The following is a 72089-nucleotide window of genomic DNA, read 5'->3' on the forward strand; positions in this document are numbered from 1 at the left end:
ATTTGAAATCTTGGACAGAATAGGAGACAGAGCCTACCGAGTTGCATTACCACCGAGTTTATCAAACGTTCATGACGTTTTTCATGTTTCCTTGCTACGGAAGTATTTGGCCAATCCTTCTCATGTTCTTCATTACGAACCATTGGAGCTTGCATCGAATCTCTCGTATGAAGAACGGCCGGTCCAAATCCTCAATAGGAAATCAAAAGTGTTACGAGGCAAGAAATACCCTTGGTGAAACTGTTATGGCGAAATCATGCAATCGAAGAAGCAACTTGGGAACGAGAAGACGAGATTCAACAGAGATATCCCGAACTATATGGTACGTCAAATTTCGAGGACGAAATTCTTTGAAGGAGGGGAGAATTGTAATGCCCGGTTACTCGTACAAATGATAATAATGCGTTTATGTCGTTTATTTTGTAGTTAATTACCTTATTAGATTTCACGTGATGATTGAAGTATCAATATTGAGATTGAACATGAATTTTATATTGTTTATGGTGCATTGAGAATGAATAAATGTCAAAACAATGATGGTAAGATGTGTACATAGAAATAGTGTTATGAAGTTGGTAGGAAATGAGATGTAGATATGGTAGTTTTTACGGGTTTTAGCATAATGATTTGAATATTGATCCAAATTGGGTGAGGCCATAACCATTAGAAAGCTAAGATATAATGCTACAACTTTCAAGTTTTGAGTTTTGTCCAAATCATTGTGGAAGACAAGCCAAAAGCGCCCCGAAGTGTGTCGTGTATACCGTCATTCCTTCGCTGACACATGTTAGGAGAATGGGCATAACTTTTTACTCAGACCTCCAAATGACCTGAAATTTGGAGAGCTTAAAGCCAGACATAGGGCTACAACTTTGTAGTTTACAACTTTTCCAGATTATGAAGGGAAGAGCCGTTTCTGGAGCGATTTCTGATGAATCAGTGTGCAGAGCCGAAACTGGCTCGCCCTAGCGGTCAAAAATGTCCGCCCTAGCGAGCCTGTGCAGGAATAAAATGTATAGGGCCGAAACTTGCTCGCCCTAGCGGTCAAAAGTGTCCGCCCTAGCGAACCTGTGCAGAAATAAAATGTGTAGGACCGAGATTTACTCGCCCTAGCGGTAAAAAGCGTCCGCCCTAGCGAACCTGCTGTATAAAAAGATAAGTATCGGGTTTTCTAAGCACTTTCCACCATCCTCAACCTCTCTAACAGCATAAACTCGAAACAAAACTTAGAGAATTTCTTCCAAATGCTTTCTTCTTCATTCTTTTCATAGAATTGAAGTTAGAACTTTGTTCTTCATTCCAAGAGCTTCCTAAAGGTGTAAGTTTTCATCTCTTTTGATTATTATAAAGGTAGAGGAGCAAACTTCACCTGGTATAGATATAGTGATTGAATTATTGTTATGTTTGACAGCATAGGAGCGAGAAACACCGTCTCAAACCAGTGTTCTTAAGCTTGGACTGTAAGTTGGCATGTTCTTGAAGTAATACATGAGTAATATTATGAATTTCAAATGCATCTCATTGTCTATTGATATATGTACATTGTTAGTATGTTTATTGATGAAAACATAGCACCATATTCCATTGTTATGTATTAAATATGTAAGGAACTCATGAATATTGATGATGGGTGCTATGTCATGAACAAGAACATGAACATGAAAAGAAAAGGATTGATTTACATGATATAGAGCTTGTTGACATCATGGGTGGTTTTAAGTCCACCAAAGCTATTGGCCAATATATGTTCATGGGGCGTGGGGATGCCAAAGGTTGCTCCCTGACGTCCAACACAGTAGTAGCTATATAATAAAGCAAGCACGGTAGTACAGGTCAACTAATGAGGCTCAAGTACAAAAATGAACATTGAATATATGCTACGGTATGACATGTTTTTAAGATTCATTGTTGATCACGACTTGATATGTATGTTCCTTCGATGCATATTGATACGTACAAGTGCCAACTTATTGAGTTTTATAAACTCACGTAGCTCATGTATTACAGGATCAGGTAGTGAAGATGCATAGGATGCCGGTTCACCAAGGGATGGTTGTGACGTGTCTCACCTCGACAAGAACCGGGCTTCTTATTGTATAGCTTCCGCATATGTATTATAAGTTTTACAATGTCAGGGTTTGAAACACGTTTTACAATGTTTATGTCTATGGGTAGAATGAAGCAGAATACGTTTGTGTAGATGAAATATGTTTATATATATATATGAATGTTGTTGTTTATATAGTATTGCTTGAGTTTTTAGTTTAAACAAAATGTAGGGACATCATGCCAAAATTTTTATAAACCCTCAAATGGATGTTCCCTTGTTTGAGTTTCTTTATACTATAGTTATATCATTCAAACCCTATTTTGATTATAGTGATTATGCTAAGTATAGAGTAAGGGTGTGACATAAGGAGTCCCTCCGCTCGTTTCAATAATCATCAAGTCATGTAGAATACGGGTATAAAAGGAATTCTAAATCCAGAATCCTTACCGTATCATGTTTATCCTTCAGCCATGTCAAGTCCGAATCTTACTATTTTCTGGGATCGGTCTGTAGTAGCTATGTACTTGGTCAACATATCCTTTTCCAAAATGCAGTCACAAACAGAAAATACAAGTACAAGTCAGCTAATTCAATTTCATACTCATCTTACTGTAGTATACAATATTTCACAGAATTCACTCATATCAAATCTCTTCCCAAAAAGGTAAAGAGATAATAACAACTACCGCAGATACAGACTCAACAGACAAAGCATACATCAATGCCATTCGTTCAGAAATCATGTATGATGTACGAGTATTTCTCAATACATATACAAAATAACCATAAAGGAACTGTTACCTGCCACTATAGAGTCAAGTGCATTCCGGGTCTGTTCCTCGATCACTGCAACCAGATGCCTCTACTCCCTAGAATCTTCGGGAACCTCGCTGTGGACATACTCTAGAAAAATGTCCGGGTCGTTTGCAAATACGACAATTACCAAACACTCCATGGTATTGCTCAGTGGAATGTCTCCCTCCACAAGTGCTGCAATAAATCCCGGTGTAACTCTGACTAAAATCACTGGAACTAGACGAACCGCTTCCTAATTTCTTGAACTGTTTCTTTCGGGCTTTCAAATAGTCTTTCTTTTCACCACTACTACTACCAGTCTCAGGTTCAAGAGGTGATTGTTGTGGTCTCGAAACTAGAGGCACAAACGAAGCTCTTTTCTGTCTTGTCAGACTGGCGTCGGCTCTTTTGGCTCTACCCAAAGCATCAGAAAAAGTGTGGGGACGGCCTGTGTTCACTAATGTCAATATCTCCAGATTCAATCCCTTAAAAAACAGATCAGTCATAGCTTCATCATTCCCAGCCACGTGAGGAGCAAAACGTAGAAAGATAGAAAATTTAGCAACATATTCTTAAATGCTTAGCTGTCTCTTTTTAAAATCTTCAAATTCTGCCCTCTTATCTTCTCGGTATGAACTTGGGAAAAATCTTCGATAGAATTCTACTTTGAAAATGTCCCACGTAATCACTGTACTACGCTGTTCTAAAACTTCTTTGGTTGCAATCCACCAGCTCTTCGCGACTCCCTGTAACTGGTGCCCAATCAGTTTCACTCTTCGTTATTCTGGGTACTCAAGTGAATCAAATAGTATCTCTATATCATCCAGCCAATTCTCACAATCACTCGTCGTCTCGATACCCCTCAAAATCGGCGGTTGTAATGACTGAAACCTCATCAACTATGTTTCCATCAGAGTTTCTGACACATCCATCTGATCAGTCACCCTACTTTCTCGTTCTGTAATTCTTCGAGAAGGAATATCTGATGATCACAAGAGTCAGCAATCATTTGAGACAAATCCGTCTCAGTCCCTTTCTAGATCAGCTTACCTCTTATCAAGAATGGGTTCTGATTCATTTCCAAATAAGACACATTACCAAATCAACTCAGATATTCAGGTAACATGTATTTCCAAAAACAGTAAGCACATATTGCAACATTAGCATATACAATGTAATTCAACATTATAATAAATCACATGCTAGCAATCACATGCAAGGAAAGAAAATTCATTCTACCCCGCTCACTAGCTTCTATCTCAGTCTCAAAAACTTACAGTTATGGACTTATCAGCTCTGATACCACCTGTTGTGGGGACCCGGACGCTAATTCACTTTTTAATCGTCATTGGGACTAATTAATCAATTATAATAAACAGGGTCTAAAATTTTTTTTTAAATGCAGTATTAAATGCGGAACGTAATGGAATTCATCTATTAAACATATCAGTATAAATAAGGTACAAGTTCTGGTATAGCATACATTCAATACAAACTAAGGTTCAACAGCTAAATATCAAGTGTTCAAACCCTCTCTACAATAAAGTCCGTAGTCTCCACTCTATCACGACCTCTCCTCATCTCTTCGACCCTGATCCTGTCCCACCTGTTGTAATGCACTCATACAGACACGACAACAGCCGGATAACTCCGGTGAGAATTATATTCCCAGTATAAATCATGTATACATGCAATCATATAAACAATATAAAAGCATATAACAAATATTCATAATATGTATCAAAATCAAAAACATGAATCGATATCAACAGTATATCATACTTTGAACATGTAGCAAATCAGAAACATAACTCAATACGAACTCTGAATCACACTCCGTGATTTCTTAGACTCTGACTCGACTCATCCTAATCTAGGGATCCCGATCTGAATAAGAACATACCCCCACCTACACTCCCGATCGGGGTGGTGACATGTTCTTATTCACGGACTTTGGCTCTTTCCATATCGAACACCAGTAATAGAAGAAACTCCAATTCTATCCACTCCGATATAGCGAAACGTCCGGTGTCTTGGCTAATTAGCCACAGACTGGGCCTATCGACCCTGACATCTATATCGAACATCAGTAATAGAAGAAACTCCAATTCTATCCACTTCGATATAGCCAGACCTCAGTGACAATGTGCAATCGGCCCGTGACGATTCCATCACAATCCGGCACCTCTGTCACGAGATCAAATGTATACGACAATGCATGTTCGCCTATGACTCAATACATACATTGTCTATAAATCCATAGACCAACGATATCAACCACACTCAATTGCAAATAACAATGCAATAACATACAATATGTGATTTTGGGAAACTCAAGTCGAATCCAACTCGAGTTGTGCAATCCCGCATCAACATCAATTTATACCTTACGTTCTGTTGCTCTGACTCTGTCGAAGTTTCGAACCCCCTGCCTGTCAAAATCAATCTGGCAATAACATATCGAATATATCGTTTCAATATACAACTCAATTCAGAACTTGTTCTGATCAATACTCAAATCAAACTGAGAGCTTCAAGGAATATATATATATATATATATATATATATATATATATATGTAAATTGATTGATTCCCTTCATTCAGATATTCCGAGCAAGGAAACTGAGAGCTTCAAGGAAATTGAGTTTTTGATATTAAAGTTGATTTTGAAGAATCCAACCGTCTGCTTTTTTATCCAAGCTCAATACCATATTCCTCTCGACACGGGCTACAACTAGACGTAAGTTTTCTTATGTTTTGATATGAATTTAAATTATGATATTGAAGGAACCGGATAGGATTCATATATGATGTTCTTGACATGTTAGACATCGTATAATCGAAACCGGATTGAAGAACGGATACCGTATCAAATTGTTATGATTTTCATAATGGTTTTGATTGAGATTTGATATCAGATTTGTATTGTTAGTGATTATGAGTTGAGATTTATATCGGTTGATATTTGTATTGCGGGGTATATTGAGATTGTGCAGTTATGCCGCTGAAACAGAATTCGATTTAGTTCAGATTATATCCAGTATTGATTTGAGCGGTGTATTGATATTATACTCCTCGATATTGTCATTGCCAGATTGATTATTGACAGGCTTTGAATCCGAGACTTTTATAGAGTCAGATTTACAGAAAGAAAGGTATAAATCAATGTCGATTCGTGATTGCACAACTCGAGTTGGATTTGACTTGAGTTTCCCTAAATCACATACCTTATTTTATTGCATTGATATCTGCAATTTATGAGATTGATATGTTTGGTCTATTGATTTATAGGCAAAGCATGTATTGAGTCATGGGCTGATGTGCCTAGTCTTTGGCTGATGTGCCAAGTCTTCGGCTGAGTCGCCAAGACACTGGATGTGTGAATTATATCAATGTCGCTTAGGAGTTGATTCATTCCTATCGCTGAGATTCAATATATGTGCCAGGAACTGGGATCCCTAGATTAGAGATGAGTCGAGTCTGAGATGACGAGTCACGAGTTGATTTAAAGTGTTATATCATTTCATGTTTTCAGATTTGGATACATGTTACTGATATGTGTTTCATGCTTTATATTTGTTTATATGATTGCATGTATACATTATTTATACATGGATGTATTTCTCCCCGTATTTATCCGGCCGTTGTTGTATTTGTATGTATGCATAACAACAGGTGGGACAGGATCAGGAACAAGAAAAGGATGAGAGATTACAGTTAGCGTGGAGATCCGGGCCCAGAAATAGAATAGGACTCAACACTTGATGTATAGATGTGGACCCTAGTTTGACATAAAGATATGTTATACAAGACTTGTACTTTTAGGTTGATATATATCTCAGACTGATTAAATTACGTTTCCGCATTTGTATTTTAAAAAAAAAATTATGTCCCACATTACTTAATTGTTACATTTGATATTAATAACGATTAAGAAAATGAATTAGCGTCCGGGTCCCCACACATGTTGCATGTTCGAGTGGAGACCAGCAGCTCTACACCATTTGAGGAGTTCATACAAACTGAAGTTGCTGCAGAGCCGTTAACTGTTCCAACTGAAATTGAGTAAGCATTGTTACAAACTGCGGAACAGCTTCCAGAGATTATCCCTCCATGCTCCTCAGAAGCTCAACCCTATTCCTCAATCGCTTAAATTCTTTTGCCAACTTCTAAACCAACAGTTCAACCAACTACCTACACTGAAGAAGAGCTATCATTATCCAATGTAGATGAGTTGTTGCTATCAGTTACTGAAGATATTCAGCAGGAGTATAAAGACGACCAAGCTGCTGATGAAGTTGTTGTGGTGTCGGTGACAGAAGAAGTAAGTGCCCCAACAATTGAAGCAGAGGCACAAATTGAAGCAGTTCAGTCGAGAACTGAACAACCCACTGATGACACAACATTGCCAACAGTCCAGGAACCAACAGTTTTACTAGAACTTATCTCACTAGCTTGGCAGTTCCTGAAACTTTCTTTGAAACGTCTGTTATTCGTGTTCTTAAAACGTGCTAGAAATTTTTTTCCCTCCTTAATCTCTATAATTCAAAATATACATATATATATACACACACATATACTTTACAAACATATTGTACCATTTTAAAAATAAACAATCAACTAATATTTAAAAATCAAAGGAAAATATTTTAAATCAAAATCGTCAAACTTTTAATAAACCTAAAAATAACATTTGAAAAGTATAGCTCATACTATAACCTCTCAAAAACCACTCATAAATAAATCGTCGTAAAAATATCTTTAATATCACTTAAAATCATAAATCATAACTAGTGCAGAAAACTAGCGTCAATCCTCAGGTTATGTGCACCTTCAGTCCAGCAAATTCAACCATCAAGACCTCTATAATCATTATTATCATAATCACCTGCATCAATCACACCTAGTGAGTCACACCATAATCTTGATAGCAAGTAATACATATACAGATCACATACAACAGTGAAAAATACTCGTACTTAAAATATCGTTTTCATGTAGATGCATAAGCTTTATACAATAACATTTTCGTAAACATTTTCATGATGCTTAAACTTTTAACAAAAATATTTTCATAATGATGCATCAACTTTAAACATAAATATTTTCATAAACGTTTGATAAACATTTCCATATTATCCTCAACATATTGATATGAACATGCATAACATAAACCTCAACATTTTCCTTTTCCTCATTTCATAACATAAATCATTTCATCATGAGCCTATGCATATTTCCTTTTTATTGAATTCAGATCGTTAATTGTGACTTTCCTCAAACCTCAAAAAGTCGATGGATCCATCTATATGAAACCGCAGTACTAAGCGGCGGGGGACACCAGCAACACTCTCGCCGGTTAACTAGGCCCTGGCCTATCCTCATTGAATGGAAATACGATCGTCGGGGCTCCCTCGGGGGCCTTCTCCCATAGACGGGCTCTCTCTGGGGCCTTTTCCCACGCATGGGCTCTCTCTGGTGCCTTCTCCTGAAAATGAGCTCTCTCTGGGGCTTTTTTCCCTAACGATATTTCCATTCTTACCTCAAATCCTCATATCTTCAATAGTCACAATTACTTCACCTCCTCCAATGATTCACATTTTTATCACTTTATAAAATCATGGATTTTATATCCTTTTTCCATTTAAAAACAACCATGCAACATATTTTTTAATGCTACCGTTTCCTCGTAAAAATCCATAAACATTTTAAAATAAACCTTTTAACATATACAAATCCATAAATCTTTTAAATAAACATTTAAACATCATAAAAATTTAAAATATGCATTTTAATCATAAAAATTTAAAATAAACATTTTAACATATTAAATCATAACCTTTTAAAATAACATTTTGACATAATAAATCATGAACATTTAAAATCAATGTCATAAAAATTAATAAACATTTTAAATAATCATATTAGCATGTAAAACAACATTCAGGATACTGCCATGACATTTACTAATTTCTAGGTGTAAAATGACTATTTTACCCCTAGACGTAAAATTTCACGTTTTTGACTTTTTCTCAATTCTATTGACTCTAACATGTCCCAAATAATTATTTAAGTTTACATGAATTTTCTCATATTTTTACTTAGCTTAAATCGAGGATTTTAAAGTAATCTTTAAAAAAGACGTATTACTGCGTTTTAATCCCGAATTAAATCAAACCTTAATATAAAAATTTTCAAATTACAAAACTAGCCTTTTAATAACTATTTGAGCTTAACTATAATTTTTCATAATTTTATAAAGCTTAAAATTAGGTGTTTCCATTAATTCTTTAATTAGCGTTTCGTGCAGCGATTAAATCTCAGATAAATCCAAAACTCGTTATTTTGATCTCAAATTTTAAAAATAGTATTTTAATTATTTATCCTACCCTTCCAAGTCATGATCCCTGCAAGCCCGCTGCAAGAAGATGTAGAGCTGCGCGCGAAGGCTTCCTTCAAGATCTCTCGAGCCAACGGTCAGCCCAGCCACTCCAGCCCCTAGCCCGACCCCTGCCCCTCATCCTAGGACCCTGATGGACCACCCCTAGCCCAGACCCAAACCGAGCCAAAATCCACTTGCACAGCTGATCGGGAGTTGCTTGGGAAGAGTCCCAACTTTCGTGGACTCCAGCTTGTGGTTTCTTTTAAAAATTGTCATGTTTGGTCATAGTTTATCATGTTTTATAATGATTTGCCATATCCTAATTCATGGCAGCCCCTTAACACATAGAAACATATTTTTGGAACCAAATAACACAAGTTTAGAACATGCATATTCATGGTTACGACAATAAAAGATTGTGTGACTAGTTTTCATGCAAATTCATAAACAACTACATAATATGGTGTGATGATGAGTAAAAGAAGAATATGGCGTGCATATATAGTAGGTTATGGGGTCTAATTTACATATTAAATAGTTAATTAGATAATCAAAGCCTTGGCACATTAACCATGTTAATTAGGCTCATTAGTGCTTAATTAAAATATTAAAATAATTTTGCTTAAATAAGTTTGTGAAATTATTAGTCGGGTTGCCAAAACGTTCGTATTTTTGTTAAAAATCCAACATCGATAAAAATTACGTCCCGACGTATAAAATCACCTCAAAACCCAATATTTTCAAAAATAAGAAAAACATCACCCATAATTTAAATAATTAAAAAATTGTTTAATAAAAACATTTTATGTTTTTCAGCCTTCGGTCTCCGTTCCTCGATCGCAACTCGAATAATCTTTAAAAATACATTTTAATGCATCCATGTAGAAAATATATTTTAAACATGCAAATATGCACCACATAATTAATTTATGTAATTAAAATATTTAATTAAAATACACAAAGAATTTAATAATTGCATGCATGTGGTTAGCGTGGACTTTAATTTTTCATGGCGTTACATTCTTCATCTTAGAAGCCTCCCACAAACTGATCTCCTCCAAGAAGACTGCTGAGGCACCAAGTGCTGTAACTGATCATCAGGATCAGCCTCAGAGTTTTACAGTCCAAGAAGAGACAGTAAATGAGTTGGCCGAAGATATTGACCAAGATGCTGGCTTAGATCAGTTAGCAGTGGTGGAATTCAGTCAGAAGGGAAATGGGAAAGAAAAGGCTACAACTCAAGAACTCTCCCTTGAAATACCACTTGCAACTGAGGTGATGCTGGATAGTATAATGTCAAACCTTTCAGATCTTGGGTAAAAAATATATCAGGTCAAGTCTACTCAGTTGCTACATTATTTGAGTCTGGATACACTGAAAGATCATACAATCAAAGACTTGAAGAAGCTGACTAAGGATGTATCTGCTTTGTTTACGACAATGGAAAAAATGAAAAGAAAAGCAGTTACAACTCCTAAGCTAATCACTTCTCAAGAACTACTCAGCAATGGAATTGACTTTGTGCTAGTCTGTCAAAAAAGATTGATATTGTGTAGAATCAACTAGCTGAAGTTTCCGATCAAGTAGGTTTAGCATTCCTCCTCTTTTCCAAAATGGCGGGTTTTGACAAAAAGGGGGAGGAACTGAAGACAGCAGCAGAGACAAGCAAGAAGCGCAGTGAACAAGAAAAACCAACTGATTAAGGACCAGCTGAAAAGAAAGCAAGGAAATGATCAAACTTTGCAAGATCAGTTACAGCCTGAGGAGAGTCTGTATATATATTTTTACATTTTACAATTTTTGTACGAATCTGTACTTACCTCTTTCAGACTCCGTGAAAAGATTATTCTTATTCTATATGAATCTGTACATTATTTATCTACAATCAGTTTCAGTATATCAGTTATATAAAAAATATCAGAAAATTGAGTATAGCAATTCAGAAATCTTAGTTTTGTCAAACACCGGAAAAGAGGAAATTATTGTAATTTATGATTTTTAGAGTTTGACAAACAAATCTGTAAAAAAAACGAAGAAACAAACTGAACTGACGCAACTGAGAGGTCTTAACTGAAAGAAGACTTATCGGACTTAAATGGATTAAGAACTGAAGTTAAATAGACTAAAGTTCTTATAAGTATAAATAAATCTTAAAACTGATGATTCGAATTCGCTAAACAGATTTAATATCATAATAAAACTGAACCGAAATTACCTAACTCAACTTAAGTGTTCAAACTGGAAAGACATCAGTTAGAATTGAAATAGTCCAACTGAACTGATCAGTCGACCAGTTTGACTCCTGATCAGTTAGCCACGTCATGAACTACAATTTGAATCTCACCAACTGACAGTCCATACCAAAGCAGAACAGATGAAGCAGATAAAGTCTGATACATTGTACCACTGTCAGATAAAGTCGTCTACATGGGCTAGAAAATGATTCAACGGATATTAATCATTAAATGCATTCTATGTAACCGTTGGAATCGAAAATTGTTTATAGCTGATGAGTTCAGTTGAAGAAAGGTTACGAAAACAAACATCTATGAAATTCTCTATGCTCATTATTGTATTCATCTTGTTTTCAATTCCTTATCCAAATATATCCAATCTATCCTTCAGTTTATTTTTGCGCTACAATAATTAGTTAACTGATTGATATCGACACACAAAATTTCTGAATCAATTCTTTAAAGAACTAATTTATACCCGAAAAGATTACAAAACAAAGTGTTTATTCATCCAGTGTTTATTCATCCCCTCCTTCTAAACACATCGTCATCATTAACCAATCCTAACATACTCATTACCAACTTAGTATCCAAAGCAGTCTAAATACTACTCCAAAACATGGAATTAAATATAAGATCTCAATCAGAAACAAGTCTTCTTGAAAGTGTCCAAGACCGTCAATCCATTTCAAATGAAACGTAAGTGAACTGATTTAGACAATCTATTTACTACCACCTAGATAATGTCACAACCCTTGGTCCACATTGGCGAGTGAGTCACGAAATCTATTTCAATATTTTTCTAGTTCCACGGTGTTATTTTCGAAATCTACATCATACCATTAGGTTTCATCTTTTCAGCTTTTCCCTAATAGCATATCAAGATCTCGCCACAGATTCAAAAATATCTCTTTTCATCACCTTCCACCAGAATTATGACTTCAATATGTGGTACATCCTACGGCTACAAGATGATCACTATGGCAACTACAATGCGCCTCTTGAAGCATTGTTTCCCTCAATCATGTCACATTTCGTATCATTAATGTAATAGCCGAGCCTGGTGAACGGTACGGTTTAAGTTTTCGTATGTTATGGATTTATTGATTAAGTTTAAGTTTAGTTGTGTTGTTAAGAGTTGTGATTATGGGCCATAGTATTGTTGGTTATTATTGTCTTGAGGTGTGGTTGTTATTGTTAGTTGATGGTAGTTGCGTCGTTTCAGCGTTTCGGTTCGATTTCAGTTGCATTATATTTTGTCTTGGCCGTGACTAGACCGCACCCACGCTCATTGCAAGGACCGCACCCACAGTCGTAATTCATGAATTTTATTGGTTTTGCGGTGTAGCACCGCACCCGCGGTGATTGCAGGACCGCACCCGCAGTCGTCGATTTAAGAATTTTTGGTGGTGTGCCGTGAGCTTACCGCACCCGCGGTATAAGAGTAGCGCACCCGCGGTCGCGCATGTTCGAGATTTTAAGTGGGTAGTTGGCTTACTTTTCCTCATTCTTTCCTCCCCATCTTCGATATTTCTCTCCTTAGGCTAGGGTTTCTCTCATTTCTTTGACTTCCTATCTTCGATTCAAGCTTCTAGTTGGTGATTTGAGTTGAGATCGAAGTTCTTCTTGGTACTAGGAAGCTAAGGTAAGCTTTTGGTTGTATTATTTCTTGGTTTTGGAGGAGAGATGATATGGGTTTGTTGTATTTGTTGGATTTATGGATTAATTGGCATGGGTTCTTGATTATTGAGTTGATGATGGTGTTATTTATGGAATATTGTTGTAGGTGGTGTACCAAGGAGTTAGATTCAAGGTTTCTAGTGGTTGTAAGTGGAATTTCATCTCTTGTGCTCCCATGATATTATATGTATTGTGTTTCAAAGGTTTAATGCGTTATTCCCTTCATTTGATTCATTATTATGTATTGATACCTTTGTGGTATATTGTGGAGGCAATTGATGTCTCAATATTGAAAAGGGAATACAAAAGAGTAAGTGATTGCAAAGTGTTTGGTTAAATGCCAAAGAGAAAGAGTTTAAATGTTTTATGGATTGATAGATACATAGTCAGAGATTGCATGCAATTAGTTGATCAACGACCATAGGCTTATATCCCTCAGAGTTGTCGATTTATATCGATGGGATACGAGCACCACAGACAGAGTTACTATTGATATCAATCCAACCAGAGTAAAGAGAAATACCATCTTATTGCTATGCTATTGCTATGATATTTATTTCAGAGTTGATGGTATTTATGTTTTTAAAGCTTTGATTTTCAGAGTAAGATATGTTCATTGCTATGTAAGAGTTCCACTTGCTGAGTTTTATACTCATTTCAGTTATTTCATGTGATGCAGCTAAGAGCGACGGACCAGGACAATGATTGTGGACCGAGGTCATATGCATATAGAGTTGGAAGGAAGGAGGAAGATGTTATTTTGTCAACATTTTGGGACATGATCATAGGAATGATATGTTATTTTTGTTGTTATATCATTGAATGATCATGTATTTATTTTGGTTGCAAATATTTTGTAAATGCTTTTATGTTATTATATTGTAATCCTTCATCCTTTAATTGAAAATTTTAAATTCCGCTGTATTTTAATTAAACTGGGTCGAGGTGTCACAATTAACCTCTTACTCATTCGTAAACAACCATCCAACAAGACATTGTATTCATCTTGATTACCTGATTAAACCAACTTTTTCGATTTCTCAATTTGTTGATTTGTCTTTTAAACCTCGTTGATTTCAGCAATAATTTGTGGTTCAAATGTAATGTCAAAAACCTATTAAAATAATTGTCTTGCTTCTGAAAAGCCAATCCACATGTACACAATTCATCATAATTTTGTCATACATGGATAGATACTATCATGACATCCCGACACTTCCGCTTAATGCTTATGTGACCTGATTCATCCTTCTCGACGGATATTATATTTTACAATCAAAATCTTTTAATAAATTTATCCCACGTCTATGATGCATGTCTCATATTCAGCTCCGAATGGGTAAAAAAATTCATTCAAAATTTTCAATTATTAAAAAAAGTTATCTTCTAAATAATTGTTAAAATTTTTAAACAATAATTGTGAAAACATTAAAATTAGAATCAGATAAGTTATGTTAATAAAAAGGGTAAATTTGGAAGTTAAAGAAATCTTTGACCAATAAAACTTTTTAATGGAGAAATAATATGTAAGATAGCTAAAAATATTAACGAGATATTATTATTTTGAAATGCTATTTTTTTTTTTACTAATTTGGTTTATCTTAATTGTCAGAAACAGCGACGACGATCAATATAATTGACCTTGACATAAATGCCCCGCCTGCTGTATTTGTCATTAATAAAGGGGCAATACATTAAAAAGACAATAAAAACAAAAAGCAGGTGCAAGGAAAAATTTAAAATATTAATCCTCGCCGCTGTCAAGGTGGGGGTGTATGCATGTACACTGGGCATGGTAGTCAAATTTCATGCCTTCTAACACATGCAATTTTTTTTTTTAATATTAAAAAAAATTTCTAGCGCTTTGAACCACATTATTTTTTACAAATTCTACCACCTTACCTTGTTCTGATAAGTGGATTTGACAGAGACCGTAAACTGTTGAAAAACGTACATATAGGCAGAACATTTAATCATTTTTCTGCAAAACGGGTGGAAATAAACAAAAAATTAATCTAGTACCAGACTTTTTGAAAACTCATATTTGACCACCCAGAACCATGAAAATACCACAAGGCTCCAAGTTCAAATTCTACAGGATTTTTTCTTGCTCTAAAGATCTTGACCTGTGTATTTACATCGCTACAATCTCTCAAATTTTCTTTTTACACACGAAATAAGTTTTCAATCGAGAATACATTTTTTCAAAGATATTATCCCTCAAATATGCCAAGGAAAAATCAAACTACACGCTCGATTACGATGAACAATGTACAGGAACCAAGAGTCGAGACAATTTGTCGCAGACACTGAATATATAGCATCAAAGGGGAGTTGCAGAATGAATAGATCAAAATACAAGCTCGATCGCGATTAACAATGTGGAGGAACTACGAGCGGAGACCAAATCAGTAGTGAAGAAACTGAACAAATATCATGAAAGGGTGCAGAGCAGATATCGGTATCAAGCAGAGATTCCAGAAAAGTTTTTCTTCGGATGATTTTGTTGTCAACTGACAAGTTCCTCTCTCTTTTACTTGCGATGTCTTCTCTTTGGTTCGACTCTCTGCCTCTTGTCATCATCCCAATCTCTGTCGTACATTCTAAAGCAATAGTTAAGGATACAGCATAACAATAATATCAACACTCATACGACAACACCACTAAATTTTTTGAGTGACCGGTGCAAAAAATGCAGAAGAAAATTACGAGATTGAGTTAAATGGATAGATAATGAAAGCACGAGGATACAGATCGACATCACGCCTTGTTGTCTTGCTGACTGCTTCTTTGCCATGTATCCTCATGCCCGACTCATCTATATAACCCGGGCGTTGGACCATTATGCCCTTATGATCACCTCGCTCTCTTCCATCATGTGACTCCGACAGATTAATTGACAGAGGTGGTGGTGCCGGTGCCAGAGCCGGTAAAAATTCTCCAGGCTCTGACAAAATGTGCTCTCGTTTGAGTTTACGCCTCTTAGAAGTTGAGTTCACATCATCCTTGTTAATGTTCGTTTTATCCCTCTCCCTATCCTCCACCTACGAAGGAAATCATGGTCGGTTAGAAAAGTATGTGTATCCAATGCAACTATAACATATAAGAATGATTACCCATCATAACCCTCAGATTTTAGTAAACTTGGAAGGAAAATACACTTTGAAATAGTATGCAAAGGATGACACCAATTTTATTCTTTTCCACGGGTTCGCTTTATGCTTCCAACAAAAACCAGAAAATATGAAGTCCTTTTCCCTCTTATAATGCACCTTTGAACACCGTCGACGACAAACTTACTGTTAACATTGACGGCTAGGCTGAACCAGCATAAAAGCCATCAATGCTAATAATAATTACCATTCCATCAACCTTTTTACTTGTGGTCTGCATTAAATCTGAATGCATTTCTCCTAAAAGAATTGTCAGATAAATCATTTGTAACTTAAATACAAAGGGACTCTAATGAAACATTGAAGCCAAACATGTCTCTTCAACAAAATTCACAAATCTGGAAAGATAGTTAAGCAGCTCTAGACTCAAAGAATTACTATAAATTGTTTTAAAGTCTTCCACAACAGCATCCTCACTTCCCACTCCTTAAAATGCTATTTTGTCACGTTTTCTCAAACCAGATGCACCAACAGATAAAGCTCCAAGGGATTATATAAAATATGTTGTATGAACAACAAACCCTAAAAAGACTGACAAGACGAGTATTGACCAAGGTTGACGAAAGCCTCAACCACTAGTCAATTCCTACATTGTACTGTTAGTGCTATCGAGCTGCTCACTCTCAAGTAGAGTTGCCTAAAACTTGATTCACTCATGAGAAGTTCGCATATGGTTAACTCAAAGCTAATCCCACCATTGATTTCGATTAAGCTAATATATTTTGCTTGAGACGAGCTCAAATAATTTTCACTATAGTTATACAGTCGAGAAACTCGTAGCTATTACAACGTCAAATCACTCAAATTAATTTTATCAATCCAGCTCTATAGTGTTCAAAAAATTGAACTTGTCAAGTCCCAGCTCCAGTAATGAGATGAGATCGATCTCAAAATTGAGATTGATTGGTTTTCGATTTTACAGATTTGAGCTTGAGCAAAAGAATACTTGAGCTTGACATGACATATTCGCACCTGCGCATATAGCCCATGAGTTGCATGCTACTATCAATCTAGATCTCAAATTTTACTGAGCATGCAGATGCAAGGATATAAAGAGAACAAGGTAGATTGTTTGACAGCAAGCAGCTTTAGCCATACAGATAAATATGGAGTCAATAAATTAAGCAAGAAAAGAATTTGCATAAAAGCAACTGGCCAGGCTTGCCAATTAAGTTTATCATAAAAAGGCAGAGAGATAATAGTAAAACCAACGCATTCAGCTACCTTGATAGTTGATGCATCCCTTTCATCACGTTTTCTATCTCGAAATTCATCTTCTCTTCTCCGTTTTGAATCATCCTGCAATAATAAAGTATTCTCTTCAGATCTTCTGCGTTCTCTCTCTTCATGCCTAGGAGAAAGCTTTTGTGGATGTCTGGCATTTCCAAATCGTCTATCAGCATCTTCATCCTTCCTACTGGCATTAACTGAATGGGGGATGACGTGTGGAGGGAGAGGTGGTGGTGGAGGCAAGCTTTGGCCAAGAAATTTATCATCTACATGTGATTTATCTGCAGATACTTCAGTGTACCGCACTTTGCTTCTTTCATCTTTATTTTTATCATCCTTACCTAGCCTATCAAAATTCCTATCAGTACCTTTCTCTTGGACTTTTTCAAGGGATCGTTCTCTTCCATGCTTTTCCAATGACCTGTCTCTCAATTTTTCAGATAACAAATCATCACCACGAGACTTTTCAGGACGCTCCAACCGATCCTTGTAATCCCTATCATATCTTTCACTACTCTTATCTTTTGACCTATCCACAGGTTTATCCATGACCCTGCTAATGCTAAGTTCATCAGGGACTGCCTTTTCAAAAGTTATTGGTTGAAGTTTATCAGCAGATCGTGCATCACTTGGCCTCTCTTTCTCAAATATTCTAATGTCACTCCCATCTAAGTCTCTCATATCACTTTCCCCTTTCCGACGTTTATTTAGCCTCTCATGCTCTCCGGCTGGACTGAGTCTCTTCAGCGGTTTCTCAGACTTCACGTTATTTTCCTGCCTGGGAGAGTGAATAGACCAAGACAAAGGCTGTTTGTTCACTTCTGTAGATTCAGTATCATCATCCTTTCCACCAGAAACCCTTGAATCAGATAACTTGGAATTCACAATATCTGGTTTTGTTTCGGTGTTAGGATCAGAAGATCGTGTAGATGAGTTTGTTCCTTTAGCTGAAGCAACACTCGTGCTTGCATTTCCTGAAATTTCATGAAAAAACATCAGCAATCCACAACATGCCTGCCATGAATGAGATAAGTGGATGAATTTTAGCATCAGAGGAAGAACCTGAAGTTTTGCCAACAACTTTTCCAGATCTACCATCATCTTTGGTAAGATCATGCTTTGTTTGCTTTCCAAGAGATCCTGCTGTTGCAGATCTTTTTACCAGAGGCCGAACCTACATTGCACGAAAACATTCCAAAATATTCAGCTTAACAGGTTTGAGAAAATAAATTTGAGGCAAGACAAAAGATGCATCTATTAGGAAGATAAATTCGGTAATAATAAATGTGACTTCGTCATCCATGATAACATGGATAATATACTAAGAGCGTGTTTGGATATAAAACTTATCTAATCAAAATCACATTTTAAAAAGATCACTTTAAAAATATATTTTTTGATAAAAAAGTAACTTTTTCTTTTAAAAGAAAGCCTTTGTTAAAATGATGGTATTTGAATGCAAAGGCTGCTTTAGAATAATGCTCAAGAAAATACTCTTCCAGAAGCCAAACGATGTGGTTTTTGGGGATCCACCTTCAGTTTCTCCATACATAATTAAAAAACGCTTTTTCCATTTACTACTAAATCCTAATAATAATGCTTTTGTATCCAAATTGAACCGATGTTAATAAACAGAGTGCAGTGGACCTGATGACACTAAAATTTCAGAGGATAAAATGATAATTAGACCATTGTTAAAATAGATTTTCACAGGGTACGCAAAACTGATAATGTGAACTCCAACTTGAAATTTTTGCGAACCAGGCTGTGGCTAGTTACCTCACCAATACTATCAGGTTCAGAGTCCAAGAATGTCAGCCAAAAACTAAAAAAAATAAAATAACCGATTAAAGAGCCAAATGAATCAACGGATGGATTCTAAATACTCTTTTCACACCTTTCCAAAAATATTTCTTACCTAAAAAATGCCCCGTAATTGTTAATATATGCAATTAAGTTAATTTTGGTATCAACTATCAAGCATAACTCCAACTCACCACAGCAGAATAGAAACAAAGACTGTCATGGCATAAAAAGGACTGTAAATTTAATTGTCAGAACCACCATATTTATTAAATTCTGAATATCCAGTTAAGGATATGTTAAATGCACTAAAGCAATCAAACAAAATTTGTAATTACAAACAACAAATATAATCAGAAGATTCAGCTCGTATTCTCGTTCATAGTTCAAAATAAAAATATATTAATTCCATACCTCAGTATCCATAGAGGACTTGGTATTAACTTTTGCGGCTTCTTCAAAATGTTTACTTGCAGATTCTTCCACCTGTTTTAGAACGTCAACTGTGTTCGATGTTCCAGCTTGTGAACCATTGACCACACAGAAGATTGATCAGAACCATTGAAAGAAACATTCAATTTCAAATGCTGCAGCTCAGATTTCAACAAGGTACTTTCTGTTCTTTCTTTCTTACCATCGGGTCTTCTCGAGTCTTTGGTGGAATTGCCAGAATCTAAATGTAAGCTTCCTACAGAAACTGCTCTACCCCCAATTTGCTCAATCTGAGAAAGGTTTCCAGTACCATTTTGCACAGTTGTAGCATTACCCGATAAAAGCTTGGGAGCAGGTGCTGGAGCAGGCTTTATGTCCAGATAACCCATGCCAAATTCTTCATCTGTCACCCATGAAGGCTGCAAATAAAAAATATGGAAGATTAAACAAGTTGCTTGGTCTATATAATAAATTAATCATTTCATACAAAAATATCCACACAATACAATTACGGACTAAATCCAGATGGCAACTATTAGACCTGAAATATATAATTAAATCAGCTAATCTTTATAAAGTTGCAATCTACATGACAGTTGTGACATGGATTTCCACAGAGCAAACAAAAACCATTTGCAACTACTTGTCTTTAATGACAGTGACTGCTTTTAAGTAAAAATTTCTGTAACCCCAAAGTCAAGCCTAGAAGCAGCTCGCTCTAATTAGCTTTCAAAATTATCTTTCAACCACTTTCAGTCTCCATTTGCTCTCATTATCATTAAATTATTAACATTACATATTTACCCATAAAAATATTCTACATTTGTGAACTATATAAACACTTTCTAAAACCTTCACGAACACACATCTAATAACAGAAAATTGTCACATCAACTTCCATGATTCCTTATCAAATTAAAAAGAAAAATCAAAACTATCTTCAAACATTTCTGCTACAAGTAACAGAAAGCCTCACTTAAACAGCACTAAGGTAACTGATTTCTTAAAAAGGATGAAAGGAACTTTCATTTCTCAGTTACCTTTCTAGCAGACAAAGCTGCAGAAACACCAGTAGCCAAAACTTTGAGATCCTCTCTGTCATCATTTTTAATTTTAGCCACCTGTGCAAAGGGAAATGGAATAAGCAATTTGTGAAAACCAAAAGCAAATCCAACAATAAGTCGATCAAGATATTTCTTTTCCATTCAAACATGTTTACCCGCTTTTCAAGGTTGATACCACTCTTCCGAGTAACAGGAAAAACGCTTGATATTTTAGTTAACATAATAAGAGAATTGCGAATCTCCATGTACTCTGTCGATTCCAAGCACTGAATAAGTAGTCTGGTGATCCTCTGGCTCCATTTCCAGTGCACCTTCAAGAATAGAGAGCAATTACCAAATAAGAAACTGGGAAACTATAGCTATGAAAATTCGGATAGATATCCCAGAAAGGAGGACAACTCATGTTATACCTGGTCCGCCAATCACATCACTTACACAAGTTTTTGAAGGGAAGAGGAATCGGATAAGCAGATAAGAATATTTTAATACGGTGTTCAGTCGTTTTTCAAGCAGATGTTATAGGTCATGTTGATGAATTATGATCGATCGGAAAAATATGAATTTTTCGAGAAAAACATAGGTGAAACACAATTCACACAATTGAATAAACAAGTGAGATAAAGGGTTTTGAGCCCGAGATGGAGCCTAAATCATGTTTGGAGCGTAAATGAAGTATATATTGCATCATATTAGGAATAACATATGTTAATTCAATCAACATGAACCACGAAATATTCCAATGCCCACTATATCTTTGAAAGCTACAAGAGGCCAGTGCTTTTGTATTGTCATCATCAATTATATCTACCAGTGAGATATCATGTTGCTATTTTTGTATACTCGTGCTCTTTCCTTCCCATTTGCTTTTCTCACTAACATGCCCGCACCCAAATCAATTGATTGTTCATAAATATGCCCCACCTATCGACAGAATGTTTGTTATCTTTACATGGTGGTCTAGTGATTGTCCAAAGAGATGGTAGTAGGTGGAGTAGAAGAATTTGAGTATGAATTTGGTAGTTAAAAAATAAAAGATGATCATGGTGCGTTGTTAACAAGAACGGCCCTTGCATTTATAAAATTACAAAGTCCACACCTACTCATGTAAGGTTTATGATAAAAATTTAAGCTCCATCTGTGATGGATCTACTCAATGCGTTTGTAGTCTATGAATAAAATTTTGGAAACATGATAAAGGTAATTGCGTCCATTAACTTACCTTGATAAATTGACCATATGTGACACGTTGGCTGTTTGGATATCTGTAGTAAACAGCAAATCCTGGCATGTTTCCACATTCTCTTTCATAAACTGTTTCATCACTCTATAAAACAAAGGTACAATTTGTAAAATCAAGTTCATGAAAAACAGGGGGAAAGATCTAAAGGAGAAAAAAAAATGTGATATTATCTAATAAAACAATTGCATGGAAAGTTATGGGACTGTCGCTAACAACACCACTTGAAAATTCTCACCTTCCAATGATAAGCAGTTTTCAGTGTCTCAAATAGAAATCTTCCTAGTCGAGCCACTTCATACTCAGTGCAGCAGCATATCATTGGTTGTAAGGTTTTACAGATCAGAACGTCTATATGGTTAACTGTGTTGAAGAACGGTGTTCCCAAGGAATGGAGCGTATTTACGAAAATTGCGCAATATACAGCATCGGGCATACTGAAAGTACAACGGGGAAAAACACAGCGCTGCAGAAATTCCATGTTGATTTTTAAAGTATCGGGGCAAGAACTCAACCATGTATCCTTTTCGTGAGCAAGCCTTCGATGTACAGATTTAACATGTTCTTCATGCTTCTGGAGCTCCATAATCAATCGATCTAGAGACTCCTGGATTCTTTCTTTATCTTTCTTCCTTTTAGCAATTGCAGAACTGGAATTATCAGAAAGTTCTTCGAGAGCTTTAAGAGCAGCATGCTGCTTTGTAATTTCAGATTCATAACGATTTCTGGGTACATGGAGATCATAGAGAGTGAGACCCCAAAATGTCGCATACAAATCAGGAGACAAGCTATTCCACGCTTTTGAGGGCAACATTGTTCTGATAGTTTCAAGAAGATTAAACCATCTGCATGGTAATTAATGGGCAAGCAGTTAGAGAAGAGACTGAGTGCTACATCGGGTGCTGCATAGTGTGCAGATAAATATTTCGCAAACTGATTAAATAGTGAATAATAGAAGGAATGGCAATAAGTATTACGAGAAAGTCTTGAGACAAGATCCAATATCTAGAACCAATTTGCTGGATAAATCTGAGGCCTCAGACTCCTTTTCTGCAGTAGCAGGGTTCACTGCTTCATTACAGTCTAATGGCCAGAAGAAGCTGGAAGTATTTTGACACCTAAAGAGTCTCATCACCGGTCGATATACCAAAAAGGCCACCTAAACAGAAATACAAGGGACATTATTCAGCAACTATCAGATACATTACCTAGCTTCCAGTGTATACCATTGTTGTTTGGGATTATGAAACTATAAAGATCCAACCAAACATAAATATAACAGAAAGCAAAAAAGAAAAAAATTCAAAGGTTCGAACAAGAGAGGTCAGGACCTCAGGATCGAGGTGATATTTATGTACAAGTTCATCAAGAGTGGGAATCAGCAAAGCATAACTTGATGCAGGAGTCACCGCACAACAAAGAAATTCCACATACTGAAGGAGGGTCCCGTGACATCTGTCAAACTGTTCACAGACCATTTTGATGTACGGCACATCTGCTTTTATGACAACCCTACATAATGAATGCACATTAGATAGACTTTACAAATGTTTACTGAAAATTTAAACGCGGTTGCTCGCAAAATTCACATAATTTGGACCGCCCACTGTAAACTTCTATCAAGAAAAATCTCATATCTGGTAAAAAAACACTGATTTCAACAGACACGGAGCATACACAGAACGATGCTGGGCAATGAGTAGCAAAAGAGGAATCGCCAATTTGTTTTCCTCCTTCGGGAGCAAAGCATCTCTAAGCCTGTTAGTGGACTTGATCAAAGCCTGAAGACAATAAAACACCTTAAAACTCTAGCAAAGTTTCTGGGTTGTCAAACGCCTGCATTTGATACTTTGCAACAGCAAGCTCACATACAGTTTGATAGAGAATGCATACTGACAGACATCATCTAAGTGAGAAAGAACAAATAGAGAGAACTAAACGAAGTAATTAGAATCAATGATTTCAACTAAACCCATCAGCATCAGAGTATAAGACTTAGTCCAAAGTTACACCACTACCATAGATCGATAATCTCCGCTATGCTCCATTTGAATTTAAGGTCCAAGTAAATAATTCAATTCATGTTCAATGGTTTCGTGCCACATTAAATATTCAACATTCATCTCGTTTTCATTGAATTAACACTAGTATCTTTCCAGCTTCCACAGAGGTACCTCAAATGGTTCACACCGACAATATTAACCATCTTGGCGTACAACGTCGATCACACTTTTAACCACCACAACTCAATCTTTTATCTAATATGGTAATTAATAATTTCTCATTTAAAGAATCCATTCATCCAACAAATAGTTTGATTTTTTCCTTGATAGTTTTCTAGATATATTATCTTTCATAATCTAAGTATCGAACAGTGACAACATATAGCATAGCCAGACAAATAATTGATCATTAAAACTCTATACTATTTTCAACAAAGTTAAACCTAAACTTCATATTCATTTATCCAGAGGGAAAAAAGAATTGCAGATAACAAGGTATCAACAATAAAACAAAAGCAGAAATTCAGGTCAAAAGTGGTGAAACATGTAGTGCAGAAATGAAACGAATAATGACACAATATACAAAGCAACAAGTGAAAAGGCCAGTACAACTAACAAAAACAGAAGATATTAGATGTGTGAAAAAGTAAAAAGGTAAACACATAAATAGAAACTGCAGATTTTTATCAACTACCACAAGCTATATGTCAAACACTAGCTCTCTCATCTAGAGAGATTAGCTCAGACACAGTTTTTGAGTTCCACTAGAGAAATGCAAGCATATATACAAGCTTCACAGTCCTGCGGGTGAATACAGATGCAATGTTCCAGAGTAAATCAGACAATAACATATAAAATTTCAATACGGAACACAAATGAAAAAGAATCTGAAGGGAAGCGAAAGATGATTCATTTGGAGAACTAATGGGTTATTTAATTTTGTTTTGTTTGTCCTGGAAGAATTTTTTGAGGAAATAAGATGTATATTTGGTTTCATTCCATGATATAAATTTGTTATAGTAGATGTTAAATTATCTCAGAATTATCTTTATAGTTATGTCTCATCATATTTAGCCACTTCGATTCTGGCCCCCACAGCCATGGCTCCTCTGATTCGCATGCAAAGGGTCCACGATCAGGTGGTGATAACGAGGATACCGGGATAGCAACTCGTTTTCCCACAAATATTCATGGTTAGATCTTCCCGGGTATGATGGGCAATCAAACCAAACCCGCTCGCATGATCCCTCATTTCGAATATTTTTTTCGGCATCAACGATCCAGCAGCTGGGTGGGTTCATCGAGATTGCATAATTCCATCTTGATAGAGATGTAAAACTTTGGTTCTTGAAGCAAGACGGGGACTTTCCAAATCTCACATGGGAGGAAAATATCACTGCCACCTACGATTTGGACCTCCGCTCAGTTGCAATAGTTTAGGAGAATTATCCGGCTTATAAAAAGAAGCCCATTGGCCTCGTCAAAGCCATTTGTCACTGGCATGCCAACTCTTGCGGACATCCATTTTTCGTCAAAATGAACTATTATAGCCTTAAATTACTCCTGGAAAAACCGCATAACCTCTCTCCAGCAGCATTGCAACAGTAAATCATTGGGTTACTATTTCCGTGTGGAATATAGGGTTGGAAAATCTTATGTTGTCAAAGATATCTCGCCAATTCAACGAGCTGGATATATTGGCTGCCATTTAGATGCCTACTTGGGACTTTCTATCTTCCATCAAAGCTGAGCACGCACACTATGCAGAAAAATTCAGAATTTAATTTAGCAATTGCCAAGTGATGGTGCATCAGCCACATGGGTCTTGAAAGATGGCATTTTTGTTCCGCAAAGACCTCATTTATCTTCCATCTGACTCTTCACTACTTCCGTCCACCATTGCAATGGTTCATGACGCACCCCATAAGGCTACCAGAAAACTCTCCATTGCATCATTGCCAAGGACTTCTTTTGGCATGGGATGCATCATCTTGTGCAAGAATATGTGACTTCTTGTCTCACCTGCCAGAGCAACAAAATCAAGACTTTAAAACTGGATGGGGTTTTTGCAACCCCTTCCCATCCCAAACCAAATTTGTGTGGACATCTCAATGGACTTCATCAAGGGACTACCTTCTCCCATGTGAAATCGGTAATTTCATGGTGGGGGATCGTTTTTCTAAACATGCCCACTTTTTGCCATTATCACGTCAAAACTCGACGGTCTCAGTTGCGAGTAATTTCTTTAATAATATCGACAAGCTTCATGGCTTACCAGAAACGATTGCAATCGATCGTGACGCTACATTCACAAGTTCTTTTGGAATAAATGTATCTCCAAAGTGGCTGGATTGGTTATGTTGGGAAGATATTCCTACAACACAAGCTTCTATTCTTCGGTCCTCTCAACCCCCTTCGAAGTTGTCTATGGCAAGGCCACCACCACGCCTAATCACGTCCAGGGCTCTCATCTTGTTATCGTTGGTATTGATCTTAAAAAATGAGATAAAATGTTATCTGATCTCCGGGGTCGCATCAAACATGCTCGAAATCTCATGAAACAGAATTATGATTCTTCTCATCGGGACGTCAACTTTGCAATTAGGGACCTGGTACTTCTCCGGTTACAGCCCTGTCGCCAATTAAACGTGCCCACCAGAAATAATAGGAATCTTTGTGCCTCGCTACTTCCGCCCATTCAAAGTATTGGAACGCATCGGCCACACAGCTTACAAGCTGGAACTTTCACCCTCTGCAAAACTTTACCGTCTTTCATTTGTTTACCATAAAAAAAATTAAATGGCAATTGTCCCAGCACTCCTACTCTCCCACCAATCAATCAGGACAAATTCTGTCCACTGCCCCAAGCTGTGTTGGACGAACGCACCCATCAAGGACAAACGTTGGCTGGGACTTTCACTGGCTGGAGCCTCTTGGGAGGACGAGCTTGAACTGCCAGTCAAGTTACCTTCCTTCATGTTTGAGAACCACGGTTCTCCACGGGAAAATGATGTAATGAACTCAACGGCCCAATACCAACCCACGATTCCGGAGCACTATAGAGTAGATCCAGCTCATGGGAAGGATTTGATTTATAAGAGATATACGCATCGGAAATATACAACTGCAAATTAGGATTTTCTTTGGATTCTGAGTTTGTTTCTTATTATTGTTAGCAACTTATCATCTTTTGAATAAATATTATCCCATGTGGATAATTCTGAGGGCTGGATTGAGTCAGGATTTTTAGCATTTACATAGAATTTTTCCTTGTATCTATATGGTAGACTTACGCATAAAAATCAAGTTTCCTCCGAAAATTCCACTACAATTAAGAGATCGTTTTGTTCTATTTTGATCCCATAATTTTCAATCGATAACCACAGGGAAGCAGGGACAAAAAACGCCAAAAAAAGAAGAAATCACATATATGAGTGATTGCCCCAAACTGAGTCCTACGCTCGTAACAAGTAGATTTCAGATTTCTGGAAACCATGCACTTGAAAGAATGAGATCAGAGAAAAAAGAACACTAATCAACAGGGTATCATCAAGCTGCACCAACAAACTTTCGAGAGGACGACTACGAGGTAGCAGCGATGGCCATCTATATGTCCCTCAGTATTCAAAACTTTATTTTCCCTGGTATATATCCAATCAGATCTGTTGGGAAGGTTTAGTCGATGCAAAAAAAAACTTTCAACATCAACACATCATTGGAGGATAACAAGGGTTAGGCTCTTTCTACCATGAGAGCAGGATCCAACTCTGGTTTCTAAAATTGGAACAAGGTCGTCCACAGTCTTGTTCGTCCACAGTTATGGTGTGAGGAATTTAAGAACCAACACCGCCGGTACTTAATCTTTGAAAAACTCCAACGGCAATAGCCATTCTTCAAGAGATCTAAGTAGTTCTTGAGAGGAATGAGGTTGCATACCCTTCTGTTTGTGTTTGAAAAAAAAAATTGAAAGGGGGTAGCAATGTTATGGGCCTTGAAGGTGAGTCCAACAACAGCCATTATGCAATAGCACAAAAGCGGAAAGCCCAACCAAAACTATTGTAGATTCAAAATTTAAGAATAAAGGATAAGGAAACTCAGTTGTTATTTTCTTAGGATTCTAGATTCCTTATCTTTAGTTTAGATTATTTCTTTTAAATAAAGGAATTATCCAAAGTGAGGTGATTCTAGATTAGGAGAGTCCCTTTGTAGATTTTATATAGGATATTTTTTAATAAAGGAATTATCCCATGGAAGATAACCATGGATTAGATTTTTCAGTATTATATGGAATAGGAGGATGAAAAATAAATTAAGCTAGAATATTATTCTTAAATTGATTATCACGAGATCGCGAAGTACTCTCTTCAACGAGCCTCAAACCCCTCAACCCTTAACTCATTAATCACAGCATAAAGTGATCCATGCCTCGGGAACATAACAGTAGATCATTCTCATGCAAAAAATAACTGCTACCCCATGTTGAAAAGGCAAGGCACTCGGAGAAAAACAATAGCAAATGAGGCCAGGAGTTAAAAAATCAATTGCTCAAAGTGAAGTACAGAGATCATGCCCACCAGGAGATCCACAACCTTTCACAAAAGGGTGAGTTTACATCATCGCACACAGCCACACACGTTATATATGGTACTCGTCAACCAATAGTTTTTAACCAAACTTTCACTCGGTCTGCAACCCTACTTTTGCAAGGGTAGGAAGAATAAAATCAACAGCATAATGGAACACGATGGAAAAGAGCAAGAGTCCAATATAAATACTTAAACCACATACCAAATGCAATTCTGAAATGTATGTACAGTAAAGTGAATAGAAACGGGAAAACAAGATTGTTATTCATTTGGCCATTAGAGAAGCAGTTTTTTAACAAGTTATTGTTTCTGAGGAGAATGGTTTACATCTAAAGTTCTAAACAAAATTCTCAATTGATCATCTTGACTCCTGTTGTTGTAAAAGGCGACCGACTCGCGCCTTAAGGTGCGAGTCGCCACCAGGCGCAGCCTCCGTGCCTGGGATTGAACCCAGGCAAGGTTTTCACAAAGGCGCCCACAGGCGCAAATAAAATAACACAGAAGCCGCTTTCTGAGAACGCTTCTGTTTTTTTTTTGGGCCACAAATCAAAGCCCATTAGGTCTTAAACATAAAAAAAAAAGTGAAAGGCTGAAACTTACCCTAGAGAGACACGATAACTGGAGCACACGAGCAGAGAAGAGAAGACAGCTACTTAGTGAAATGCCAACTTATATTTTTTCACAAGGTAACCCGGTTTTTTTTAAGATTATTTAATTAAATAGCATCAATCTAATTTGTGAGATATAATCATGATTTCAATAATTATCATCTATTATTTGTTTGGGTGATTAAAGATTTATTTCAATTTTCAACATGTGATATATGCCTAATGGATTGTCTTCATCTAATGTTGCCAGTAAAATTTTTGAAGATGGGCTCTATCAACATTGTTGTTGAGCTCTTTCTACATTGTAGTTATTGTTTTGAAGATGAGCTCTTTCAACATTGTTCTTATTGTTTTGATTGTTTTCATTTTCTTCATTGTTAGTTAACTAATGTTGTTACATTGTTTTTTTTGATAAGAAACTTAGATTAATAAAGTATAATTAGTGTTTACATAGCAAGTGGATGAGCGGTCCACAAAAATAAAGAGTGCTAAAAACATCCGTAGGTCGCTCTATGAAAAAATAAATTTCCAATCCCTAACTAAGTCTGAAATTCGCAAATGTTGGAACTTCTTTAAGTTGATTGTCCAAGTCGCGACTCTGAACCGGATCGTTTCCCATATTTCTTCCTGTGAATCCTCGTTGTCGCTAAAAATTCTTTTGTTGCGTTCCAGCCATGTTGTCCAGAAAACGCAATGAATCACAAGATACCAAAAATCCATAAGACCTTTCCCCCTGAGGAATGACTGATCCATTATGAACATGTCTTTTGAGCAGCTCGGGAAACTCCACTGAAAATCCAAATGCCTCATGACCTTGATCCATATTTCCCTTGTGAAAGCGCAGTGAAGTAGCAGGTGGTCCTGAGTCTCCAAATCGTTCTTGCATAAGCAGCACCAATCTGGAGAAATAACTAAGCCCGGTCTCCTCCTCTGCATGTGTTCATTAGTCTGCAACTTCCCCAAAGCCACAATCCAGGAAAACACTTTAATCTTATGTGGTATCGGTACATGCCAAATGCTAGTGTGCTGAGGAAAGAATGGAAATGTCTGTGTTGGAAAAAACGAAGAATAAAAAGATGACACTGAAAAGACTCCCGAAGGATCCCCCACCCACACACGACAATCCGTGACACCCTCTGACAAAATAACTGAATCCAAGACCCCTAAAAGCCTACTGCACTCTAGTATCTCACAATTAGTTAACCCTCTTCTAAACTTAATGTCCCACTGTAAAGTAGACCGACCTTGACTGCTAGTAGTCGAATAGAACTGATTAATCGGTTTGTTGGTACACGATGAAAGACGGTACAGACGCGGGTAACACTCGATGAAAGGCAACTCACCTACCCAACAATCCTCCCAAAATCTTAGAATGTTCCCCCCCTTGAGCACAGTGGCAATAAGATGATGACAAGTCGTGCGAGTGTTAGAAATGAATTTCCAAGGGCTTCTCAAAGTTGATGTCCTGGCCGTCCTAATATCCCACCCATTATCCTCCTTCTGGTATATGCTTCCCAACACTCTTTTCCATAAAGAGTCTTTTTCTACCGCACACCTCCACCACCATTTTCCTAGCAAAGCCTTGTTTCGTAGTTGAATGTTACCCAAACCAAGGCCTCCCCTATCTTTCGGCTTACACACTTGATCCCAACCAACAACATGACAGTGCAACTCCCCATCTCCTCCATCCCATAGAAAGTTCCGCATCATTTTTTCCATAATCTTAGATACCCGAACCGGTACCTTAAAGAGTGACATGTAGTATGTTGGCATTGCACTTAGAACCGCTTTTATCAGAGTCAAACGGCCCCCTCTCGAGAGAAATGATTTCTTCCAACTTGCCAATTTTTTCGATATTTTAGAGACCACAGGTGCCCAGAATTCAAGTTTGTTTGGGTTACCTCCCAACGGAGCTCCCAAGTACGTGATTGGCCAATTCTCTTTCTTGCACCCAATTTCCGTAGCCAGACTGTCACATTCGTCGTCCGAGTAATTCAATCCTAGGACGGCACTCTTCTCGAAGCTTATTTTCATTCCCGATTTGCTGCAGAAAAGTTGTAAAAGTTCGATCACCTTCAACATGTGGTCCTTTGATTGTGTAAGAAACAAAGTGTCATCGGCGAACTGAATATGCGAAATCTCTATTTTATCTCTTCCAACCGCAAGTCCCCGCACCAAATTATCAGCCCTGGCCTTATCCACCAACCTCCCCAGTCCATCTATCACTAGATTGAAGAGGAAGGGGGATAAAGGATCTCCTTAACGGAGCCCTCTTTCCCCTTTAAACTTCCCCCTCGGCTTTCCATTGATTAATACTGAAAATGAAATACTTGAGACATAGCCTTGTATCCATCTCCTCCATCTCTGTCCAAATCCTTTATTTAGAAGCACATTATCTAGAAATCTCCAGTCGACATTGTCGTAGGCTTTTTCCAAATCAACTTTAAAAATCCAACCCTTTTTCTTTTTCCTTCTATGCTCCTCTACGACCTCATTGGCGATGATACAGCAATCTATTATTTGTCTCCCTTTAATGAACGCACATTGAGTTTCCGATATTGTTTTCCTCGTTACTGTTTTGAGTCTTGTTGTGAGAACTTTTGCCACGATCTTATACAAACTTGTAATCAAACTGATTGGCCTAAAATCTTTGATTTTCATCGCATCTTTCTTTTTCGGTATTAGGCATATATAAGTTTCGTTAGTAATTCCATTTACCACTCCTCCCTCGAAAAATTCAGCAAATACCTTAAGGAGATCAGCTTTAATTGTTTCCCAGTTCTTTTGGTAGAATTTTATCGTGTATCCATCTGGCCCGGGTGCTTTTGAACCATCGCATTCCAACACCGCTTTATGAATCTCCTCCTCTGAAAAAGGCATTTCCAGCCGTTCAGCTTCAACAGAATCTATTGGAGCCCAATCTAATCCATCAATCCCCAATCCATCTCCTTCTGATTTTCTGTATAAGTTTTTGTAGTAACCAACAATCTGTTCCTCAATTTCTTGTTCTTGAATGCACAATGACCCATCCTCCAACTCAATCTTACTTATCATTGCTTTATTCCTGCGGTTGTTTAATAAAGAGTGGAAAAACTTTGAATTTTGATCCCCATCTTTTAGCCATTTCATTTCGCTTTTTGGCTCTCTATTTGCTGTTTTCGAATGACCAGATTTTGCAATTCACAGCGGGCCTCCCTTCTCTGCTCTTGTAACCTTTGGGTCCAATCCCCCGTCGCCTCTCTCATGTCCAATTGCTTTATCGAACTTTCCAGCTCCTGAACTTTAAGATTCACATCCCCGAAAACCTCGATGTTCCACTTTTTAATCTCGGATTTGATTCGTTTCAGTTTTTGCATGAACTTGTATCCTTCCCACCCATTAGCATTGCATCCATTCCACCAAATTTTGACAGAATCACTGAATTTGGGATGTAGCAACCATGCATTCTCGAATCTGAACGGTGTAGGTCCCCAATGCACCTTTGTGGTGTCCAACAGAAGTGGATAATGGTCTGAAGTGATTCTCGGCAATACCGTTTGTCTGAACGTTGGAAATATGTCTTTCCAGCCACCTGAGAAGAGGAACCTATCCAGTCTACAACAAATTGCCTCCACTCTGAAGTTTGACCAAGTGTATCGTGCGTTCAATAACGGAGGGTCATATAAATCTAATTCCTCAATCAACCTGTCAAAACAGTCCATACTCGTGGTTACCGAGTTGTTATTCATTTTTTCGGTCAGATTCCTTACCACGTTGAAGTCTCCCCCAACACACCACTCCTCCCCACAAATGGACTTCAAGCATGCAAGTTCATCCCAAAAGAACTCTCTGTGTCTTGGTTTACAAGGGCCATAAACCGCTGTGAACCACCAACTGATGTCATTCGTCATTTGAATTTGAATAGAAACTGTAAAAAAATTCCCCGATCAGATTATCTCTTACACAGACAACTCTAGGATCCCACATGACTGTAATTCCTCCCGCTGAACCATTAGCCGGTAAACTCACCCAATCCACAAATCTTGATTTCCATAAGCTTGCAACAAATCGACGATCCACCATATCTTTCTTGGTCTCTAAAACCACAACAATGTCCGGTTTTTCTTTCCGAATCACCCTACGAACAATTTCTCTCCTTCTAGATGATCCTCCCCCCTTAATATTCCAAGAAAAAATCTTCATGAAAACCGGTGTGACCCTCTCGAACTCGATCCTTTTTCACAACTGATACCCCACTTCAATCTTGCAAGTTCTTTCCCCAGCATGCTCGAGTCCTTTTGCTCAATATCTCTCAATTTGAAATCCTGATCCACCTCTCCCAACTTCGTTGTGCCCTTAATTATGAGATCCCATGTGCCCCCTTTGATAGCATCTAACTCAGAACACAACTTGTCAATCATACCTGTCTGGACTCCCCCTACTAACCCACTAGACAACCCCAAAGCAGTAAAAGAGGAAGGAAAAAGGGCGTGAAGTGAAAATGAATGATTAAGACTCGATGGATTGAGACATGACAGTACCTTACCCACATTTGGTTTATTGTTTTCAAGGAAATGTGGCTCTTTGGTGAATTCTTCTTCCTCTTGTGAGAACAGCACTTTGATGTCTAAATCTTCATTGTCGATATTCTCCCTGGTTTCGGAATATATTGATGTGAAGCTACCAGATTCTGAGGAGTCAAATCCGTCATTCAGGAGATCTTCTTGTGCCTCATCAAAGTCAGAATCTTCTTGGTCAACAGAGTCTGCTCCTCCGACCTCGCTAAGATCCTCTTCATTAATTACAGTGGCCTTCGGTCTTGTTTTGGAATCGTTTACATCCTCAATTTCCTTAGATGATACGAAAGTTCTTCTGCAGTAAGTATGTGCATAAGGAGGCAGCAAAGTTCCAGGTACTAATCCAAGTTTCTGCGCATCCCCTTCCGAGTAATCTTTAATTGAGGTCGACTGTATTGGAGATCGTTTGAAATTATCGATTTCTTTTGGTACAATTCTTTGTAAGATTTTCTCCACCTTCCTATCCAATAGTTGATTTGCCTGATATCCTTTTTTTGAGTGCATATCCTCTACTGAGCTCGGTGGTAAAACCCTCTGCTCATCTTTCTTCTCTTCGGCATTACAGCAAGTAGACATCCCATTTGCTTCCCCAATCTTTTGTACATTGGAATTGCCCCACCCCGCCGCAGTCCTTTTGCCATTGATCACTACCTGTGCGTATGTCTGTTTCTCATAAGTCTCGTACGCCTTCATGTCGAAAGATGCAACTGAAATTAACAACTCAGCACTATCCCCATTCAAATTGATTGAAATTCTGTTGGGTATAAATCCATCTATTGTTCCTTTGACCTTAATTTTTGCAGCCCCCAAATCTCTGAAAGATAATGTATCAGCACTGATTTCCATCAATCCCCCACATCGATCCCCGATGACCTTGAAGTTCTCGTTGGTCCATAAATTCCAAGGGAGATTAGATATCCTAATCCAGCTATTACAACACTTGTAAACCATATCCGAAGAGTTAATATCTGGTCTCCATCCCTCGAAGCCCAAAGCCACTCCATTATCAAAGAATCCTCTTCTCAGTTGAAGGTAGTAAGAGAACTCCTTCGGATGTGAAGTCCACCACACTGCTTTGTTATCTCGAAACGGAAATAATTTGATCCTTCTCTTAACGTCCTTCCCTAAAACCGATTCAATTAGCTCCCATGATACGTTGATTCTGCCTCTAGTAACAATGAGGGCTTCGTTCCAATTCCTATCAATTCTAGTCGTGACCAATTCCTGCGTGCTTATAAACGTCTTTTGGCGGTGTTCCTTTACATTAGCCTTCACTGCCTGAAGATGTCGCGTATCTCTACTTGAGTTCTGTCCAAAATCAGTTTTAGCTTTTTCCGATGTGTGGGCTTTCCCCGACAGTAACTGGTAAAGTAATTGTAATATCCTTATCCACCCGCAAGAGTTTTTTTTTGATAGGAAACAGATATTTATTATTAATATATGTTAATGTCCGTTACAGTCAGTGGACTAGAAATCCACTACTAATGAAAAGAAACCACAACGTCTAACAATAGATGTAAGACCAATCTCTTAATAAATCAGAAATCGATAAACCGTTGAAGTCTTTGACTGATCGAATCCAGTTAGCTATATTGATCTTGATATTCTCCCAGCAATCTTCTTCATTTTGTTCAATCTCTTGAAAGATTCTTCTATTTCTCTCTAGCCATATCGCCCAACATATTCCGTGCATCACCACTCTCCAAAAGATTTTTCTTTTTTTGCCAAGCAACTGTCCAAGGTCTGTAGCAAACAAGTCCTTTGATGTTTTCGGAGTAACCCAAACCAGTCTCAATTCTTCCAAAGCCCTGGCCCATAGTGCACTACTGAAATTGCAATGAACAAGCAAATGATCTTGTGTTTCCGCATCCTTACGACACAACACACACCAGTTTGGAGAAAGAGCACAAGTAGGCCATCTCGTTTGAATCACCTCGGATGTTGGTAATTTTCCAAGTATTGCCGTCCAAGAGAATATCTGAATTTTTGTTGGAATAGGTGTTTTCCAAATGATATCGAAGAAGCTGAATTGTGGTGTAGAATTATTAACATTGAAGAGTGAATTGAAGAAAGATTTGACCGAAAACTTCCCCGATGGATCCTCCTCCCATACCCTGAAATCATCAACCCCTTCCACCATAATTACCCTGTCCAAAATACCTAGGAACACAGACAATTGATTGATCTCTTCATCTCGAAGTGATCTACGAAAATGTAGATTCCATGAAAGAGCAGTAGATGAGCTAAAAGAGACGAAATGAGATATGGTTAAGTTACGACCCTGTGAGATGAGATATAATGAAGGAAACAAGTGACGGAAAGATGATTCCCCCCACCAAATGTCTTCCCAAAATCTAATTTTATTTCCCCCTCGAACCTCTAGTCGCACAAATCGGTGATAAATCGGGTAAGCTCTAGAGATGAATTTCCACGGACATCTGAAAGTTACATTTTTCGCCAATCCCGCGTCCCAACCATTTTCTTGTAGGCCATACTTACTCCTGATTATTCTACTCCACAACGTGTCATTTTCAACACTAAACCTCCACCACCATTTTCCCAATAATGCAATGTTTCTCAAGCAGATATTCCCTACACCTAACCCACCATGCTCTTTCGGTCTACTAACCTTCTTCCATCCAACCATATGGCAATGTGTTTCGCCCTCATGTCCATCCCACAAAAAATCACGCATTGTTTTCTCCCATCCCGCTGCCACTCCTTTTGGTACTTTGAAGAGAGACAAGAAATAAATTGGCAAAGCACTTAGTACCGCAGCGATCAAAGTTAATCTCCCTCCCTTGGACAAGAAAGCCTTTTTCCAGGTCGCTAATTTCCGGCTTAATTTAACCGTAATAGGTTCCCAAAAAGATGCTTTAAGTGGATTGCCCCCTAGAGGAACTCCCAAGTATTTCATCGGCCATTGTTCCCTACGACAACCAAACGTGTGTGCTATGTCGATCTCAAGTTCTACATCTTGGTTTAATCCCAATAAAGCACTCTTTTCCCAATTGATCCTTAAACCTGACATGTCACAGAATAGCTTCACCACTTGCACCAAAAAGCTAATGTGTTCCTCAGTTTTAACAAAAAACAAGGTATCATCCGCAAATTGTATATGTGACACTTCCACCTTTTCTCGTCCCACCTCAATCCCGCTGATTAAATTTGTCTCTTTTGCTTTATCAATCAAACTGCCCAACACATCCACTACCATGTTGAAAAGAAAAGGTGATAAGGGATCTCCCTGTCTAATCCCCCTATATGACTTAAATTTCCCTCTTGGTCTCCCATTGATCATGATGGAGAACGATACATTAGATACACATCCTCTCATCCAACCTCTCCATCTTGTCCCAAAGCCCTTTTTTTCTAATACGAAATCCAAAAAGTTCCAATCGACATTGTCATATGCTTTCTCAAAGTCAATCTTCAATACCCAACCATTTTTATTCGATTTTTTACCATCCTCCACCGCCTCATTCGCAATCAAGCAACAATCCAAAATTTGTCTCCCCTCTATAAATGCATTTTGAGATTCCGATAATGTATGAGACAAAACCTTTTTCATTCTTGTAGCCAACACTTTTGCAATTATCTTATATAAACTCGTGATGAGACTAATTGGTCTAAAATCTTTTACCTTTAATGAATCGTTTTTCTTTGGGATCAAACAAATATACGTTTCATTAGTCAAACCATTTATGACTCCCCCTTCGTAAAATTCCACCAAAACTTTCATCAAATCACCTTTGACAATATCCCAACAATCCTGATAAAGAGCCATAGTGTAACCATCGGGCCCTGGCGCTTTGCATCTATCACATTCAAAAACCGCCTTCTTAACTTCTTCTTCCATGAACGGTTTCTCAAGCTCGACCCTCATGTCATCATCAATAGGTCTCCAATCCACTCCTTCAATCCCGAAGCTCCTCCCATCTCGTTTACTGTACAGTTGCTGGAAATAATCAAGAATTGTTTTGACAATTTCATCCTCATCCTCTACCACCGAACCATCATCACTTTCCAGTTTAGTAATCATTGCTCTGCTTTTTCTGTGATTAAGCAAGGAGTGGAAGAATTTTGTATTTTGATCTCCTTCCTTGAACCATTTTGTTTTCGCTTTTTGAAATAACATCCTTTTTCGTCTACACATCAACTCTTCCAACTCAACTTTTATTTCTTTCTTTTCAGCCGGCCATGATGCATTTTCCCTCCCTTCACTTTCCATTTCGTCCAATCTAACAATTCGGTTTTTTAATTCTCCCTCCCTCAACTCAACCTTCCCAAACTCCTCCTCATTCCATAATTTAATGTCATTCTTAATGAACCTCAATTTTTTCATGAATTTATAACCCTCCCAGCCTTGAAGATGTGATCTATTCCACCAACCTGAAAACATATTCTTAAAATTCTTATGTTGCAGCCACGTGTTCTCAAATCTGAAAGGACAGGGCCCCCATTTACATTTCTGTGTGTCCAACACAATTGGGAAGTGGTCTGATGTAATGCGAGGCAGCACCGATTGCCTGTGATGCGGAAATAATTCCGCCCATCCTCCCAAAAACAAGAATCTGTCTAATCTGCTGCAGATTGGTGTTGTTCTCAAATTAGACCATGTAAATTTCGCATTAAGTAACGGAAGATCGCACAAATCCAATTCCTGAATCAACATATCAAAACAAGCCATACTTATTGTGTTGGAATGGCTATTCATTTTCTCAGTCACGTTTCTCACAACATTAAAATCCCCGCCTAAACACCATCTATCCCCACACAAGACTCTCAAACCAGCCAATTCATCCCAAAAATTATTTCGCAATGAAGCATTGCAAGGCCCGTAGACTGCAGTAAACCACCAGCTTTCTTGTTCGTTGACATTTTCAATACGAACAGAAACTGTAAATTCTCCAATCATATTCTCGTTGATGGACACCACTCTTGGATCCCACATTACCAAAATGCCCCCTGATCTACCGATAGATGGTAAAAAAACCCATTCAACAAACCTTGATTTCCACACTGAGGCTATAAAGCTTCTGTCAACCACTTCTTTTTTTGTTTCTTGTAGAACTACTAAATCAGGTTTCTCCTTCCGTAGCATATCGTGAATGAAACCCCTCCTGGATGATGTTCCTCCTCCTCTTATATTCCAAGAAATGATCTTCATAAAAACACCTTGTCTCCCCTTGCACTGTGTTCTTTCTTTTTCAACACGACCCCCAATTCAACCCTATGTACTCCCATCATCTCCATGCATCCGTTACCACTATGATATTCAGATGATATCCTCTTCCCTTCACAATCCGAATTTTGTTCGTGAATCTTGATCCCAGACTTACCCGACCTATCACCGATCACTGTAACATCCCCCAGCTGAAAAACCCTCCCCTCCCCAGAATTATGATGATCGAAAAGTTTAGGAAAAGATAAAGACGGAGTGGAAGAAAGATTAAATGAATGGGAATTATTCCGGAGTACCTTATCCGAAGGTGAAACAAAGAGAGTACCTAAGTCCTCCAATCCCAAGCTTGTGTGTGTCGTCTCGTCCGAGCTTGCGGAAATATGAGTATCCATGTCGCTGTAATCAGTATCTTCTTGAGAGTCAATATCATTGTTCTCGTTAAAATCTTTGTCCTCCCCCGTGTCATCCTGTACTCTATCCATTGGTCTTCTGTCCAGCCACTGTGTGTTAATGTTTGTCACATCCTCGTCTTGTGTATTTGACCAAACATTGTTTGTCCTTGATCTTCTCCGTGAGTAGACAACCGCAAATTTCTGTTGTTGTGCAGTTGTTTCCTCAATCGAATCTTTACGCTGTAAAGACTTGAGTTCATGTCTGTTCATCGATTGTACTATCCCCTTGTCGAAGTCCCCCACCCCTTTAGGACTGACCCTCTTGAGAATCTGAATCTGTTTGCCCCTTTGCAACTGATTTGGCCCCAATCCTTGAGACCCCTTAGTCCCAATCCTATTCGTTTTGCATCCACGTAGATGTTGTTTGCCCACAAAGACTTCCATCCCCTGAATAATCCGGGTATTGCTGAACTTCCTTTCATTGAGCTTTGGAGCTACATCTTCCCCCCCTACTGACTCTATCTCAGAGGATGTTTGTTTAGCCCCTTCCCCATCAGTTTGTGTCTGTTGTTGTACTGCTGTAGCCACTGGCTCCTTAGCTTTGTATGCTGTTATAGAATTTTCAGTGTGTTCATCAATTGGTCTCTTCACCCTACCCCATCCTGCTACCACTCGAGCACCATCGACCACTACCTGTGCATAGGATCTTTTTTCATAGACTTGATATGCTGATATATTAACCGAGTCTACGTAAATGCGAACATTTAGAGGGCCACTTGGTGTCTGTATTTCCATCGAACTGTTAATGAATCCCCCTTCTAAACCCACCACTTTGATTTTAGCAGCTGATAAATCCTTAAGGAGAATCGTGTCTTGGCTAATGTCTACCAACCCTCCGCATCTGTCTCCTACTCTTTGAAGCATGTCTGTCGTCCACATATCCCATGGTAATCCCACAATTCTGATCCAACTGTTGCAGCATTCGAAGACTTCCTCTCCCAAGTTGATGTCACTTCTCCATTGCTCAAAACTCAAACTAATTCTCTTTTCGAAGAAGCATCGATTAATTTTCAGGTAGAATTCGTACTCCTCTTCATTATTTGGCCACCACATTGCTTTATGTGCCTTGAACGGGAAAAGTTCAATCTTCTTCTTGACCGCCTTGCCAATGACTGTTTTAACCATATCCCACGAGATGTTAACACACTCCTTTGTTAACACACCCGCAAGAGTTTAATCCACTCGGTACAATTATTCCCCTTTTCCTTCCTTGCAAATCGAATTTCGATACCTCTAAGAATCGGCCTCTCCTATTGACAAAGCGCTGAATGATGACGATCGCATTTCTCCCTCTAAACCGATAGAAATCCGACATTGACTGAGGACTGTAAACAAAGCTCCCGAGTTTTGAAGTGAACCAGCCGGCCTCTTGTCGATCCATGTCTAGGAGGTAACTGGCATTCCTTGTTCTTTCAGACCACCGAATGGCAGAGCCTCCATTAACAATCCTGAGGGAGAACGCTTTGAACTCTATCTTTATCACTTCATCTGAGTAAAAAATCGAGTTCCGTCTTGACATGTTGAAACGACCGGTGAGGGAAATCGGTAGATGAAAAAGAGCAGAATAACGAAAAAACGTAAGGGTTAAGACGAGAAAGGTTGGAAAATGAGATAGGGGGAAGGTTGGGATGCCACTTCCTGCCGTGGCCGGCGACGGCGCCGGAGACGACGGTGAAACAGACGACGAGGCTCAGCTGAAGAAGAAGCAAATAGATCGAAGGACGGGAACGGAAACTGAAGGGTTGGAGGAGGGAGAAAGCATTTTCAAAAAATTTCTATCAGACAGATAATGATTGACCAATGATAATGTTGTTACATTGTTATACATACAGAATTCTCAACCTCACTTGCCGCGCATCTGGTTGTGAACGAAACTAGAATGTGTTTGAGCATGTAAGTATTTGATAATTGATAGATGATAACTTGATATAATATGAACAATTCATAAAAGTTTTCTTTTAAAAATTTTACAATTTCGTTCAAAAAGAAGAAATAGGTTGGCGCAAAAACGTCTGAATGATCTTGCATGTATTAAATACAATAGAGCATTGAGACATCGATATAATTTGCGAAACAAAATTGATCATATTTCATTGAATGACATCGATGATAGCAATGAATGATTGATGGCAGGATTGGACAATGATGAGGAAAATAATCTAGTTTTTGGGGATGATAGCTTGACACGAGTTGATGTTGCTAATGCTTCTGGGGTTGATGAACATTTTTTACGATTTTAGGTCTCGTGTATCGTCTTCTTCAGATGAGGCAAGTGCATATATGTCCAAAACAACCAGAAAAAGAATGATTTCACGTATTTTGGACGAAGAGGAAGAAGAAATGGGCATTGATCATGAAACTGATGAAAGAAAAATACAAGTCCGAAAGTTATGGGGTTTATGACGAGTCAATGGAAGTTATCGAGGAATTTTTATATTATGATTAATGAACTTTTGTTCTGACTGCTTAATTTTAGAACTAAAAAATTAAGCAGTCAAAAATATAAAAGTGTGCCTTGCTTCGTTAACTTGTGTCTCAGGCTCCAAGTTCCCTTTGTGTCTTGGTGCGCCTTGCACCTTCAACAACTACTTGTAAAGACGTGAATGAAGAAAAAAGCAATTGATATTCTTGCACAGTATGTTACCAGTTTTAGTTTTATCAAGGAGCACTAAAAAAACCAACATGTTAATTGATTCTACTAAATCTTACTTCTATTTTTTTCAAGCGAGCACAAAATAAAGCACCTTGTTGTTCCTGGTAATGCCAAATGAAGTAGCCTGATATCGAAGAGTGTCACTTCCAGCCATGGCATCCAATTGTTCTTCTGTCATATTTTCTGTATACTGGACATTCGCCATCTGCTGTATCAGCTCCTAAAGAGGACCCACAAAATTTCAAACACAAACATTTAGAAGTAGAAGTGCAGAAACTAACAATATACACGGGAGGAAACAACCTGAAGGAGAACGAGCTCAATTCCATGTCCCTTTTTCAACTGATTTACAAGATACTGAAAAAGACCCCTAAGTTCCATCGATGGATATTTTTTACACCTAGAAACAGGATAACATGTCATGATCCCAAGCAAAATCAACTGAAACTCAGGAATAGTTGACCAAAACTGTAACTTTAATTGCATGTTAGTTTATAAGAAAATTATTTAGCAGCAGGAATTCCGAAAGGATTTGTAAACTTCACCAAAACAAACATAATAAAAGTTTAGCTGCCGACTAGGATGACCAAATTTTAATGCTTACTAAATCAAGGCAGTATTATGTGTCATACTTCATTTTCTTTGGAACTTTAATCTGAAACGACAAAGATGTTGCAACTTTTATAAGTTTTCTTTATTTCACATTGGAGCATTCCCTATTCGAAGAAAATTCTAACATTACAGCTTTTGCTTTATTTAAAGCACAGCTCAAAATTTGACATGTTTGACTTATTAAAAAAATTCATTATGACCGAAACTTTAAGCAAAATAAGTTGGTCCAAAAGAGGACTTTTCTGGTATTAACGATTAAATTGATGTGTCAGATTATTTCAATTACCTACTCTGTAGGTTTCAACCAAAGGATTTCACTTTTTATCGTATATATGTTATGATATCCAAAACCAAACCATATATCATCCAATAAGATTACTACTTCCAATAACACAGTATAATCGCAAAATTAAACATCTAAATGAAAACACCACTTGAATACATCATCTGCACACGGTCAACATCAACTATAACCTATACAGCAACCCAAGGATTTCACGACCAGTATGCTTCTTTCTAGTAATATTTCATCGTACAGACTATGTATTATATATTCCAGACTCATCCTAGACTGGTGCACCTTGGAGTAAATGTGCAATTAAAGAATTACTAAAAGCAGTTTGAAATAAGCAGGAAAAAATGACATGTTCCCTTCCTCAACTAATAGGGATCTAAACCAAATCAGAGAAAATTAACTAACTGAATTTTGAAAAATGAACTAGTAGCGAGTAATAAATAAAAATAATAAAAGAAGCAGTACTTAGCTACATATAATCAATAGAATCCCCATGGAATACTCTCTTGCAGAAAAATCATTGAAGGAATCACAATAAAAAACTTACAGATCAAAAAATAAAATTATCGCAATAAATCAAGAATTTAAACTTTAATATCTTCCTGAATACATGAACACGAGTTAAGATACAAAACTCGCCACAATTTCAAATGAAAGACCAGTTAGCTAAACTTCGACATCATATTGTACGTGCATAAAAAGATGTCACAAAGAAAATACCCACGACTTCAGGAATAACAGACTTCTTCCTTCAATCAAAAGCTGGAAAATCTGATGATGCACCATGCTCACACTAGATGGGTAGAATAACAACCCTGAGTTCTTTGGCTATAACTTGATTAAAGTGTACCCGTTCTTTGAAAATTAACTCATCATAACATGCAGACTCAACAAAACCACATTGGATAGGAGCAGGCAACACAATTGATACTGAGCATAGAACCCTCCATTTCAAAGCATAAGGTGCGAGCACCTGATGGCACAATATTCTTATAATTTTAACAATGGAGTCAAATTTGTGCTTAGTTAAATCCTTCTCAGTCATCTTACATGCAAGCGGAAATAGCAAACTTGAGAGCTAATGCTGAGAAATCAAGATCAAGTTTCTCTTGATCTTCGAAACATTGCTCAGAATGAAATCGAATTGGCCTTCCCAAGTACCACAAGATTCTCACTTCGAAGATGAACCAAATAGTAAAGACGTGTCTTCCAGGACGATCCAAAATAAACCGCTCAGTTTGAATTGCATGCTGGTAAAATTCTCCTGATGCTAATAACACCAATGATGTCAACCTAATAATTCTGATAGATTTACCATTCCTTGTCATTAAGTCCAAGCAACAGTTCCTAGTGTCAAGATCATTGACAATGCTCATGATTAGTCAAGAGGCCAACCTAAAATGTCAAATAACTTAAATGCCAAGTTCCAGGATTCCCGATTCGAAATCGGAATCAGATTGGTTTATCAACAGTGTTCGGAACCCACAAACATTCCGACCGGGGGTCAGAATATACATGCAATTGAGGAGTTCAGAGGGCGACAAATCCAGAGGAAAATGATAGAGAGTATAAATAACAAATCTGATCTTCAACTCAAACTCAACACTGACTTGGACAAGAATTCCACAGCTCGAGCATACAGCAGAAAATGGCCATCAATAATTACATCACCCCAATGAGATGGTACCCTTGTCTCAGTACTCAAGACAATCCCCCAAAAAATTCAGACAACACCAATCCTCATAGTATTCACATATTGGCCTTATTTTCTAAGATAAGTTCTGTGATACCAAACCAACTTGTGTTCTAAAGGCCATTCCTGAACAAAAGGCAGAGTTTCATTTAAGATGACAACAAAACATTTCTCCCCCATTAAAGAAGTTCACTATACTAGATCGTCCAGCATTAAACATATAGGAATGTAATGTTTCTTTTTTGCAAGGGAAATCTTCTGGAGAGCAGTTGATGTGTCCAATATTCATAGAAAGTAAAATCCTTAACTACCCAAAAGTTGCTAACTCCAGCCTCCTTTTCAACTAAACAGGGAAGATGTATTTAGTGTATTATGCCCGCCCGTAGAATGGCTTCTTTACAACCAAATTACACGAGCATTCCCCATACAAAGACAGATCTGATTCAGCCCAACATTCCCATGAACAGGCTAAACTGGAGCCATCAATCAGCCCGAACTGCAAGGTCCAATAAATCTGCAGCTTCAACAACCAGCTTCTCCAGAGGACATTACACAACCCGCAAACTGGGTAAAGCATCCCCGGGAAATCTGATTCTATTTAAAAGAGACTGATTCATTATTATTTAACACCTTTGTGTGGTTAAAAGGACCAGAAGTTCAATAACAAATGCATTGACAAAAATGAATAAAAGGCTAGGATTAATAAAAAAAAGGTAAAGACCCATGTGACTTTCAAGTGCTAATCTCACTTCATAAAGGTCAAGTAAAAGATTATTTCAGTAACACGTGTGGCTACATGTTTAATCAATATACACAATAAATCAAAATTTCAAGGCAAGACACCCACATACTCACAATGAAAAAGGAATATTAGAAGTTCGAACAATAAACATCAGAAATGATAAGTAACCAAAGAAATTTCATGGCGTAAGGGTACATACAAGTGACCCCAAAATGATGCCAGTGATTGGAGCCAGTCTGACAAATTAAGACCATCCTCTTTAAGCTTCTCGCGTCCACCTTGAGCCAAGCGTTCGATGACAACATATTCCAGGATATCATACTCAAGCTGTTAAAGGCATGCATTTGGACATAAACAAAAAGTAGAGACACGTTACATAAGAGTACAACTTGATTGCTCAAAAAATTTAACTATAATCATTTTACAATGAAGAGAGTCATCAGCTTAAGTAGAACATAAATAATGGTCGCCCCCGCCATTTTAATGACAAATAGTTGAATCGTTTTTTCCTGGCACTAGTAACAACAATAGGCACAACAATGCAAACAAACCAAAACGCTTGCAATACACTCCGCTGAAATTATTCAGGTACACATGCAAAAAAAACTAAAATATAACTAAAAGAAATCAAATATGAAACTCCGTATAAATTCTTGTAGAAGTAGCCAAAAATCTCACATACCAAACCACTTCGTGCCCACGTTACACAGAATAATCATGCAAACATGACAAAAGGAAATGATTTTTAATTAATTTTATGACTTCATGAGAATTCAATCCTAAAGAGTTAACAAATACTAGTTAATTTAGAAAATTCGTCCATGAACCTTTAACAGATCTAATTTCATACCAGGGAAAAGAAAGACCGAATAAACTTTATTCAACTACAGAAAATTTAATCTGGCGGAAAGTATTCATGAATATTACAATCTAAAGGGCACAAAATATTAAAAGACCTGCGTCAAATATTTGAAAGCATCCACAACTGGAGCAATCATATCCCTGTACGCCTCAATCTACAGATGAAAGAGCCTAGATAAGTCTTTCAGCTAGAGGTCCAGTTATCAAGTAGAATAATGTATTCTTTAACAAAAAAAAAACTTACCTGATGAACAATTGTTCGAAGCACTGTCATTGGATTTGCATGAGCTAATTTGGCAACCATTCTACCAAGCTGCTTTAAATTTTCTTTGGCGAGGCGTTTTAAAATCCTACGAGTATCCAACTGTAAAAGACCAACAGAAAACAAATTAAAGAACAAATGGTACAAATAATAAAGAAACAGTCTCATAAACAGTAGAGACATACCCTCGCTGTTTGCCTTGCTGCCAAAACCATTGGAAAACGCTCGTCATCCTTTTCCCATTCACCATACAAACGGTATCGCACCTGTAGAAACAGTTTACAAAATTATCATTTTGCTGAATACAATTGATACTGATGTGCTATCATAGAGAATCAGTTGGAAAAGCTACCTCGTACGGAAGAAGGGACATTAGTTCCCATATCTCCTGTCCAATTGCAGGATTAGCAGGAATCAACTGCAAAGAAGGAAGAAGACATGTACCAAGTGCTTCCTCAATTTTTAATCTTGCATCTTTCAGGTGAAGGCGAGGATTCAGATTTTCGAAAGAATCAGTACGAGTACAAAATGCCCCATCGGCATCGTTAACAAGCTCAAAGGCACAAAGAAAATAAGCTCTCAACACTCTAGTGGTCTGCATGTCAGTCATCGCCATCAGTAAAAGGGGTGGATATTTCATAATAAAAAGCAAAAGAACAACAAAAAGTCATAAAAGATGAGAACGTTAGACCTTCTGCAGTAATAATGTGTCACGGTAAAGATAAGGTCCAGCAGAAGCAAGCATCTCAAACAGTTCATTCGGTAGATTGATGAAGGATTTTTTGAGGTATACATTTGCTGCCTCTGAATCAACACCAGTACCATAGGATGCATCACAAATTGAAACTCTCAATTGGCACACGACTTTGTAAGCTGAGGAAACTTGTTTTTCAATAAGCCTGGACAAATAAGCATAGAATTGTTAGAAAGTCTTTGTGATGAATTTGGAGAAGAATGAACACCAAGGAAGAAAAGAAAAGACGTAGAGGGAAGAGACGAAAGAATGAGACAAATCAATATAAGACATCTAGCATTATTTCCCATCAAAAATTTCACATCTAATTACACGGGATAATCTGAATTACCGAAACAACCCCTGACAAATTTGGTCATGTTCCACAGGATTGAGAGGTGAGAGACGCTCCAATAGCTGATGAGCATGAAACCTGAGAAATCAAAAAGTAAATTCACATGAAATAAAGTTCCTCAAATCTTACTTTTCAACAAGACCAAAACTACTCTAGTACCATTGTATATAGTGTTTTTTCAAGAAAAGTGAGAGAATCAGAACAATGATGATGATGTTAATGATACTAAAAGCAACAATGCGACACAGCACTAGAATTTTAAGATGATAATTCAAGTCTACCAATCATCTACGGCAAGGAAGCCAATCAGTAGACCTAGGGCTTGATTATTTGCAAGCTCCGAGGATCTTTCAGCAACTGCCACTCTTTCCATGTCTAAAGCAGTAAAAAGATCTACAGTCACATCTCCTTGTTTCTCGTCATCCATGAGGTCCTTCCCAGTGGCCGCAAGGTTAATTTTCCCAATTTTATTGGCCTGCTCATCCCAAGGAAATAAGAAATAAGATCATGAAATAATAAAAAGTAGAGAAGATTAAAAATGGAAAATATGGAAAATCTTAAGGTACATTTGCAAAAATAAACAAGTGTTTAATGTCAAAAGTGTTCAATCAATCAAATCATATAACAGTGGATGCGTTCATGTGTGTGTGCGTTTAACAGTCAATAACTAGTGAGGAAAGAACCAAATATTCAGCAAAAATTACGTGAATGATATAACATCTTAACAAGTGCAGGGAGTGGTCATAACATAAAAGCAACAGAAAATAAATAAATAGAATCACCTCATCAAGTCTCTTTACAGAAAAAGCATTATATTGCTCAAATGCCTCTTCGTCCTTGGGACGTAAATGGGCATATCTGAATGAAATACCAAATCACATGTGAATATCAACATGCAAAAATAAGTTTATACCGAGCATATTCAAAAAATAAATATGTAGCAGTGATAATCGTGTGAGAGAATTGTCACAGCTGTAGTAGATCTTGGTGAGGAATAAGTGACAAAAAAAGATGGGGAAAAAATTCAAACAGAAAGTTAAACTTTTGAAATAGTACTGCATAGCACAAAAGGTTCTCTACCTCCAAAGTCAAACTGTGCTAAGCACCACTAGAGTACACCAAGATTACAACGGAAACACTGTTAAGTAGTAACACATTAATCATTCCCATTGCTTTGTAGGTCCACAACCTCTAGTCTATACTTCAAAAACACACAAGTTCATTTCACACAAAAAAATCACGCATGAGTTGAGAACTATATTCCTTTTAAACATTTATATTATCTTTGTTGCTAGTTAAAAACAAAAAAGAGGACCTCTACACTCATTAAACTAACAGGAGTTAGGTATAAAAAACATTATCAGTTCATAGAAACAATAATTCAAAACTCAGTAACTCGGGAATGTTCATTCGTTCTACTTCATTGACAAAACTATGCCAGGGATAAGCCCTCCTTGTAAATCCCATGACTTTTTTCAACTCTTTGGATGAGTTACATAAAGCCAAGTACAGAAGACGCCGAAAATTAAATAGTTAGAATTAGAATACGTGTTCCAGATGGCATGAATTCAAGTGTGTAAATGGAATAGCTTGTCCCAATTGTAAGCTTCCTTTCGTGGATTACAGTGCTTAAGAAATTACCACTGCCTGAGATGTTGCAAAAAAAGTTTTCTTGTTCTCTTTGTCCAAATTGGTGTGTATTATGTCGGAAAGAGGTGGAGACTCAAGACCATTTGATCATTCATTGTCCTTTTTGATGTTGTCTTTCGTTTATTGCTTTGACGGAGTTCGGCCTGATTTGAGTACCGAGATCAACTTTGGATTTATCAAAGTCGGATCTCAGAGGAGATTTGGGGAGAAGGGGCAGAATTTTTGGAATATGTGATTTGAGTACCGAGATCGACTTTGGATTTATTAAAGTCGGATCTCAGAGGAGATTTGGGGAGAAGGGGCGGCAGAATTTTTTGGATTATGGTAGTTCACTGTTTAAACTGGTCTATGAACAAGATTAAATTCAGGGTTTTGGGCTGGAGTATGATGATTGTAGAGTTTAAATCATTCTCGTTCTCAAAGTTGTATATGAATTGGAGTCTAGTATTATGTTAATTTATTTTGACTATAGGTTTTTTATGTGGACCTTTGGTTCACTTTTTGTAATTAAATTTTATTAATCAATATATAGATTGTTATCAAAAAAAATTGTAAGCTTCCTTTCCTCCGATCTTTCAAGACCCAAGGTGTCATTTTTGTTTTCTGATATTAATCCATAGATTTAATTGGTTACTCTCCGAATTCAATGAGAAATAAAAGCAGGTAACAGGAACAACAAATATTCGAATTTAGATCTTGTTAAAGTCTTAAAAGAGAAAGGGCTAAATTGAGGCCACAGTTCAACAGTTACCATATCTCCTGGAACCAGAAAACTGAAGTGCAATAGTATCGAAAAACATGAAAAATGTGTTACGAGATTAAATCATTAAATGATTTACCCAACAAAGTGCCTGTGTAGAAACACAAAGCACCAAAACCAGCTTGCAACTTAAATAAAACGCCTAGAATGCAAGCTTACTCACATGCTATCAACATCAATGAAGTCTTTCTTTACCAACAATGCAGCAAGTTGATAGAGTCCATTCGGTACAGAATTGTTAATTTCCGTGTGCTGATAATATTGAAACTTGAACCCAAGAATTTGTGAAGCAGGGGACTGCACAACATGAAAAAAGAATTAACACCACAAATTTCCGTTCTCATAAAAGCACCAAGAACATGTCGAAGAGAAACAATATACACACAATAGAGCATCAGTGGATACATTCAAAATCAAGGTACAAAGGGTACATTGCACGTCATCAGCTTCAATACCTTGGGAAACATCGGAATTAATTCCAAAAAAACACTGTTATCAAGCTGAAGCTCGAAGCATTCCAACACCTTTAACAAACAAAACTCCAGTAAGAATAAATTGTATAGAGTGACGAAACAGTATAACTATATAAGAAAGCATTAATTTGAAAAATAGATATCCAACTTACAATATCGAAAACTCGATTTGGATCAAGATCAAAGTGACCAATCAATGACTGTAAAGGATTAAAAAATTAGAAAAAGACATGAAAGAAAAATCCCCATTAAACTAAACCTCATATTAGTTTGAACCTTGATAATGCCAATTGTTGCAGCTGATGCATTTTCAGTCGATGCTTTAGGAACTTGAGAGAGGAGGGTGACCTAAAATTCGAGAACAAGCATCCTTCACTATGAGAAAAATACGAGAACTAATCTGATCTAGTCTACACATTGGAATCCCATTAAAAGGAATAAAATTTATTCAGATGAACGGGGATATATCCAGCAAAAACAAACCAGAGGAAAACATGATAATTTATTCCAGCATGTTTCTTCAAAAATGTTGGGATACGGTCAAAGCGGATTTAATGAAGGTGTTCGCTGAATTTTATCATGGAGGCATTGTCAATGGCATCACCAACGAAACTTACATTTGCCTTATCCCAAAGAAACAGGAAGCGCTCAAGGTTAAAGACTTTAGACCTATCAGTTTGATAATGAGTATGTACAAGATATTGGCTAAAGTTTTAACAAACAGGTTGAAGAAAGTATTGAGTCATACAATTGCTGAGAACCAATGCCTTTATTCAAGGAAGACATATCACTGATTGTTGTCTTATTGCGAACAAAATCGTAGAGGAATACAGAATGAAAAAGAAGAAAGGGTCGGTGCTCAAAGTCGATTTGGAAATGGCATACGATAACGTGGATTGGAGGTTTTTGGACTTCGTGCTACAAAAGAAAGGGATTGGTGTTAGATGGAGGAAGTGGATCAGGGGGTGTCTCCAATGTTTCCTTCTCAATTTTTATTAACGGACAGCCACGGGGGAAATTTAAAAGTGAGAGAGGTCTAAGGCAAAGGGACCCATTATCCTCTTTTCTTTTCAACCTAGTGATCGATGGACTGGGGCATTTGGTAGACATTGCTAAGATAACGAATGAGGTAAGAGGGCTGGAAGTAGGTAGAGATATGGTTGAAATTTCACGAATTCAATTCGCGTATGACACTTTGTTCTTTGTCCAATCTGAGAGGCATTTGATGGCTTGGGTGGAAATTTTAAATTCATTCAGCCTCAAATAGGGGATGAAAATCAATTAGGGAAAAAGTGTTTTGCTGGGAATTAATTTTACGGAAGAGAAGGTCGAAGGGTTGGCGTTAGCAATTGGGTGTAAAGAGGATAAATGGCTGATAAAGTATCTCGGGGCACCGTTGGGTGCGATCCTACGAAAATCGATTTTTGGGAACCCGTGATATCCAAAATGTCCAAGAAACTGGCAAGCTGGAAAAAGGCGTTTCTATCAAGGGAAGGTCGACTTAAACTAATAAAGTCGGTGTTAAATGAAATGCTAACATATTTCATGTCTCTATTTAAAGTGCCAATTCGTGTGGCAAAAAAGATGGAAAAATTAATGAGGGATTTTATGTGGGACGGAGCCAGTGGGAGACGCATTGTCATGTAGTAGCTTCGGATCAAGTTTGTAAACCAATAGACAGGGGGCTGGGTTTGGGAAATATTTGTTTGAGGAATATGGCAATCTTAGGGAAATGGTGATCGAGATGTTCGGTAGAAAGGGAATCTTTGTGGAAAAAAGTCATCAAGTGCATATATGGTATCCAAGATAATGGGTGGAACGTGGGGTTGACCAGGACCTCGACATTTAAAAGCCTTTGGAAATTTATCTCGCGCTTGTACCTGGCTTTTCATCTGTTAACTAGGGTGGTGCTCAAAGGGGGGTAATCTCATACGGTTTTGGGAGGACATTTGGGAGGGGTTTTGCCGTTTAAAGAGTGGTTCTCATCTTTGTTTCAGATTTCTACATCATTTAACAAACCAATCTCTAACTTCATCAATGTTGACAATCTTCCGGTTAACTCAACTTTTGACTGAGATGTGTGTTTTAGAAGAGATTTAAATGAGGTCGAATTGGGAGAGTTTAGCTCGTTATTAGGGGTCTTAGATTTTACTAATCTGGAGTCGGGCACAGAGGATTTTCGGGTTTTGTAGGGGGATCCTTCGGGTTTTTTTCTGTTAGGTCTTTCTACGACTCTTTTTTCCCGATTAGTATCTTTCCTTTATTCCCATATCATCATAATATCTGGAAAGTACCTATCCCGCTCAAGGTTCAAATTTTCTCATGGATCGTGGCTTTGGGAAAAGTATCGACTTGTGATGCATTGCATAGAAGATGGCCTCTATGTGCTTTATGCCCACATTGGTGCAGTTTATGCCGGAAACAAGAGGAGGACCAAGATCACCTATTGTTGCATTGTTTCTTCACGAGGGGGATATGGATAAAAGTATTGAAAGAGTTGGGTTTCGAGTGGACATTTCCAAGAAAGGCGAAGGACATGTTTCTCTTCGAGCCAGGCTTACTTCCCGGGAAAAGGACTAAGACATTTTAGTATTTGGTAATTCATTGTCTCCTTTGGTCAGTTTGGCTAAAACGGAACAAAAGAAATTTCACAGATGCATAACAGTCTGGAGACGAGATCTGGGAAATGATCAAATTCAGAGTTGCCAGTTGGTCGACTAGGTTGCCAGAGTTTAGTCACCTATTCATATCAGATATAGTTAGAGATTGGAAATTTATTTACAGCTAAAAATTGTGTAGTAGTCGTTGTAGGGTGCTTAGCGGACTTCTCATCCGCGCTTTTGAAACTTTTTCTGCAATTATAATAAAATTATCGTTTCATATAAAAAGAAGTACGAAATCAGTCAAATCCTGATGTGAATTATCATATTTGGCGATTAACCAACGGAAAATTAGAAAATAAATATACAAGGTACAAATGGTAATACCAGCTTAGCATAGCCCTCACTTTCTTCTCGGAGCAAGTTAAACTTGGTTTGTTGGTATAGAAGACGAGTATTTACTCGAACCTAAAATACAAAACGTGATACTTAAGTAAGTGGTTAAAAATAAAGCCTTAAACACAATAGCAAAAAATTATGATCGTTATAGTGTAATCGTAGTACCACAATACCTCTTTTGATTTAAGATCTGCAGCCTTTATCTTGATCATTTCAGTCTCCCCCAAAAACTCTTCCTGCAATGTCAGACAAAATCAACAGATAAGTTAGACATATGCATTCACATTAAAATACATAAGAAAGGTCAGCCTCTTTAACAAAATTCTCACCTCACAGCGCTCTTGAAAAAACCTCAAAGGAACCAGGGTAGATTCCACCAGCCATTTAGCCTGTGAGAAAAAAGAAAAATATCTCAAAGATTAACAAATAGTACATAACACCACCTCACATCTGAATACTCTTCGACAATGTTAACTAAAAATCCTAAACCACATAATAGCTTAGATATTCACCTTATCAGTTGGTACTTAACGGCGTCATTTTTTATGTGGACCCAATAATATTTCCAAGTTCATCATTTAAGTAATCTGTTAAAATTAAACTATCCAATTTGATCAAAATAAATGAGCCAAGTCCAAAATTAAATATGTTCCAGTTAATTGATTCAATTTCAACTATTAGATTAGCAATAGCTAAATTAGGTTTGAACTATGGTGTAAATATCATGCTGGTCATATGTAATCCTTATCATTCAGGCAGGTATTAACGAAATAAACCAACAAAAATTCCTTACAAATAACCAAATTTAGAAGTATATCTTACAGCCGACATTTACCATGGTATTGCGTAAATCTTGTCAAATTAGCAAAACATAACTTTTTAGATATGAGTTCCCAAATTATCACTGATAGGAAATCAAAACCAGAGTTCGGATGGTTAAGCCACCATGGCAAACAGGTCTAATTTGCAAGAATTTTGTCAACGAACTAGAAAAACTAATGCAATGCACGATTAAAAGGATTTCCACGAAGGTACCAACCAGTTTTATAAGGCGAGAACGATAATCACCAAGCATGGAAAGCTGCAACACAAGACACCACATAATCATTAAGCAACAGTAATCATACCGAAGAGCTTGAAAAAACAACGCAATACAACATTCACTATTTGCTTAAGAAAAGGAGTTCAATTAAGCTGACATCAAGGGCGGGGAATTAACACGGTATAACAGAACCAAGTCTCTGCCTTCTAATAAAATGTGGTTTTATATTCCGTCATCGATAGGAGAACAAAACAATCAATAAAACATTAAGCACTAATATTTTAAGAAATTACACATGCCAATCTAGAATCAACCACCAAGCATGAAGGAAAGTGGCCATGCTTCAAAGAAGAGCATGAGACAAAAAAAGGCATGGCTCTGTAGGTAAATGACAACTAGTTATTAGTTAAAGCCTAAAGGAATCAGAGAGTGCAGGATTGTTAAAGTCCAATATTTCGAAGCATAATCTGTCACCTTCTAAATAAACTCCATAAATGTAACTTTTATATTATTTCTACAGGGTAAAACTAAAGAATAAGGAGAAGGCTTATCCATGCTTCTCCATATCTTCACCTACCTTGTTTAACCCACTTTATGATCTTACTCTAAGAGATATAGAGAGTTCTGACAGATTGAAAAGCTCATCTTTACACACTGACAAAGAACCATACCATTATTCAAGAAATATTCAAAAAAGATCATCTTTAGATAAAGCCAACACGAATAACAAATAAAGAGAGAGAGAGAGAGAGAGACTAATTACATTCACCTAAGATGGGCAGAACTAAGTATGCAGTTAAATAAAATCTTGAAAAAACTCACATCTTGAGCCATTTGGGATACAACATCGGCAAAATATGATCCAACATCCCCTTCAGGACCACAATCAGAAAACTCTACAGCCTCCAAAGCCACTTTACATTTCTGTAAGGGCAAGTCCCCTCGAACCTATCAACCAAATGAAAATAAATAAATAAATATCAGCTTTACCAAATAAGCGAAATAGAAAAAGGAGAATTACAAAACCCCGCCTATGAAAATGCTAAAGCTAAAATTCTTAAAAAGAACGTTCTTATAGATTAAGTAAGGAATCTGAACATAAGATTTAAAGTGAAGGAAGAAATTAAACTATTCACCACTGTCCAGCAGAGTTCATAAAGAAAGCGAAGAACTGGAGCTGGGGAAGGGAACTTGAAATTCGAATTCTTTAGCTCTCTAATGGAGTCTTCGGTGAAGTATATGCACTCAAGAGAAGGCAGAGACATTATATGTTTGTTTATTTCGGACAATCAAACGAATCTTGAAGAATTCGGGGAGATTGAATTCAGAAAGAGTGTAGAAAATGAAGTCGTCACCGGCTCTTCTTGAGTCCAAATTCGAAATTGGTGTTGCCTAGGGTTTCAGATTGTGCCTAGAAGAGTTTGGGCGAAGAAGAAACGCTTCTCGCTGCTCATCTTTTTCTGTTCTTCCCACGCGCCTCGGGGATTAATTGTGCCAAAAAAAATTAAATGTGGGTATCTGAATTTTAAACAAAATGAGAATTTGATATATAAACTATTGAAAAAAAATTAATATAAATTAATTTTAAATTCATTTATTTACCAATTCACTCGAAATTCAAAATGATTTATTACGTATGGATTTTTATATAATAATCAAAGATTTTTACTGAAGACTACTTCAGAAGATATAAGTTCATTAAAATCACTTCTAAAAGCCTTCACAAACTATATCTTGGTAAAATAGTAAAAGACTTCTAATTTCCTGGTTAAACTCGAATATTATGTTTTAATCAATAATATTTCATTCTGAATTTCAAAGTTAAATAATTCTAAATCATATTATAGTAAGGATATGATCTAGCACAAATGATTTAACATGTTATACAAACTAAAAATAAAAACTTAATACATATAAACAAAAATTTAGAAAATAAATCAAAATTACAATTTGTATACCAAAAGTTGAGAACTCAATTATAAATCTCCTTGTTATAAAATATTGTTTCCCATGATATTGTCTTTCAACTAATCTTTTAATTTCTCAAATACTTCATCAACAAAGAATTCTGGAATATCTTCTTCAGGTTATTGAGCAGCTTGCGTTTGCATATTATTAAAGAACTAAGTGGAGTGTATTCAATCCAGAGTTTTGATGACTTTTTCAAATGATAGACTTTTATGGATTTGATAGATTTTTATTGACTTTTACAGAATCTCACAGATTTATAAAGAGTTTTATGTGGATTCATGTAGATTTTTTTGCAGACTTTTACAGAATCTCACATATTTATAAACAAATTTATGTGGATTCATGTAGACTTTTTTTTGCAAGATTTTTATATATTTTTGTGAATTTTTTTATAGGATTTTATAAATTTTGTACTTAATTATAACATTTTTTTATTAATTTCTTTGAACTAATAATTATTTTACATATATAACATATTCAGTTTAAAATAATTTTTCAATATTTATATTAATAAATAAAATTACTTATTTAATACTTACATGTATATATATGTGGGTTTGTATGTATATTTGTAAATTTTTAAAAATACGTCAATATATTAATTTGTAACTTTGTTTTAGAATTGATAATATAAATGTGAAAAGAATATTATTTATCATTGTGTAGATATAATTTTGTATAAAAATATCATAGCTTACATATTAATTGAAAATGCTAAAATTTTTTAAAAATTATGGTTGTTGCGAGGCTATTCAATTATTAAGAATTAAGCGGCGTTTTTTGGGTCATCTTTTATTATTATTGAATATTACATTAATTTGTATGTAAGCTATGATATTTTTATACAAAATTATATCTACAGAATGATAAATAATATTCTTTTCAGATGTATATTATCAATTCAAAAATAAAAGTTACATATTAATCAATTGGCGTATTTTTAAAAATTTACAAACATGCGTACAAACCCACATATATACACATATAAGTATTAAATGATTTTAATTTAAATAAGTAATTTTATTTATTATTATAAATATATTTCAAACTGAATATGTTATATATGTCAAATAATTATTAGTTCAAAGTAATTAATAAAAAATAATATGTTATAATTAAGTACAAAATTTATAAAATACAGGATTAAAAAATTCACAAAAGTCAATAAAAATCTTCCAAAAAAGTCTACATGAATCCACATAAATCTGTTTATAAATCTGTGAGATTCTGTAAAAGTCAATAAAAATATATCAAATCCATAAAAGTCTATCATTTAAAAAGTCATTAAAAGTCATCAAAACTCTGGATTGAATACACCCCACTAAGTATCCCTTGATTCAAAAGCCATAGATTTATCAGATTTTGAATATGTATAATCTATATTTTATAAAGAGCATTCTTCATTTATTCAATATATAAATCCATCATTTTCTCCATAAAATAAAATTCAGTACATTTATGAGAGATTATTTTGAAACTCTAAGAGAATCTTGTCCTTGTTATTTGTCATACGCTTGTTTATAAGATGCAATCTTTTTCAAAGCCATAGATCTTTCTTGTTTTTGGATCATCTCTTAACATTTTTTCCTAAAATTTTATAATGCTAACCCGTCATAGATAAGAAATAGAGTAAGTCTCATGTGAGACCGTCTCACGGGTCATAATCCGTGAGACGGGTCAACCCTACCCATATTCACAATAAAAAGTAATATTTTTAGCATAAAAAATAATACTTTTTCATAGGTGACCCAAATAAGAGACCCGTCTCACAAGTATGACCCGTGAGACCGTCTCACACAAGTTTTTGCCTAAGAAATACCATTTTCAGTGTAACTATATTCAAGTTTCTATCTCCAGATCCATGGAATACCAAATTTTATAAAAAATAAACATAAAGTTTTTTCATCCAATTTTTTGAAAATTACTTTTGAACACTTGGAGAGAATGATATCAAATCAACAAATAGGCATATAGACACATATTCTCATCCCAATCAATCCAACATATATCATATAATACAGATACCTGTCATATGTTACCCGGTCGCAACATACCTCAATTCTTCGTTTCCAGTTGATGTAGCCTGAAGATATCGGTATAATACTTTATCTACATCAATAACATACTCATTCCAATCAATAACATACTCCTAAATCATTAATATGAGTTTCAAATATCATTTGAAACTTCAAAAATTCATATCAAATGCAAATCATTATATAATTCAATTCCGACTTCGAATATGAGTTTCTTGTCGGTTATTCTACTACATATAGGAATTTCAACTTCAAATACATGCTATTCCAGCACTTTGATATTTAAAGCTGCTGGAATCAGAAGAAAATTACCTCAGTCAGAAGCCCTCGACGCGACGATCACAAATATATAATTTGTTTCGCGTTTAGACAGGGTTTCGAAATCGATTCAGACGAAAGAAAATCGAAATCTCTCGTATTCTCTCGAAGCCTCTGAAATGAACTGACAAAGGAAAAGAAAGAAAGAAAGGATTCTTATCCTCACCGCTTCGGCGCTCGGGCGATAGAATTCTCGCGCCCGAGCGCGAGACACTCTGCCCCCGAATTATGCTTGTACCGTGCTTGGCCGGTCACGAATTACCCCTCGAGCGCGGCATGTTCTTCCCAAACCCAATTGTCATATACCCTGGTGCTCGGGCGGTCATTTTCTACCGCCCTGGCGCCACTCATTTTGTACAAAATATTAATTTTGTGCTATATTGGCGTCCGGCTTCTCCACTCGAGATCTTACAACGTCAATTCATATCCAATATTCATTTTCTCAATTTCATTGTCATAATATAAATCAAATGCATAATCACATATCAAATTCATGTATTATCGATAATCACATAAGATTTACGATAATACAATTCACGGTCCTTACATTTTTCCCCCTCTTAAAAGATTTCGTCCTCGAAATCTCAAACATCTCTATATACATAATATTGGCAAACATATATATGTCACCAGTTATAGTACATATCAAAACTAAAATCAGTAAAAGGATCAGTATACATTAAATACAATAGAACAGATGGACTAGTATCAAATAAATGCGGAATTGAATCTCGCATTTTGCTTTCTAACTCCCACGGCGACTCTTCTACACCATGCCGTGTCCATTGCACTCGTACTAGAGGAATCGATTTATTTCGCAATATCTTTTCCTTTCGATCCATAATGCGAACAGATTGTTCAACATAGGAAAGAGAAGGATCCGGTTCAACCTCGTCAGGTGCAAGCACATGTGATGGATCCGGTTCATATTTCCTCAACATAGAAACATGAAACACATCATGAATGACAGATAGAGCTGGTGGCAATGCCAATCGATACGCAAGATCACCAACTCGATCCAGAATATCATATGGACCAACATAACGAGGAGATAATTTTCCTCGCATGCCAAATCGAATAGTGCCTCTAAAGGGAGATATGTTCAAAAACACTCTGTCACCTTTCTGGAATTCCAAGGATCGTCTTCGTTTATTCGCATAACTCGTTTGACGATCCTGAGCAGCTTTCATCCGCTGTCGAATCAACTGAACCTTATCATTCATTTCCTGTATCATTTCATGTCCAGTCAATTGTCTTTCACCAATTTCATCCCAGGATAACGGTGATCTACATCGTCTCCCATATAGAGCTTCAAACGGTGTCATACCAATACTCGTTTGAAAGCTATTATTATAAGAAAATTCAACTAATGGTATGGCATCTTGCCATCCCATTCTAAAGTCCATCACAATCGCACGCAAAATATCCTCTAAAGTCTGAATCGTACGCTCAGTTTGGCCATCAGTTTGAGGATGATAAGCAGTACTCATAGCCAAACGTGTACCCATCGCTTCCTGAAAACTACCCCAGAATTTAGAAGCAAACCTGGGATCACGATCAGATACAATCAAGATTGACACACCATGCAGTCTCACAACATTCTCAATGTATAAACGAGCCATTCTCTTATAAGGATAAGTCCGTTCATACGGAATAAAATGCGCAGATTTCGAAAGCCGATCAATAATGACCCAAATAGCATCACAGCCCTTGGGCGAACGAGGTAAATGAGTCACAAAATCCATAGCAATATGTTCCCAATTCCATTTCGGGATTTCAAGACTACGGAGCAATCCTCCCGGTTTCATTCTCTCGGCTTTCATTTGCTGGCAGACAAGACATTTCGAAATAAACTCAGCAATGTCCTTCTTCATATGTTTCCACCAGAATTGAGGTCTCAATGTCAAATACATCTTCCGACCTCCAGGGTGAATAATGTATTTGCTACAATGTGCTTCTCAAAGAAGGGCAGATTTCAAATCAGAATCATCAGGAACTACCAGTCGACCGTTAATCATAAAGAACCATCAGAAGAAATCTGGAATCCAGGCTGATGTCCAGCAGATACAAGTTCTTTCGACTTTTGGATCTAAGCATCGCTTTGTTGGGCCTTTCGTATTTTTGATATCAAATTCGGCTCAATTTGCAATGGTGAGACAGTGACAGAATTCCAATTCGAGTGAAAAGTCCAGCCAGAAGTACATATATCCTCGTGTACTTTGGCGACATTGACAGAAGCTAAAACAGAATCATACACTTTACGACTCAGGGCATCCGCAGTAACATTCACCGATCCAGGGTGATATTGAATCTCACAATCAAAATCCTTCAAGAGATCCATCCACCTGCGTTGCCTCATATTCAGATCAGATTGAGAAAAGAGATATTTCAGACTCTTATGGTTCGAATAAATAACAAACTTTTCTCCGTACAAGTAATGACGCCAGATCTTCAGAGCAAACACAATGGTAGCCAATTCGAGATCATGAACAGGATAACGCGTTTCATGAGATTTCAATTGACGAGACACATAAGCAACCACTTTGTCATGTTGCATCAGAATACAGCCCAAACCTTTACCAGACGCATCTCTACACACCACAAATCCCCCGGTACCTGAGGGAATAGTAATTACAGGTGTTGTGGTCAATCTCGTCTTCAATTCAAGAAAACTAGTGTAAAGAGCCTAAAAATCCTTACTTGGAAAACTTGCAATAGATTTATGGGACCAAACTATACAATAACATTCCTCGAATGTCGTCCAATTTTCTCTAAATCTCGAAAATTCCACAATTACCCACGAGTCCTCAGTATTCACAATTTTATTTTATAGATTTCCCGCATCATAAGGGTTCAATAGCCTTAAGTTTATTCAACCCAAGATTAATTCCCATAACACGTCTTACATTCCTATAAATACTTAAAATCCCAAGTGTTCCTCAAAAGTTCTCAATTACATCCTTAAAATTTGAAAATTGCAATCTGACCCTTACAGTTCTCCAAATTTACATTTTGGCCCTACAACTCTTCGAAAGTTGCATCATTGTCCTCATAAAATTTTTCCATCTTTACCTCATTAAACTTTTAAATTCTCGAACTCAAAATTAAATCCCAAAATTTGGTAAATTCAAAAATAGTCCCTTAGAATTTTTTTGTTTTGCACTTAGGTCTTCAAATTATTAGTTATTACAATTAGGTCCCTAAAACTCTCAATTCATGCAATTCCATCCTTAAATCTAACTAGTAGAGCATGTATCCTAAATAAATTTTCATAATTAATATTACATTTCCATAGATACTTAAAATCCTCAAACCTTCTTTTTAACTTAAATGAACTTACTTGCTAGCTAAAATAAATTCTGGAAATGTTTCTTGAATCTTAAATTTTATCTCTAAACTCCAACTCCAGTCCGGCCTCACTGAAATAACTGAAATGATAAAAATCAAACTACTGCATGAAATAATAAAATAATTAACTTTAAATACTCATGCAACAAAAAAAATCATTTTAATTTAAATACTAGAATTATGCATGGTTTATACGTAGTCTAAGTTACGGGTTCTAAAACTAGCTTCACATGCATCTGACCAAATGAATCTCTGATTCTTCTGTGTCAGTTGAGTAATAGGTTTAGCTATCTTCGAAAATCCTTCAATAAAACGATGATAATATTCAGCCAAACCCATGAAGCTATGGATCTTAGGAACATTCGTAGGTCTCGGCCAATTCAATACACCTTCAACCTTCGTACGATCAACAAATATGCCATGTCTCGAAATGACGTGGCCTAAAAATACCACTTTGTCCATCCAGAATTCACATTTGGACAATTTGGTATATAAATGACTAGTACGAAGAGTTTGAAGTACCAGTCTCAAATGTTCAGCATGCTCCTTCTTCGATCTCGAATACACAAGAATATCATCAATAAAAACAATAACGAATTGGTCTAGATAATCTCGGAAGACACGATTCATTAAATCCATAAAGATAGCAGGAGCATTCGTAAGACCAAAAGGCATAACCAGGAATTCATTGTGGCCATACCTCGTACGAAAAGCAGTTTTGGGCACATCTTCGTCTCGAACTCGTACTTGATGATACCCAGAACGAAGATCAATCCTCGAGTAAACAGAAGTACCCTGAAGCTGATCAAACAAATCATCAATACGGGGAAGTAGGTACTTGTTCTTCACAGTAGCCCGATTCAACTGCCTATAGTCGATACACATTCGCATTGTACCATCTTTCTTTCGAACAAATAAAACTGGAGCTCCCAAAGGCGATACACTCGGTCGAATATATCCCTTGTCGAGAAGATCCTGTAATTGTTCTTTCAATTCTTTCAATTCCAGTGGTGCCATGCGATAGGGAGCTTTAGATAAGGGAGCAGTCTCCGGCATAAGATCAATACTAAACTCAACTTCTCGATGAGGAGGAAAATCAGGAATCTCATCGGGAAATACATCCGGGAATTCTTTCGCAACAGGAATCTCAGATAAATAAGATTCCTTCTTAGAGCCATCAATAGCGTAAATAAGATAACTCTCATCTCTGCTAGTCAACAATCGGTACATTTCCAAGGAAGATACCAATGGAATTTTGTCTTGGGAACCCTTGCCATAAAAATTCCACTTGGGTCCATCAATCGGTCGAAATCGAACCACTCCATGACAACAATCAACAGTAGCTCGATTTGTCGTCAAGATATCCATGCCAACAATACAATCAAAGTCGTGCATTGGGAGGACAATCAAATTCAGAAATGCCACATTATCCTCATATATCAGTACACAATTATACACAGCCTGCTCAGACAAAATAATCTTCCCTACTGGCGTGGCTATCGACAAAGTATCATACAACGGGGTACACTCAATACCATGAGATGCAACAAATGCATGAGATATGAATGAATGAGATGCTCCTGTATCAAATAAAACATGTGCAGGATAATCGCAAAGCGTGCAAGTATCTGCAATCACACTACCAGGAGCTTCTCTCGCTTGATCCTCCGTCATGGCGTACACTCTCACTTGAGGAGGAACTTGGGCACTCTGACCACCCGGTCCTCGATATCGTGGGACACTCGACTGCTAAAAAGAAGGAACAGCAGGTCTCGTCATACCAGGGCCATCTCTAAATTCTGGCAGGGGTTGAGAAGAAGTCGTACCTGTAGTGACCCGTTCCAGAATCACCTACTAATCAAGAACTAAGCATGCAACTAACTTAATTAATAATAATCAGAGATAACAGCGGAAATATGGACAAATGACAGTAGTTATACAACCCAATCGAAATCAGAACAATCTCAGAATATATTCGGTACAACCATATCGAAATAGAATAGTACTGAAAACTAAACCAACCAGATACTTACTGTCCTCCTCCTGCTCTTCCCGAGCTGTCCAACCTGAGGCCTGCCCCGTGGGAATGGGGTGTCCAAGATAAACAAAACCGAGGACGTGAGCGATAAGAACGCCCAGTACAAAAGCATGAGTATACAAGCCTATATGAAATGCACATGCTATGATATGATACCAGGGTAGTCAAGAAACAGGAGTAACAAAGGATCTCAAAATGCTCAGTCTAGAGGCGCCAAGTGGATAGTGCCGTGCGGTACTCCTCTGGGTCACTACATCCACTACAAGAACAGACGTGGACCTAAAATGTCCCGGATCACCGAAGCCCTCCCGATCCGTCGGCCACTGTGTACTCTCGGTGTCCATGCGTCCACAAGACAAGACAGGGCTGAGCGGCCCCACAAGATATAGCTTATCTCGAAAGAGATACAGCTCAACAGTAAAGGCTATCTCGAAGGAGATACGGCTCAACATGAAATGCAACATGCAGTAATAAACGTGACATAATAGCATGCATCATATGACATATATCAATGCACCACATAATCATGCAACACATATAAGAATGTATACTCGACCAGGATATCTCGGATAGTACTTTCGTACCTCTATCACAGCAAGCCTAGCCTTACGCAACACCGCTAATCAGGTCTAGAACAAGCCTACGCATCAAAAGCATACCCAATGAACAATACTACCATGCTCGACTAGCAAAACCAGTACTACCAAAGGTTTAGGGTTTACCTTCGTCCGTCGACAGCCCTTTGATGTCGATTGCCTCGTAACTCAGGCGTCGCTACACTACCAATCCTGGCAGCTCTTGGCTATCGCTCGACCGACAACTAACCCTAGAAACCTTCCAAACCTCTCAAAATGAGACACAACTTCAAGAATTGTCAATACAAAAATGAGGAATTCCGAGCACTATTTATAGGCTATGTTCGGATCCACCGAACACACTTCGGAACGTCCGAACTCCTACGTGTCCATCAGCTCTTGACACCTCACGATCGGATCCACCGAACCTACACTTCGGAACGTCCGAACTCCCACGTGTCCATCGGCTCTTGACACCTCATGATCGGATCCACCGAACCTACACTTCGGATCGTCCGAACTCCCACGTGTCCATCTGCTCTTGACACCTCATGATCGGATCCACCGAACTCACTTCGGATCGTCCGAACTCGTCGGTGCTACCGAACCATCTTCGGTCCGTCCGATCATGACCACGGTCAAAATTACACATTAAACCTTCTTAATCACCATTAATCCGTTAATTACCCAATTTGGAATTCGGGCTACTACATTCTCCCCCCCTTAAAAAGATTTCGTCCTCGAAATCAAGTTTAGAGGATGAACAAAACGAAATAACAACATCGTTATTACATCTCAATTGTTGTTGAACACAACTGATCTAGAAAATCCCGAAAGACTCGATTCATCAGATCCATGAACACTGCTGGCGCATTCGTCAATCCAAATGGCATAACTAGAAACTCGTAATGCCCATATCGAGTACGAAATGCAGTCTTGGAAATATCATCATCCCTAACTCTCATCTGATGATAACCCGATCGCAAGTCAATCTTGGAGTAAACAGAAGTACCCTGAAGCTGAACGAACAAGTCATCAATACGAGGTAATGGATACTTGTTTTTGATCGTCACACGATTCAGCTGGCGATAATCAATGCACAATCGCATAGATCCATCTTTCTTCTTGACAAACAAGACTGGGGCTCCCCAAGGTGAAACACTCGGGCGAATATAACCTTTATCAAGAAGATCCTATAATTGCTGCTTCAATTCTCTCATCTCTGACGGAGCAAGACGATAGGGGCACGAGAAATCGGTGCAGTCCCTGGCATTAACTCAATGCCAAATTCCACCTCTCTAACCGGAGGAAAACCAAGAATCTCATCTGGAAAAACATCAGGAAATTCACAAACCACTGGAATATCCTCTATACCAACACTACCTGTGGACGAATCAATCGCATAGATGAGGTAGCCTTCCCCGCCCGCCTCTAAAGCACGACAGGCTTTCAGAGCAGATACCACTGGCATCGGAGGTCGCGCTCCCTCACCATAGAAAAACCAACTAGAGCTCTCAGTCGTATGAAACTGAACAAGCTTCTGGTAACAATCCACGGTAGCTCGGTAGGTAGTCAATAGGTCTATACCTAGAATACAATCAAAATCTTCCATCTCCAAGATCATAAGATTTGCAATCAATTCGTTACCCTCAAAATCTAAGGGACAACCCATCACTAGACGCTTTGCTAACACCGAATGACCCATCGGGGTAGAAACAGAAAGAATGACGTCTAGAGAAACATACGGTAACTTATGACGCTTAACAAATCGTCCTGGTCACCCCAACGACCTACACTTCCCTGACTACTCTCATCACCAAAGTGGTCAGCCATCGCTACAAGATAGAATAGGGAAAATGGTAAAATGGTCCACGAAAAATCCCAAAATAGAATCTATATCCCAAAATCGTAAGCATGCTCTGATACTATAAATGTAGTGACCCGTTCCAGAATCACCTACTAATCAAGAACTAAGCATGCAACTAACTTAATTAATAATAATCAGAGATAACAGCGGAAATATGGACAAATGACAGTAGTTATACAACCCAATCGAAATCAGAACAATCTCAGAATATATTCGGTACAACCATATCGAAATAGAATAGTACTGAAAACTAAACCAACCAGATACTTACTGTCCTCCTCCTGCTCTTCCCGAGCTGTCCAACCTGAGGCCTGCCCCGTGGGAATGGGGTGTCCAAGATAAACAAAACCGAGGACGTGAGCGATAAGAACGCCCAGTACAAAAGCATGAGTATACAAGCCTATATGAAATGCACATGCTATGATATGATACCAGGGTAGTCAAGAAACAGGAGTAACAAAGGATCTCAAAATGCTCAGTCTAGAGGCGCCAAGTGGATAGTGCCGCGCGGTACTCCTCTGGGTCACTGCATCCACTACAAGAACAGACGTGGACCTAAAATGTCCCGGATCACCGAAGCCCTCCCGACCCGTCGGCCACTGTGTACTCTCGGTGTCCATGCGTCCACAAGACAAGACAGGGCTGAGCGGCCCCACAAGATATAGCTTATCTCGAAAGAGATACAGCTCAACAGTAAAGGCTATCTCGAAGGAGATACGGCTCAACATGAAATGCAACATGCAGTAATAAACGTGACATAATAGCATGCATCATATGACATATATCAATGCACCACATAATCATGCAACACATATAAGAATGTATACTCGACTAGGATATCTCGGATAGTACTTTCGTACCTCTATCACAGCAAGCCTAGCCTTACGCAACAGCGCTAATCAGGTCTAGAACAAGCCTACGCATCAAAAGCATACCCAATGAACAATACTACCATGCTCGACTAGCAAAACCAGTACTACCAAAGGTTTAGAGTTTACCTTCGTCCGTCGACAGCCCTTTGATGTCGATTGCCTCGTAACTCAGGCGTCGCTACACTACCAATCCTGGCAGCTCTTGGCTATCGCTCGACCGACAACTAACCCTAGAAACCTTCCAAACCTCTCAAAATGAGACACAACTTCAAGAATTGTCAATACAAAAATGAGGAATTCCGAGCACTATTTATAGGCTATGTTCGGATCCACCGAACACACTTCGGAACGTCCGAACTCCTACGTGTCCATCAGCTCTTGACACCTCACGATCGGATCCACCGAACCTACACTTCGGAACGTCCGAACTCCCACGTGTCCATCGGCTCTTGACACCTCATGATCGGATCCACCGAACCTACACTTCGGATCGTCCGAACTCCCACGTGTCCATCTGCTCTTGACACCTCATGATCGGATCCACCGAACTCACTTCGGATCGTCCGAACTCGTCGGTGCTACCGAACCATCTTCGGTCCGTCCGATCATGACCACGGTCAAAATTACACATTAAACCTTCTTAATCACCATTAATCCGTTAATTACCCAATTTGGAATTCGGGCTACTACAGTACCCCTGTTCGGACATACTCGAGAGAAATGGCCTTCCTGCCCACACTGATAACAAGTACCAAACATACCTCGACACTGCTCGATAGTATGTTTATCTCCACAATGGCTACAGTAAGGAGCAATCACAAGACTCCCTCTCTGTGATCCACTCGAGCTCGAAGAAGACGAGGAACCAGAAGCAATCTTCTTAAACTTCTTACCTCTCGGTCGCAAAGTAGGCTGCTGAGCTGACACTGGAGGTGGAGGAGTATACTGTGGACCTCCTCTCCTAAGTCCAGCCTCGGCTGCCTTGGCTCGTTCAACTGCCTTTGCGTAGCTGGTAGGCAATCCAAAAACAACATATGTATTCAAAGCAGGATGTAAACCATTTACAAACCTGTTATATTTTACCCTCGCATTCCCAGCTACGTGAGGTGCATACTTCAACAACGTAGAAAACTTCGAAGCATACTCTACAACAGACATCGTTCCCTGCTGCAGATTATTGAATTCATTCTCCTGAGCAGTATAATAGGAAGGAGGGGAATACTGCTCCAAAAACTGGGCCTTGAAGACATCCCAAGTGACTTCAGTCCCGCCCTCTTTCAATCCAATCTCAGCGGCTTCCCACCAAGATTTAGCTCGGTCTTTCAGCTGATACAGAGCAAATTTCAGTCTCCGAGCCTTGAAATACTCAACAATATTAAACAAGTGCTCGATATCCTTTAACCAGGCTTCAGCTCTTTCAGCACTCTCAGTGCCAAAGAACCTCGGTGGTTTCAGATCCTGGAATCGAGCCATTACCAAATCCATGGACAATCCTATAAATTGCCCAACTATCCTCTCAGTACTGCTACTCGCAGTTTCATTTGTGTGATCCATCTACAAATCAATGGTGAATATCACAAATCAATACCAATTTCATAACATCATTATCTCATATCATCAATCTCATCAGATACTTAATCAAATCAAATCAAGTAGGAGCAAGTAATACAAATAAATCAAACACATACACACAATTCATTTGTGCCTATTCCAGTGTACACAAAACTCAATAGAGCATTCCCTGCTATACTCTAATGCCATCTAGTGTGGGGCCCTTAGTTCCTAATCGTTATTACAATACAATCAGATTAGGGTTAATTAATTACAGCGGAAAACGAGTTTAAATTTTCTTTACAATGAGCCCAAAATACCTCTTCTATAATTTGAAATAGTTACTAATTTCCAATCATAAAACACGTTCACACCTAATCAAAACCAATCACATACAAAAAACTCATATCCTCGGGACATGCCCCGGTATATAGATACTTATACATATAATAGGAACAAGACATAAAAATAAACCTCAGCCCAAGCTGTGGCTTCCTCAAGAAGTACCCTCTCCGGTCACCTGATATCCTGGAGTACCTGCCATTGTCCACACACAAAGACAACAACATCCCCCCTTGGAGGTGAGCAAAGCTCCGTATGGAACAACCAATCATATATACAACAGATATCTAAACAATGATATATGATATGCAATGCATGTATGTCGTGGAGGTATCAGGTCAAATGCCCATCCACTGAGCACATGTCAGAATCAAACGAATCGCTATCAAATCAATGCTCGAGCTGGCACACCGGCCTCAATAAGGGATATTCGTATGATAGCGTCGACAAAGCGCCATCAAATCCCAAATTTCATATCCAATCATCGGGGCCACAAATGTCTATGCTTTACGGGTCATATAATACCAGCATAGCAATTGTGTTCACAAACCCCAGAATCCAATCAAATCATATCAGGGTATCTAAGGATCACAGCTCAACGTGCATGTCATGTATCGATGTATGCATTAAACGATGTGTGTTAACAAAATATTTATTTTATACATCGATATCCAAATCTCAATGTCATGTATGCCACATCAAATCAACAAATAGGCATATAGACACATATTCTAATCTCAATCAATCCAACATTTATCATATAATGCAGATACATGTCGTATGTCACCCGGTCGCTTTGAAACTTCAAAAATTCATATCAAATCCAAATCAGTATATAATTCAATTCCGACTTCGAATATGAGTTTCTTGTCGGTTATTCTACTACATATAGGAATTTCAACTTCAAATACATGCTATTCCAGCACTTTGATATTTAAAGCTGCTGGAATCAGAAGAAAATCACCTCAGTCAGAAGCCCTCGACGCGACGATCACAAATATATAATTTGTTTCGCGTTTAGACAGCGTTTCGAAGTCGATTCAGACGAAAGAAAATCGAAATCTCTCATATTCTCTCGAAGCCTCTGAAATGAACTGACGAAGGAAAAGAAAGAAAGAAAGGATTCTTATCCTCACCGCTTCGGCGCTCGGGCGGTAGAATTCTCGCGCTCTACCGCCCGAGCGCGAGACACTCTGCCCCCGAATTTTGCTTGTACCGCGCTCGGGCGGTCACAAATTACCGCTCGGGCACGGCATGTTCTGCCCAAACCCAATTTTCATATACCCTAGCGCTCGGGCGGTCATTTTCTACCGCCCAGGCGCCACTTATTCTGTAAAATATTAATTTTGTGCTATATTTGGCGTCCGGCTTCTCCACTCGAGCTCTTACAACGTCAATTCATATCCAATATTCATTTTCTCAATTTCATTGTCATAATATACATCAAATGCATAATCACATATCAAATTCATGAATTATCGATAATCACATAAGATTTACGATAATACGATACACGGTCCTTACAAAAACTCTCAATATAATATCAGTAATTGAACTAAAAGTTCATTTTACTGTTTTGAGAATAAATTTTTTTCTCAACTAAAGGAGATATACCTCATTTTTCAATAGATATAATTTGTAATATAATAAATTTCGAGAAGTTATAACTTCTTTGTTGCTGGATATTATTACTAAAAAAATTAGTAATTCTACATTTCTAAATATAACAAAAGATTTTCATAAAATCATCATTGTTTGTATGAGCCATTTACATATGATGTATTGGTCAAATATCTTTCCACGATAGTCTCAATATAGTTTTTCCCACAGAATATCTCGTTCTTCTATAAGAAGAATAAGATCACAATTTTTGCTTTCTATATATAGAGTTTAATCACTATCATCTTTTTTTACAATATTGACATATGATGTGTTAGTATCAGAATTGATATTATCATCTTTTTTTTTTGTTTTAAAAATTCTTGAAAATCATTGCATAATGAATCATTTTGATTTAATATATCACTAGTTGTTAAGCTAAAAATTTCTGAGTTATGAGCCTCTATTTTCCATATTGAGCTATAATATTAGGTGGTTCCACGAGTTAAAAAGTCTGGTAATTGATTATCTTCACATTTCTTATAATAAATTTAAAAGTCAAAAGGAGCTAAATGAGCATATCAACTAGCAAACATTTGTTTAGAGACATCATATTAAAATATTATGAAACGTAAACTTTATAGATTTACAATCTTTTTTTATAATAGTTTTTTATTATATAAATCATTTTGAAATTTTAATATACATATAACAATAGCGAGAATTTCTTACCGTTGAATAATTTTTCCCTACATTATTTCATTTTCCAGAATAAAATTTATGAGATATTCTTGTTTTTAATTATCAATTTGTTTTAAAATTCCTCCAAAACCTCTATAAGATATATTTGTTCCAACATTTTTCCCCATTGGAAATTAGCAAGCATAAGATATTATAGATTTTTTTACTGTTCCTTATTTTTTCTAACAGCCTCAATATGCTTAGTAGTCCATGGTGAAGGATTTTTCTAA

At 37.4% G+C, this 72089-nt stretch overlaps 1 protein-coding gene across 1 annotated transcript; it reads right to left on the reverse strand.

Annotated features, from left to right (window-relative positions):
- Positions 1-15203: 15203 nt before the first annotated feature.
- Positions 15204-56103, reverse strand: LOC140837291 (THO complex subunit 2). Its single transcript, XM_073203409.1, has 34 exons — positions 55738-56103; positions 55424-55549; positions 54599-54640; positions 53889-53948; positions 53733-53795; positions 53548-53628; positions 50837-50908; positions 50713-50760; positions 50543-50611; positions 50251-50384; positions 48460-48535; positions 47959-48152; positions 47675-47755; positions 47281-47488; positions 46942-47184; positions 46775-46855; positions 46572-46691; positions 46423-46482; positions 45666-45793; positions 42428-42524; positions 42216-42344; positions 23759-23862; positions 23413-23593; positions 23059-23240; positions 22320-22926; positions 22064-22168; positions 21000-21155; positions 20821-20901; positions 19983-20199; positions 19763-19869; positions 18608-18719; positions 17540-18519; positions 15894-16186; positions 15204-15745 (listed from the first exon to the last, which is right to left on the reverse strand). Exons 1-34 carry the CDS (start codon positions 55864-55866, stop codon positions 15676-15678), a joined length of 5436 nt encoding a protein of 1811 aa, XP_073059510.1. The 5' UTR covers positions 55867-56103; the 3' UTR covers positions 15204-15675.
- Between the last annotated feature and the right edge of the window lie 15986 nt (positions 56104-72089).

This window comes from Primulina eburnea, chromosome 7, assembly GCF_022965805.1.
Source record: "Primulina eburnea isolate SZY01 chromosome 7, ASM2296580v1, whole genome shotgun sequence".
NCBI classification, from domain to species: domain Eukaryota; kingdom Viridiplantae; phylum Streptophyta; class Magnoliopsida; order Lamiales; family Gesneriaceae; genus Primulina; species Primulina eburnea.

Excerpts from the sequence above, each read along its gene's own strand:
- LOC140837291 (XM_073203409.1), bottom strand. The coding sequence starts at position 55,866 with ATGTCTCTGCCTTCTCTTGAGTGCATATACTTCACCGAAGACTCCATT. Across the intron at positions 55,550-55,737 it reads ATGAACTCTGCTGGACAGTG|GTTCGAGGGGACTTGCCCTT; the intron begins GTGAATAGTTTA and ends TTTGGTTGATAG. Across the intron at positions 23,241-23,412 it reads AATATCACCTCGATCCTGAG|GTGGCCTTTTTGGTATATCG; the intron begins GTCCTGACCTCT and ends ATTTCTGTTTAG.